The sequence below is a fragment of the Equus przewalskii genome, chromosome 25 (assembly GCF_037783145.1).
Source record: "Equus przewalskii isolate Varuska chromosome 25, EquPr2, whole genome shotgun sequence".
Taxonomy (NCBI): Eukaryota; Metazoa; Chordata; class Mammalia; order Perissodactyla; family Equidae; genus Equus; species Equus przewalskii.
In genome coordinates this window covers 7,088,892-7,160,980 of record NC_091855.1, presented here as the reverse complement: position 1 = coordinate 7,160,980, position 72,089 = coordinate 7,088,892, and the positions used below count along the sequence as shown (strand labels likewise).

Genomic DNA, 72,089 nt, shown 5'->3' with positions numbered 1-72,089 from the left:
CCTTGACAAAGTGTGTCCTGCCTCACATGATCGAGAGGAAGCAAGGAAAGATTGTTACTGTGAATAGCGTCCTGGGTATCATAGCTGCACCTCTTTCTAGTGGATATTGTGCCAGCAAACATGCTCTTCGGGTAAGGCTGCTCAAACTCGGCTCTGATAGAACTGACCTAAATGTGTATATGGAGGATATATATGGCCATCATTGCAAGAGGTCATTGGAACTGGGAGACAGAAAGAGAGACCCAAGGAGACCTTTGGTGGAGGACATCCCGGAAGATGCTAAAAAAGACTTGAGCCTCATGTGCTGCTGCCTAATTTGGCAAACATGTATTGAGCACCCACACTGTGCTGTGCTCTGCAGCTGATCCTGGGGATATAAGATGATAAAACATGGTTCCTGCCCTCAGGAAGTGTACAGTCTAGTTAGCATGTCACCCTTCACTTTATCCTCATTTCTACCACATCATCATGGCGAATTTGAGGTCTACTCCTCGTTTCTTTTACACACACTTCAGGATGTAGTTTTCTTTCCTATTTCTGTGACTTCTTTTTCCTGCCCCCTGGCTGATTAGCCCTGGGCTTCTAGCCTTGACTCTGTTTACCTTGGTTTCATTGGAAGAAGAAAATCAAGTCAAGGCAGAATCTAAGAGAAAAGCTTGATTTGGGTTGCATGACTTATAAGATGTGAATATTAAAAATGAATGAATTTTTAATGTTGACTTAAGAGTAGATGTGAAGAAATGTTACTAAATTATTACATGGAATAAATTAAATCATAAGGCCAAAGGAGACACATAATTTATAATTAATGCAATTGAAGGTCAGTTTAAGTAGAATGTTTCAGTATTGGAATGATGAACTGTAATAGCTGAATGGTCCTCACAGTTTCATGAAAATGATTCCTTAGGCCCATCCATCCTCTTTCTGCTGTGAAGAGCAGACAGTTGCAGAGAGTGATGAAACAGCATGCTACACTGATAGTTGCCTTGTATTTGGTAATGGCATTATCAGTCACTTCCTGCAGAGCAGTTGGGCAAGTCTCAGGCAGGCAGGTGAGGGAAGGCGGCCACCCAATCTGTTTGGCACCAAGTATCTTATAAGACATGTAGGATGCTTTCGATCAAACACAACATGAGTTGTCTGGCCTGCCCTCCAAGACCTACTGTTTTATTACTTGATTCAATCCTCTGATACAGTGCGGCAGGTTGAGACTAATTAGTTGTACCAATAGCTGAACACTGAGATCCAGAGGCTCTTTTTGAAGAGCACATTTCCTTCCTGATTCCCAGCAAGCTATAGAGTGAACTTTGTCTCTCATTGAAAAGTTCACACACCGTACTACAGGCGATTTCAAACAAGTAGAGGTTTTACTGTCTGATGTATTGGCTTTCATGGTATCCTCTCTCCTCTTGCTATAGAGGGGCAGAATGTTAGGGTATGGGAGTTCATTCATTTATGAGGCCTTTCTTCCTGTCCATCTGAGTCAGGCACTGTGTTAGGCTGTGACAGCATGAACCCTCATATGCCCTGTGTTTGATAGGGGTCAGCATTAAGGACTGGTAATTGTGTAATGTTGTTGGATCATAAATGAACATGCCCTGTGTTAGCTATTTAGGCTTTTCAATAGTTAACTCACCTTATAACAATGTAGTCTTGGAACATTTCCTAATTTAGGAAAAGAGATGAAGAGAAGTAGATGTTTACTCCCTATTTTGTTTGGAAATGGCCAGTATCTTTAAGTCTGGAGGTCTAGACTTTTTTTTTTTTGTATAAAAGTCATTGAGTAAGCAATCATACTACATTTTTAACTAGCCATGTACTCTTACTACCCAAAAAAGATAAATGTTTGCTAAAACTAATTGTTAAAATAATAATAGAAATTGAAAAAGTTGAATTATTCCTCTGATAGTTTCTGCTAAGTACTAATCCCCTTTTGCTCCACCTTGCCCCAACCTCGGCACTTTAGACCACATTGAGGGATAAAATGAAACCCAACCTTAGTGATTCTCATTGGAAAACACACACCCCTTTTGGAGTGGGGACGTGGGGACTAGTGTGAGGAGGGTGTATCAGGATCTCCAGGGGTAGTTTTTTACCTGTCCGGTGCTTGCCTTCCATAAAAACCATTGATGACATGAACTGCCACTACCAAAGGGGGTGAACCATCCATACCCGGAAAGAGCTGAGAATGCCTGATCTAGATTGTTTTCAGTCTTACAGTTAAAAATGCCTAATAGGCTTCTACAATGATATTTCCTGTCCTGTACGCAGGCATTTCAGAACATATTTGATTAATGTGCTGCTATTATCCTTCATAAACAGTTGAAGAAAAGTAATTTCATGCTAATAGTAAACATGAGATGTGTGTCTGTATTTACTTTGTCTTTTTTTTTTTTCCTGTTAGGGTTTTTTTAATGGCCTCCGAACTGAACTTGCCACATACCCAGGTATAATAATTTCTAACATTTGCCCAGGACCTGTGCAGTCAAATATTGTGCACAATGCCCTAACTGAAGAAGTCACAAAGGTAAAGCTTTCTAGTTGGGGAATAAGGTGAATGCTTTAGTAGTCATATATTGGTGTTGTATCACTGTGCCTCAGGGTTTTCATGTTAGAACTGCTTATGAATTGTTTACAAAACTTAACTCATGGCATTAGGAAAATTGTAAGGGTTAGCTGATCCTGCTTTGGCATCCAGTTTTAATAGAGGCTAGAGAAATTGCTACTATATGCTTAGAGGATTACTTTTACCTTGCTTATATGCTTATAAGCAATTATGTGGGCTACCAGTATTTTAAAAACCCAGTTTCTAGCAATTCACAAATTACAACAACATTGAAACGTTCTGTGTGGCTGAATTTTTTTATATTTTCACATTTTCTGGAGAGGCTCTAAGGTACATAGAATAAGCACTCTATTATAGGAATCAAGGGAGTTGGAATGTAGACCTAGTTACTACTAATGATCTGTGTGAGCACAGAGGAGTTACTGCCTCTCTGGGTCTTGGTTTATTTATTTATAGAGTGGTAGTGGGTTAAATAGATTAGTCATAGCAGATTTGTTCATTACTGAGGAACCACTTTTATCTTCTTCATCCATTTTGTCCCCATAGACTCCAGGTTTTATAGAATTTCATTTGCTAAATCTATGTGTTAATAATTTGTTTAAAAATTTTTATTATTAAAGTGATATATAATTATCATTAAGTACATTAAAATGATGCAATGCTGATCAAAAACAAAGAACCTTCATCTTTTAGTTAGCCTGCACAGTCTTATTTGGTAAGTGTATGATTTTTGTTAGGCTTTTTGCAGTATTATAAATTAGCTTATAGACACCCAGTGTACTATACTACTATACCTATTAGTATCTACGGGGACTCCTAAGGGGCATGAGGTCACATTAAAGGAGTCACTCAACTAGATGACTTCTGCGTCTTTTCTAGCTTAACAGTTCTGTGAAATATCTTGGATAAATACTCAGCATTCACTTAATTTTTAAAAATTTCGTTAGGCCGTGGGCAGTGGTGGCGACCAGTCCTATAAGATGGCAACCAGTCGTTGTGTGCGGCTGATGTTAGTCAGCATGGCCAATGATTTGAAGGAAGTCTGGATCGCAGATCAGCCTTTTTTGTCGATGACCTATCTGTGGCAGTACATGCCAACGTGGGCCTGGTGGATAACCAACAAAGTAGGCAAGAAAAGGATCGAGAACTTTAAGAGTGGTGTGGTAAGAACAATTTATACATTTAACGCATACCGATCTTGGAGGAAAGTATGACATTTTCTAGTGCTTAAAAACTTTTTTTTACTAACTCTCCACTAACCTCATGATATAAATACAAAAGATCTAAAAGTATTCTATCCCCCATGCATATCTGTTGGTTTACTATAAGTTACTACTCGTCTTAGAGAAAGAACTTTTCTGTAAGATAAAAATCAAAGATTGCCATTTTTTCTTCTGCGCTTACTGTTTGACCAGTGTATGTGCCAAAATGCTCTTTATCCACTGTTTCTCCCCACAAACTCCCACTCATCCTACAAGTCTCAGCTCCGTGTCACCTCCTTGGGTTGACACCTGGCCTCCCTCCCATTTCTCCCCAGGACTGGGTGCATCTCAGCCCGTGCTTACCTCTGTCACAGTACTTACCACGCTGTCAAAACAAGTTCACTTTCACTGTGTAGTTCCATTTCCTTTGACCTTGTTCCAGAAGCACTCTGCACATCTGAGATGTGCCTATGTCCATGTCTAAGAAATATGCTGATCACTCATCTTTCAGCACTTATTTATTTATTTTTTTGGTGAGGAAGATTCACCCTGAACTAACATCCGTTGCTAGTCTTCCTATTTTTTTGTGTGTGCTTGAGGAAGATTTACCCTGAGTTAACATCCATGCCAACCTTCCTCTGTTTTGTATGTGGGATGCCTCTACGGTATGGCTGACGAGTGGAGTAGGTCCCGCTGGGATCCGAACCCGTGAACCCCAGGCCACAAAAGTGGAGTGAGTGGAACTTTAACCACTCGGCCACAGAGCTGGCCCCATTCAGCACTTGTTCTTACAGAAAAGTGAGGAATATTATGAACTATTTCTGAGAAAATTGTGGCCACTGAAAGAATTTAATATATAAACAGCACAGGAGATGTAATGAGTAAAGCCAAAAATTAGAAATATGATATACAAAGAAAGGTTATTTCTGTGGATGGTTTTATTGTTAAAGGATTTCTTTCAATGATTACTACCTTCTGTTAGAAATAAGTTAGTAGGGATTGACATATAGGGAGAATTATAAAATGGGATCATACCACATGTCTCATTACATAACCTACCACTACTTAAGCAGCCCACAAATTATTAGACATTTAATTTGTTCCCACTTTTTGCAGGTCAATGAAAATGAATTAGTGAAAAAAGCAAACAAAATGCTTAAAGACACTTAAAGGTTATAAAACTTCCATGATGCACTGACATGTCTAGAGCTTGAAAAATCATGAAAGGGGCTATTCATTTTCTACCAGCTTGTAATGTGCACCAGTTTGCTTTGGGCCAAGTCATTTACGAGTGTTTTGGTTATGCTGGGATTTGTTGATGTGGGAAATTCTAAAGGTAGAGCTTCATCAAAGATTACATCTGTGTTTTAAATTTGAAGGACAGCTGATATAGTGGTATTGTACCCAGTGATGGCTACAAGTTGAGAGGGAAAGGCCACCTTACTAGAGAGGTGACATAGTATCCTGGTTAAGAGGACAGAGCCCGGTGCCAGGCTACCTGGGTTGAAATCCCAGCTCTACCCCATACTCGTCCCATGACCTCAGACAAGTTACTTATATAAGTCAATCTCCCCATCTACAAAATGGTCATAGGATTGTTTTGGGGATTAAATGAGTTAATTTATGGAAAGCTCTTAAAACACACATTGGGGTGTTATGCTTATTAAGCATTAGTTGTTAATGCTTTTGTTTTGATGGTAGCAGGATATTCAGCTGATAGTAAATATTGAAGAGTTAAATAATATGGCAGAGAGAGAATGCATTATAGAAATAATTGTCTCAGAGGGGAAAGAAGGACCAGGGGCTAGAGTTTCAGTCCTACTGTAGCAGTTGTCCTTTCAGGAATGTCCATAGGAAGGTTTTGTTTTCTTTACAGAATATAACTGTAAAATACAAACAATACTCAGTAAAATCTAGTATTTGATTACGTCTAGCTTTTTCTAAAAATCATGGCCTTCCTCTTTGCTACCACCATCTTTAATATATTGTTTATTATGTGGCCTTATTGCTTTATTACTTTTTTATGATAAACTGGGCATCCTTTCTTTTCCCAATACCATTTCTGAGATAGAATACCTCATTCTTTACACAAAACCGTAGAAACTTTAAAAAATTGTTCCTTCCTTTTTTTACTCAATTCTCTCCTCCCTGCTTCTTTCCTCCCCACCGTTATTTTTTATTGTATATATCTAGCTCCTTATTGAAATTTGTTTATAAGCGTCTAAGTTAAGAGAATGCCAATACAGTTTATCTCAAACTAAATGTACTTATTGATGATACTTGAATTTGTTTTTATCCTTTAGGCTAGGAACAGCATGTTTGGAACTTTGTTTTGATGAATCTTTATTATTTTTACGGATCAAGAACAATAGCTGCATTGAATTTTGTGTTATAATTTGTTTTTGTCTTACTAAGTACAAATTCTTGGAAGTGGTAAATGCATATCTTCCCAAATGAACTCTCACATTTTAGGGATTATCAAGTTGCCTTGTTTTACTCTTTAAGCAATATACTAAAAGTTCACAAATCACTTTAGAGTTATCTGTCAAATATTTCAATTCTAAATACTCTGACCTATTCTTTGTATTTATTAGAGCAAGTCAGTGTAGGTATGATATGCTGATCCAGAAGAGTAGTAATAGAGATTTCAACATTTATGAGATGGCATGAGTGGATGCTAACTAACGATAGAGGAGATAGTGATGCTAAGCCCATTAGAGATATTTTTGTGTAGATCTAGAATTCTGGCTGTGTGTTTTTCTAATTTAACCATTTGCCCATATAAGGATTCTTAACAGTGAATCATAGTATTATAGCTCTTCAAAATAGAAGGAATTAATTTTCAAAAATTGGGGTAAATACAAGGAAAGACTGACTCATGCTACTGTTACTCTCTTATAGGATGCAGATGCCTATTTTAAAACCTGGAAGGCAAAACATGACTGAGGGAGTACTTGCATTTTTCAAGCCACTGGAGGCAGAAATGGAAAACATGAAAACAGCAATCTTCTTATGCACTGAAGAATAACTTGTGATTTTACTTCTTAATAGATACAACTTTCCTTTCAATGTGTAATAAATAAAAAATTGCTATGAATCTTGCAATAAAGATAGTAATACATACTACATTCTGGGATAAAGGAGCATTTTAACATACTCTAGCATATATGCTTAAAATCTAGGTTAGCAGAATGCTAATCAAAGAATGACAGTAATCCATTTAACATAAACGTATGGAAATTCATGAAGCAGAATGTTGAGTAAGGAACAGATATAAAAAGTATCTGAAATGGTCTTGCCTATAAGGTTGCTTACACTCTTAGAAGAGTTGACAAGTACAAATGACAGTAATTTGAAGCAGTAGGTAGGACTCATAGCAGCCATAATTTATTAAACACCTATTATATGCCATTTGTTGTGCTGAGGTGCTTTGTATTTGTTAATTCATTTCTTCCTCAAAACAACCCACTAAAGTAGGTGGTATTACCTGCCTTTATTGAGGAAGAAAAAGTTGCCCAAAGCAAATAGGTGTTATTTTTCCCAAGGTCATAGAGCTAGGAAAGGGTACAGCCAGGATTAAACTCAGCTCAGGAAGACTCTATTGACAACTCCTTACTCTAGTTATTATAATTAATGTTACTTTAATCTTTAGGACCTTACATTAGAAAACATGCATAGGCCACAACAGAAAAACTAAATATTCCTTGACTATCTACTATAAAGATGGGGTGTAATAGGAGAGGAAGAACATGGTTCTTATTTATAAGCAGTTCAAAGTTTAGCTATAGCCAAGGTAACATTCATAAAATAACTGTAGAAAGGTTGGTGGGGAGGGTGGAGGCCACCCTCCTTGGGAAAGGGGAAAGGTGATATGTGCTGGAGGTACACCATGGGGTACAGCAAGTAAAAGCAGTGGGATAAAGGCATACATATATCCTAGGAGCACAATGATAAGTGAAGAAAGTGAGTGATGAACTAGAACACAATTCTGTTTACAAACACTTTATGTGCAGAGAAGGTAGTGCTCACTTGGCAAGAAGATGTGCAATGAAAAGATACCCAGTGGACATCTTAGAATGGTTGCTTAGGATGGGGAGGGGAATGGGGGTGTAGTATGGGGATAAAATGTAATAAACGAGAGGGCTCTTACACGATCAGTGATAAAAATGGGAATTATGATTAACTGAACACTGCACCCAGGGCAAAAACAAGACAAATTGTTGGAACCATTCTAGAATGCTACAAAATAACATGTATGTCATGTGGCATGACACAGACTCGAAGTGCAAACAGGAGTTCAGAAAAGGGAGAGATTTGCAGATAGAATAGTGTGGAAGCCTTTCGTGGAGGAGTGACTTGCACTGAGGCTTGAAAGGGTGGGATTAAGACTGAGAGAGACTTCAGGAGATTGGAGTCCAGGTCAGTTTTGTTTCACTCATCACTGATTCTCCAGTGCTTGGCATCGTGCTTGCCAATGTTTAGGGTTTGTTGATAGTATGTAAGCCAGGCATCCTTTGCCTCCAGAATGTCGTGAATAAAAACTCACAGAGACTGAAATTAGCATGGTATGAGGATGAAGGAAAAATGAGTTTAGTTTGCTCAATTACTCCAGCCAATGAAGGGTAGAAGAGGCATAAATAAATTAAAATGATTAAAATTTTTTTTTTTCCTGCTTTTTCCTCCCCAACCCCCCCAGTACATAGCTGAACATTCTAGTTGTGGGTCCTTCCAGTTCTGGCATGTGGGATGCCTCCACAGCATGGCCTGAGGAGCGGCACCATGTCTGTACCCAGGATCCGAACTGGTGAAACCCTGGGCCACCGAAGTGGAGCACGTGAACTTAACTACTCAGCCACGGGGCCAGCCCCTAAAATGATCTTTAAAAATTCATGTGTATGGTGTTTTTCTATGGCATGAAACTAATACATGCTTTATCGGTGTATATACCCTCTCTCTTCCTTAGGCTCTTTTGTCAGCAGCCCGAGATGGAAAGGCTTTTTGTCAAAATTCATTTTCTCAAAGATAGGAGCTGTGAAACCAAATGTTCACATAATGAGTTTTTAAAAAGTGTTTACTTTGCACTGACATCTCATTTCCTAATCATTATCTTGAGTGGCTCTTTGAAGTAGGAAGGAAATGGTGTGTTCATCTTACCAATGCTGAAACTGAGGCATAGATGGTTTTGCACAATGTGATAGGTGGTGAATCAGGAGAAGAGTTATTGGTGGAAGCTATGGCTTTAGGGTTAGTCTGCTCCACTACTGGGTGCACCAGTAAGTCACATGAGACCTCAGTCACAATCAGTTATCCAGACAGATTTAATAAACATCCTATTATTTTTAACACTTTTACTGAAGTATAACTGATGTACAATAAAACTGCACGTACTTAAAGTATACAATTTGATAAGTTTTGACATAGGGCTACATTTGTGAAATTATTAGCACAATCAAGAGAATAAAAATATCCATCAACTCCAATAGTTCCCCTGTGCCCCTTTATAATCACTTCCCCCACCCACCCCACCCCAGGCAACCAATGATGTGCTTTCTGTCACTATAGATTAGTTTGCATTTTCTAGAGTTTTATATATGTGAAATCATATAGTTTGTACATGTATTTTGCTGGTGGGAAGGTAAAAAATGGTACAATGATTTGAAAAATAGTTTGGCAGTTTCTTAAAAAGCCAAACATACACCTACCATAAGACTCAGCCATTTCAGTCCTAGGTATTTGCCCAAGAGAAATGAAAACATACCAAGACTTGTAAATGAATGCTCATAGCAGCTTTACATAATAGCCCCAAAGTGGAAACAAACCAAATGTCCATCAACAGGTGAATGGAATAAGCAAATTGTGGTCTATTCCATACAATGGAGTAGTATTTGCAATAAAAAGGAATGAACACCATCCATGTAACAGCATGGATGAATCCAAAAATAAAGAAGCCAGAGCATCTGGGTCTGGATATTTTTTTGAGAGATTTTAAATTATGAATTTCAGTTCTTTAATGGTTATAGGATATCCAGATTGTCTATTTCATCTCAGTTGAATTTTAGTTTTGGTTGAGTTTTAGTAGTTTGTGGCTGTCAAGAATTGGATCATTTCTTCTAAGTTGTCAAATTTATGACTGTAAAATTGTTTCCGTATTATCTTTGCAATGGCTGCTTGATTTATATTGATATTCTTTATTTCATTCCTGATATTGATTTGTGTTGTCTCTCTATTTTTGTCAGTATTTCTACAGGTTTATCAATTTTATTGATGTTGTCAAAGAACCAACATTTTTTAAAATTGATTTTCTCTGTTTTCCTATTTTCAATTCCAGTGATTTCTGCTCTTTATTATTTCCCTCCTTTTGGTCACTTTGTGTTTATTTTGCCCTTCTTTTTCTAGTTTCTTGAGGTAGGAACTTAGGTTACTGTGTTGAGATCTCTTTTCATTTCTAATGTAAGCATTTAGAACTATAAATTTCTTGGCACTGCTTTAGCTGCATCTCACATATTTTGATAATGTTGTGTTTTTGTTTTCATTCAGTTCTACATATTTTCTAAAATTTTCTCTGAGACTTCTTCTTTGACCTATGAATTATTTACAAGTGGGTTATTTCATTTCCATGTATTTATAGAGATTTTCCTATTGTTTTTATTATTTTGATTTCTAGTTTGCTTCCATTATGGTTAGAAAACAAACTCTGTGTGATTTCAATTCTTTTAAATTTTTTGAAGTTAGTTTTATGGTTCAGGATATGGTTTATCTTTTTCAGTGTTCCATGGTACTTGAAAAAGAACGCATATTCTATTATCATTGGGTGGAGTGGTCTATATACGTCAAGTAGGTCCTGCTGGTTGATTATGTTGTTCAGGTCTTCTATAGACTTACTGATTTTCTGTCTGGTCGTTCTGGCAGTTGAGGAGAGAGGTGTTGAAGTCCCCAACTATAGTTGTGGATTTATTTATTTATTTACTTATTTTTTTTAAAGATTGGCACCTGGGCTAACAACTGTTGCCAATCTTTTTTTTTTTTTCTGCTTTATCTCCCCAAACCCCCCGGTACACTGTTGTATATCTTAGTTGCAGGTCCTTCTAGTTGTGGGATGTGGGACGCCACCTCAATGTGGCCTGACGAGCGGTGCCATGTCCGCGCCCAGGATCTGAACCCTGGGCTGCTGCAGCAGAGTGTGCGAACTTAACCACTCAGCCACGGAGCCGGCCCCTATAGTTGTGGATTTAATTTCCTTTTCAGCTGTATCAGTTTTTTGCTTTATGTATTTTGAGGCTTTGTTGTTTGGTGTGTACACTTGTCTTATTAGTGCATCAATCCTTTCATCATTATGTGATGTCCCTCTTTGTCTCTAGAAATTTTCTTTGCTCTGAAGTTTACTTTATTGGATATAACTACAGCCACTTTTGCTTTCTTTCTTTTTTTTAAATTAATGTTTGCCGGTATATCTTTTCCATCCTTTTACTTTCAACCTACTTATGTAGAGTTTGAAGTCAGTTTCTTGTAAGCAGCACACAGTTGGGCTATGTGTTTTTAATCTACTCTGCAATTGTCAGTCTTTTGATTGGTGTATTTAGACCAATTGCATTCAAGGTAATTGTCGTTTTTAGTGGTAAGTCTGCCGTTTTATAGTTTGTCTTCTCCTTGTTTCCTCTGTTCTCATTCCTCTTTCTCTCTTCCTGCTTTCCTGTGGGTTACTTGAACAATTTTTAGGATTCCATCTTGATTTATTTATATTGTTTTTGAGTGTATCTCTTACAGTTATCCTAGTTGTTGCTCTGGGTGTTCAAATATCCATATATGACTTTTAAGAGTCTACTGGTATCAACATTTTACCACTGTGTCGTGTGGAAGCCCCACTTCCACTTAGGATCCTTTACCTCCTTCACTTTTAAATATCCTTGTCTTGAATGATCAGATGGTGGTGTAAATTTTGTTTCAATCATCAAATATGATTTATAAAACTCATGAGGAAAGGGATAGTCTATTGTAAGCATCCATATTTCTGTTCTTTCCATTGTTCCTTCTTCTCGATCCAGGAAGCATACTAATTTACTTTTTGAGAAATTCTGTTAAATGGTAAGTCTGATAGTGACATATCCTTTTAGTTTTCCTTCATCTGAGAATGTCTTTATTTTTTTCCTCATTCCTGATGGGTTATTTTCACTGGATATAGAATTTGTGGTTGACATTCTTTTCTTTCAGTCCTTGAAAAATATTGTACCACTCCCTCTTGAGCTCCAGGATTTCAGATGAAAAATTCTCTGTGTATTCAAGTTGGTATTCCCTTACAGGCAATGTGTTATTGCTCTCTGGCCACTTTCAAGATTTTTTCCTTTTCTTTAGTTTTCCAAGTTTAATTATGTGTCTTTGCATGAATTTCTTTGGGTTTATCCTGGTTGGGTTTCAGTAAGCTTCTCAGACCTGTAAGTTTTGTGTCTTTTGCCACATCTGGGAAGTCAATTTCTCAGCCCTATTTTCTTTGTCCTCTCTTTCTAGGACTTCAGTCATACAAATGTTGCATGTTCCGTCATTGTCTCACAGGTCTTGGAAGATATTTTTTTTTAACTTTTACTTTTATTGAGCTATAATTGACATATAACATTGTCTTAGTTTTAGATGTGCCACATGATTCTATGTATACACTGCGAAATGATTACCACTACACATTTAGTTAACATCTATCATCACACAGTTACATATTTTTTCTTGTGATGAGAACTTTTAAGATTTATTCTCTTAGCAACTTTCAGATATACAATATTGTTAACTATAGTCACCATGCTGTACATTGCAAGCCCAGGACTTATAACTGGAAGTTTGTATCTATTCACTGCCTTCACCCGTTTTGCCCCCTTCACCCATTTTGCCCTCCCCCCTCCCCCAGCAACAACCAATCTGTTCTGTGCATCTACGAGGTTTTCTTTTTTTTTAGATTTCATATGTAAAGGAGATCATACAGTATTTGTTCTTCTGACTTATTTCACTTAATGTAATGCTCTCAACATCCATCCGTGCTGTCACAAATGGCAGGATTTCCTTCTTTTTTATGGCTCAGTAGTATTCCATCGTGTGTCTGTATGTCCGTGTGTGTGTGTGTGTGTGTGTGTGTGTGTGTGTGTATCTCACATTTTCTTTATCCGTCCATCCATTGATGAACACTTAGGCTGTTTCCATGTCTTGGCTGTTGTAAATAATGCTGCAATAAACATGGGGTGCAGATATCTTTTCAGGATAGTGATTTCATTTTCTCGGGATAAATATCCAGAAATGGAATTGCTGGATCAGATCTGTTCTTTTCATTTTTTAATTTTTAAATTTAGTTTCTTTTCTCTCTGTTCTTCATGTTGGGTGAATTCTGTTATCCAGTTCTTAAGTTCACTGATTCTATCCTCTGTCATCTCTACCCTACTACTGAGCCCATTCAGTGAGTTTTTTTATATCTGTTATAGCATTTTTCGATTTGATAATTTCCACTTGGTTCTTTTTTATAACTTGTTTCTTTACTGAGATTTTCTATTTTTTCTTTTGTTTCAAGATAATTCGTAATTGATTGTTGAAGTTTTTTTTTTTTTTTTTTGGTGAGGAAGATTGGCCCTGAGCTAATATCTTTGCCAGTCTTCCTCTATTTTGTAAGTGGGATGCTGCCACAGCATGGCTTGACAAGTGGTATGTAGGCCTGCACCCAGGATCTGATCCTTCAAACCCCAGGCCACTGAAGAGGAGCGTGTGAACTTAACCACTACACCACTGGGCTGGCCCTGATTGCTGAAGAATTTTTATGACAGCGGCTTTAAAATCTTTGTCAGTTAATTCCAAAATCCGACTCATGTCAGTGTTGGGATTGTCTTTCCATATTCAAGTTGTGATTTTATTCATTCTTGGCGCGATGGGTGATTTTTTATTGAATCCTAGACATTTAATCTATTATATTAGGAGACTCTGGGTCCTATTTAAATCTTATTTTTGTAAGCATTCGCTCTAAGTTTAGCATACTATTTGTGGCCTTCTTTTGTGGGTTATGTTCAGTGGCCTTAATGGTATTATTTTGGTCTGCCTGTATATCTGGTGCCACGGGGGCTCCTGGTGCTGCCTGAAGAGATGGAACGGGTTTCTCCATTCTGGTGCCCTCTGGCTGTCCCAGTGTCTCCGGGAGGAGAAGGAGGGTCTTGGGTCTGCAGGGACAAAGAGGCTTCTTAGGCTGGGCCATGTGCTATAACTAAGCATGTTTTGCCAGTTTCACTCACCCATGTTGGTATCTCTCATGGAAAAAGAGAGTCTCAAGCACAAGCAGGGAGGGAGAGTGCTTTCTCTGGCCACTTATTTTTGGCAGAATTACCAATTGATCCACTTGCTGGTGATGTCAGGCTTGCCTATGGTTGCTAGAGGGACTTCTGGTCAATCTGGGGAAGGAAGGAGCCTACTGGACTGCCTTCAGTTGCTAGGTTGGGGGTCAGGAACCGCTGGATCTCAATTGCCTTCAGCTGTTGGATGGGAGGATGCAGGACGCCTTGCTGCTGTGATGCTCTTCCAGTCCTGCAGTCTCAAAGCAGCTCACCTTCATCTTGCCACATTTTCATGTTCCTTTTGATTATCTTTTGCATCATTTCCAGGGTTAATGGTTGTACTTAGCAAAGAGGAACAGGAGAAAAAAATGGCTTTACACAATTTTGTCTAGACTGGAAGTCAAATGGTGTCTTTTTTTAAAATCTGAAATTCTGTTTGTTGCTGGTATAATAGAAATACTGATTTTTGTAACTTGGCCTTATATCTAGCAATCTTGAAAAGGTTGTTGTTTTTAATAAGTTATTGTAAATGTTATTAATTTTACAATTTTACTTAGATTATTTTGGATTTTCTACACACACAATCACACTTTCTGTGAAGAAGTTTTATTCTTTCATTTTTATTCCTTAGACCTCTTCTTTCTTTTCCCTGTCTTATTTTCACTGGCTAAGACTCCAGGACAAAGCTAGATAGACACAGTGACAGCAGTCTCCTTATCTCATTCTCAGTCTCAGGCTGAGAACTTTCAACATTTCACCGTTAACTATGATGTCTGTTGTAGGTTTATCAGATTCAAGAAGTTCTCTTCCATTCCTTGTTTGGTAAATGTTGTGGGGGTGGTTTCCTTCTTTATTTCTGTGGATAAACAAAACTTTCCTGGATTTCTCAGTGTCCTGTATAAAGCCCTAGCTTTCTGAGATTCTTCACATACCATGAGAATTAGATCTGTAACAATTTGTCTAGTTAATTTCTCTGATCCTAAAGTGTAATAAAAATGTCTCATCTCCCCAAGAGGACCAAAGAGTTACAGCCTGGATTGGTCCCTACATTAAGCCCCAAAGTATCAGAAATATCCAAGTGGCTATCTTCCTAGTATTGCCTGGGACCTAGGAGATAGCTCTAGGAGACACATGGGGCTCTCTGGCTCCTGGAGAGATTTTTTTTTCTTTTTTTTTTTTGCATACCACCTGGCTAGAAAGGGAGACCCTTTCTGGAGAGGAGGACAGCTGCCTCTTTCTCCTTTTTTAGCAGGGAAAAACAATTTTTCTTTGTTTGTCCCTTGCCTATGGAGTGTTTGGCCACTGTGGAGGAAAACTGCTCACTCAGTTCTCACCATTTTGCTTTGGGGGTATGGACTAGTGCAAAGGGTAGGCAGGTGCACTTATTTACTGTGAGATAATAAGAAATCTAGCTCTGATCCAGAAAACCTCACGTGTACATTCAGGATAAGCTAAATAGAGCTGCATTTTAAAAAGCCAATGCTTCCTTTTTATGAATGCATGTTGATTTTCTCAAATACATTTTCTGGATCTACTGAAACGATAGGATTTTTCTCCTTTCATTCTGTTAATGTGGTGAATTATATTGAGATTGATTTTCAACTATCACACCAGCTTCACTTTTCAAGAAGAAATGCAACTTGGTTGTAATTTATTATTCATATATTTATTTATGAATTTAGTTTGCTAGTACTTTGGTAGTTTTGCATTGATGTTTGGGAATGTCTGTAATTTTTCTTTCTCATAATGTCCTTGCCAGGTTTTAGTATCAAGATTTCGCTGGTTTCATAAAATGAGTTGGGGAGGGTTCCTGCTTTTACTGTTCTTTGATAAAATTTAATAATGGTCTTTCTTTCCTTCTTAAATTTTTGCTAGGATAAACTGATGAATCCATGTAAGATTGCAGTTTTCACTGTGGGAAAGTAAGAAACTAAGTACAAATTTCTTTACCAGACATGGGACTGTTCAAATTTCCCTATTATTTTCTTTTGTCAGTTTTGGCTAAGTTATATTTTTTAAGGCAACTGTTCATTTCAAATGTCAAGTTTATTGATGTAAAGTTGTACATAATATACAGATTTTGTCAAATGTCTATATGCTCTCTCTCATTCCTCACATTGGTTATTTGGTATTTCTTCTTTTTCTGTTTAGTCTGCCAGAGGCTTATCAATTATATGTCTTTCAAAGATCAACTTTTGGCTTAGTTGATCTGCTTCATGTTTGTTTTCTATTCTAATTTTCGTGCCTTACTATTTTATTCTTTTACTTTCTTCAGGTTTAATTTGCTGTTTATTTTGCTAATATACTATTTTATTTCCTTTTTTTTTTTGAGCCTTCATCTTTATTTTATAAAGACTGGCACCTGAGCTAACATCTGTTCCTAATCTTCTTCTTTTCTTCTTCTCCCCAAAGCCCCCAATTACATAGTTGTATAGTCTAGTTTTAGGTCCTTCTGGTTGTGCTATGTGGGACGCCGCCTCCGCGTGGCCTGACCAGTGGTGCCATGTCTGTGCCCAGGATCTGAACTGGTGAAACCCTGGGCCACTGAAGCGGAGCGCACGAACTTAACCATTTGGCCATGGTGCTGGCCTCACTACTTTATTTCTATTTGTCCTATTTTATATTCTTTTTTTGCCTAATTATTATTCCACTTTCCTCCTCTGTTAGTTTAGTAGTTATATACTTGTTTTCACTTTTTGCTATTTTTTAGCGGTCCTCCTATAGATGATACAGCAAAGTCTATTATTACTTGGTACTTTTAACTTCTTTCTGGATAATACAAGAATCTTAGAACTCTTTAACTCTGGGTTAACTCCTGCAACAACTTATATACTATTATTGCCATGTATTTTAACATATTTAACCTCCAAAACTATTTTATATTGTCACTATTAATTTAGATTTAACCATATATTTATCGTTTTTATTACTGTTCATTTCTTCTTACATCCCTGAGCTTCTACTGGATCATTTTCCTTCTGTCTGGAAAATACCTTATGCTATTTCTTTTAATGAGAATCTGCTGTTGAATTTACTGTGTATAAAACTGTCTTTACCTTCATTCTTAAAGAGTTGTTTTTGGAGAAAGGCTGAGTATAGAATTCTAAGTTTATAGTTATTTTAGCAAAATTAAATATCATTCCACAAATTTCTGGTTTCCATATTTTCTGTTTAGAAGTTAGTTGTGAGTTTAATAAAATTCTTGGTTCTTTGATAGTAACATCTTTCTGGCTGCTTTTATGACTTCCTTTTTTTTTTTCTGCTTTTTCTCCCCAAATCCACCTAGTACATAGTCGTATATTTTAGTTGTGGGTATATGACTTCCTTTTTATATTTTGTTTTTTCTCATGCTGTGTTGAGGTGTGGTTTTATTTAGCATGCTTTATTTAGCATGCTTTCTCATGCTGTGTTGAGGTGTGGTTTTATTATCTTGCAGGGATTAATGTCCCTTAAAAATTTGGTAAATTCTCAGTCATTATCTCCTTAAATGTTGCTTCTGCCATTTCCTCTCGCCTCTCCTTTTGGAATTCCAATTACTTGTATGTTAGATCTTCTCATGGTAACCCTATGTCTCTTATCTTCTTACAATATTTTCCATTCTTTTGTGTCATTTTTCATATCAGATATTTACTTCTGACCCAAATTGTGTTTCACTAATTTTTACGTTAGCTGTGTCCAGTTTCTATCAAATCCATTCACTGCGTTCTTAAACTTGATTAACGTACTTATCAGTTTGGGACTTATCAATTCTTCTGTATAGTTTCTAATTCTCTGATGAAATTCTTAAGCTTGTGTTTTATATCTTTGAATGTACCAAACATCATAATGTTCTAGCCTGTGTTTAACAACTCCATTATCTGGATCCCCAGTGGGTCCATTCCTATTGTCTATTGTTTCTCTTGGATTTTTGATCATGTTGTCATATCTCCTCAGGTGCTTTATTTTACGTTGTCCAACATTAAGTATGAAAAATTACAAAAATAACTTAAAAGGTCAGTCCAGAGAAGATTTACCTTTGCTCTGGGTGGTGGCTAGGCAGAGCAGAAATCCAGGGCCACCTTAATCCAGTTTTAGGGACTAAGAAGATTCAAGCTGCATCTACTTTTTTTGTTCAACCATAAAATTAGGACGTAATCCTTGATGTCCCAAACCAGTGTGTGGTCAGTTACTAGGGTTCCTGCCTCCCTCCTTGGAGAGCCCTGGACTCCCATTTGTATTCCTCTAACTCAGCAGCAAGGCTGTCAAAAGCGTTACTTAGTTTCTCAGACTCTCAACCACCTCATCCTGAGCTGGCAAATGCTCCTAGAAGAAAAGCAGCCCAAGTGATGAGCTCAAGTTTCTAAATTTCATTCTGCCTTGGATCTTGGTAATGTAATTCTTCACTGTTTTCTTGGTTCTCTGATACCTTTAAGCAGATTTTAAAATATTATTTTGCCTAGCTTTGCTAGTTGTTCTCTGTGAGATGGGTGGTGTGAATTACCTAAGCATTACTAAAAGTGAAAGTCAGAAAAGCAGGTTTTAGGGAAGATTCAATAAGGTCAGTTTGACTCTATCAGATGGAGATAAATAAGTTCCATATACAGGCTCAGTGCTAAGAAGAGAGGTTGAGGTAGGTATATATTTGAACATCAACTTATTGATGATACTTTTATATCTTGGGTGTGGACGAGACTGTCCACAGTGAATGTAGAAGAGGGGCCCTGGAACCAAACTGTTGAGAAATTCCAAAATTTAGTGGTCAGGTAGAAATGGAAAAGCAGCAAAGGTGATTGAGGAGTGGCCAGGGAGAGAGGAAGAAAATGAAGATACTTGTGTCAGGGAAGCAAAAGAGACAAAAAAGGTGATTCAAGGAGTGGTCAAAATGTGTCAAATGCTATTTAAAGAACAAATAAGACAAGAACATAGGAGTAGCCGGTTGGTTTGACAATACAAAGGTAAACACTGACCTTAATAAAAACTAACTTTATTTGGGGGAATGGTAAAGATGGAATCATTAGTGGAGATGGAATCCAGACTGTAATCATTTGACGAATGAAAGAAGAGGAAACCTGGCTATGAATGAAATGGAGAGACATGGGAGCAGTTTGAGGAGGATGCAAGGTAAAGGGAAAGCATGGCTGGGCATTATTAAAATCTTTAAACAATTTAGAATTCCCATTATTTGGAGGATAGTCCAATAAACTGTTATATCTATCAATGTTATGCAGTCATTAAAACTGATCATTACATAGAGTGTTTTTAATGGCATGAGAAAATTTTCCTAGGTGACAAAAATACATAAAATTGTCTGGCTAGTAAATCTCAATTATGTAAATAGTAAGCCTGAGATTACTATATTATGAACCCAGATGTTAACACAACACTCTATCTTAATAACTATACTATATTGCTTCCAAAAAAAGACTAATGCACAAATCTCAATGAATTCATTAACTGAAAATTAGTCCAAAAAGTTATCCTTTAACATAGCTTGATTGAACTGTTCCACATGCTAAATAAATGGAATAATAATAATAAAAAAACCTAATTGGCACATTTCAAATAATTTCAATCATTTCTAAAGAGAATGTATTGCTGTATTACCAACCTAGGAGGCTACTATAAACTCAGTTGGAAATAAAGTAAGGGGTAAAAGAAATTCATTTCTCAACTGATACAGACTCATTGTTCATTCTGCTTATAAGTACCTGTAAAAACTTCATGAACAGCAAGAGAGTGAAAATAAAATTGTGATCATTGTGAAAAATTTTCCTCCCATTACTTTCTGCCTTCGGTTCAGATACCTTAAGACACTAGTAACTAGCAGTCCTACTGGAAGTCATTCTTCAGAGTATATTCAAAGTTGAAAAGAAATGCATAAAGAGCCAGATCTACAGAATGGCCTCTAGCAGTCATACTCAGACTACCCTAACATTGCTAATTCCAATGAGTATTCACATGATGAATGGGATAAATCCTTTTCCTTTCACATATATCAAAAGGATACTTGAAAATGAAGGAAGAGATTTTACTAAAAACTTTTAAAATTTCTGAATTGAAGTATATGAAAAGAAAATGAATATATGAAAACATTCAGACTGTGTTAAGTGTTAAAAAAAGCACAAAGTGTGAAAATACTATAAAATTTTATTATATTGAAAATAAATATATATACATTATGTAACCTTCAATGAGATCCACTATCATTACTTAAAAACACAGATATGTATATCTTTTAAGTATGCAAAAATTATACAGTTGTTGACTTCTGTAAGGCAAATCACCTACCACACATTTAAGAAAGCATTAAAAAATTCATTATCAATCTTCTACAAATGTTTTATATTTACCAAAGCCCACCACAATTCATAGGGCACAAATATTGGCCAACTAGTTCTAACTCTGAGGTTAGACATAAAGTTGGTTTTTTTTAATCATTAAGATAGCTAAGAGAATCAACTTTAAAGAGCTTAGCTTTTCTCAGGCACGTGGGAGGAGAGAGGAAAGTCCATGGAAGTTATGAGGAATCAGATTCTTACTTTTCTAGAATGAAAAAATAAAAAGATCTCATTTGATGACAATACAAGTCAAAATGGGCTCTAATACAAATGTATATGGAGAGGTTTTGAAGAATAAATTGGATATCCCAGGGGAGGGTCAGCCGCTTGTACCGTAAGGTTTCTTAGAAGTAGTGGATGAGCTTGTATACTGTAACGTTCCTCATCATCATTTGTGGCATAAAGCAATTCCCAAGAAAGATTGGCCCACTGACCTCTAACAGCTTCGGCATTTAACTTCCCAACTTGGATCAATAATTCTTGAAGGGTAAGTACTCTCCCAGTGTAAACTCCCTTTAAAGTATAAAAAGTGGGGGTGGGGGGGATGAGGGGAGGCAGAGAAAAAAAAGAAATTATATTCAGGCCTTTATATTTTATTTATAAACTTAGAGAAAAATTCCATTATAGTTAAGTGAACTTAAATAGAAAGTGGTATATTAAAATGTACACACATGAGTTGCTTGTCTTCAGAATCAAGAATCACTTCTATTTGGTAGCTCTCTGAATAAGTATGAGAAGAAAAATTCCCTGACAGTCATTTCACTCAATGACCAGAAAAGCAAAGTCTCAGATACTTCTCTTTCCTTTCCTTTTCTATTCCCTCACCCTATCTGGCCTCAGCAATGCATAAGTCATAAATACTAGTCACTGAATAATCACGTTACAGGCTCTTTTTAAAAACAGCTTTGTTGAGATACAATTCACCTACTATACAATTTACTATGTAAAGTGTACAATTTAATAGTTTTTTAGTACATTCAGATATGTACTAGCACCACAGCCAATTTTAGAACATTTTCATGATATCAAAAAAACCCCCTGTAATCTTTCACTAAGACCCTCCTATCCCTTTGTTTCCCAGTCCTACGCCACCAATGTACTTTCTACCTCTACAGATTTGCTTATACTGGAAATTTCATGAGAATGGAATCATATAATATGTGGCCTTTTGTGACTGGCTTCTTTAATTTAGCATAATGTTTTAAGATTCATTCATGTTGTAGCATGTATCAGTACTTCATTCCTTCCATGGGTGAATAGTATTCCATCATACGGCTATATCACAACTCGTGCATTCATTCATCAGTTGATGTACAGTTGGGTTGTTTCCATCTTTTGGTAATTATGAATAATGCTGCTATAAATCTCCATATACAAGTTTTTATGTGGACCTGTTTTCATTTCTTTTGGTATATACTCAGGAGAGGAATTTCCAGGTCATATGGTAACTCTGTTTACTCATTTGAGAAACTGCCAGAATGTTTTCCAAAGTGGTTGCACCATTTTACACTTCTGCCAGAACTGTATTAGAATTCCAATTTCTTTATATCCTCACCAACATTTATTATTTGACTTTTTGATTTTAGCCATCCTAGTCTGTATGAAGTGGTATCTCATTGTGGTTTTGATTTGCATTTCCTTGATGAATGATGAAGAACATCTTTTCATGTGCTTACTGCCCCATTTGATCTCCTTTGGAGAAATGTCTACACAGATCCTTTGCTCTTTTTAAATTGGGTTGTCTTTTTATTATCGAGTTGTAACAGTTCTTTATATATTCTAGTAACAAGTCCCTTATCAGATATACGCAAATAGTTTTTCTATTCTGTGAGTTGTCTTTTTACTTTCTTGATGGTGTCCTTTGAAGCATAAAAGTTTTTACTTTTGATGAAGTCCTATTTATTCATTTTTTTCTTTTGTTTCTCATTTTTTTGGTGTCATATTTAAGAATCCATTGCCAAGTTTAAGATCATGAAGATTTACTCCTATGTTTTCTTCTAAGATTTTTATGGTGTTAGCTCTTACATTTAGGTCTTTGAGCCATTTTGAGTTCATTTTTGTATCTACCATGAAGTTAGGGTCTGCAGTTAGTTGAACAACTTCCCTCAGAGAAAAGACATCCCAGTCCTAACCCATGGTAGCTGTGAATGTGACCTTATTTGGAATGGGTCTTTGCTGTAATTAAGTTAAGGATCTCAGGATGAGATCATCCTGAATTTAGGTGGGCTCTAAATCCAATGACTCGTGTCCTTACAAGAGAAAGAAGTGAGAGAATTGATACAGGACATAGGAAAGAAGTCATGTGAAGACAAGGGAGAGACTGGAGTTATGCTGTCACAAGCCAAGGAATGCCAGGAGTCACCAGAAGCTGGAAGAGGTAAGACAGGATTCTCCTTTAGAGTCTTCAGAGGAAGTGTAGTTCTGCTGGGACCTTGATTTCAGACTTCTCACCTCTAGAAGTGTGAGAGAATAAATTTCTGTTGTTTAAAGTCACCTAGTTTGTGGTAATTTGTTGCAGCAGCCCTGGAAACTAATACAGGGTCTAATGTCATTCTTTTGAATATGCTATTCAATTGTTTCAGCACCATTTGTTGAAAAGACTATTCTTTTCCTATAGAATGGCCTTGGCGCCCTTGTTAAAACCAGTTAATCATAGACACATGGGTTTATTTTGCATTTCAATTCAATTTCATTGATTTATATATCTATCTCTATGCCCATGCTATACTGTCTTGACTACTATAGGTTTGTAGTAAATTTTGAAATTTGAAAGTATTAGTCTGCCAATTTTCTTTTTAAGATTATTCTGGCTATTCAGGGTCCCTTGCAATTCTATATGAATTTCAGAGTCAGCTTGCCAATTTCCATAAAGAAGCTAGCTGGGATTCTGACAGGGATTGTGTTGAATCTGTAGATAAATTTGGGGAGTACTGCCATCTTAATATCATTTTGATCCATGAACATGGGATGTTTTTCCATTTATTTAGATCTTTAATTTCTTCTTTCAACAATGTTTTGTAGCTTTTAGAGAACAAGGTTTATACTTTTCTTGTTAAATTTATTCCCAAGTATTTTATTCTTTTTGATGCTACTGTAAGTAGAATTGTTTTTTTAATTTCATTTTGGGATTGTTCACTCCTAGTGTATGGAAACACAATAGATTTTTGTATGTTGATCTTGTATCCTGCCACCATGCTGAACTTGTTTATTAGTTCAAAGTTTTTTAGTGGATTCCTTAGATTTTCCATATACAAGATCATGTCATCTGTGAATAGAGATAATTTCACTTCTTCCTTTCCAATCTGAATGCCTTTTACTTTTCTTGCCTAATTACCCTGATGAGAATCTCTAGTATAATGTTTAATAATAAATGGTGAGAGTGGACATCCTTGTCTTATTCCTGATCTAAGGGGAAGCACTCTGTCTTTCACTAATAAGTATGATGTTAGCTGTGGGGTTTTCATAGTTGCCTTTATCAAACTGAGGAAGTTCCTTTCTATTCCTAAGTTTAAGTGTTTTTAAAATGAAAGGGTGTTGGATTTTGTCAAATGCTTTTTCTGTGTCTATTGAGATGATTATATGGTTTTTGTTTTTTATTCTATTGATATGGGGTATTACATTAATTCATTTTTGGATGTTAAACCAACCTTGCATTCCTGGGATAAATGCCACTTGGTCACAGTGTATAATTCTTTTTATGTATTGCTGGATTCAGTTTGCTAGTATTTTCTTAAGGATTTCTGCATCCATATTGAGAACAGATATTGGTCTGTAGTTTTCTCTTGTATTGTCTTTGTACGCTTTTGGTACAGGGTAATACTGGCTTTACAGAATGAGTTGGAAAATGCTCTTCCATTTTTTGAAAGACTTTGTGAAGAACTGGTCTTAATTATTCCTTAAATATTTGGTAGAATTAGGCAGTAAAGCCATCTGGGTCTTGGCTTTTCTTTATGGTCAGTTATTACTAATTTAGTCTCTTGTTATACACCTGTTCAGATTGTCTATTTCTTCTTGAGTCAGTTTCAGTACTTTGTAGGAATTTATCCATTTCTTCTAAGTTATATAAATCATTGGCATACAAGTGTTCATAGTATTCCTTTATAACCACTTTCATTTCTATAAGGTCAGTAGTACTGTCCCCCTTTTCATTTGGTTCTAGTATTTTGAATCTTCTCTCTTTTTTCTTGGTCAAACCAAGACAAAAAGTTTCAGTTTGGCCGATCTCTTCAAAGAACCTGCTGTTGGTTTCATTAATTTTTTCTATTGTTTTTACAGTTTCTATTTCATAATTACCTCTCTAGTCTTTATTAATTCCTTCTGTCTGCTTTAAGTTTAGTTTGCTCTTCTTTTTTCCATTGTCATAAGATGGAAGGTTAAGCTATTGATTTGAAATCTTTCTTCATTTTTAATATAGACATTTTAAAGTTATACATTTCCCTTTAAGGACTGTTATAGTTGCATCTCACAAGTTTTAGTATACTGTGTCTTCATTCTCATTTATCTCAATGTATTTTCTAATTTCTCCTTTGACCCACTGGTGACTTAGACATGTGTTGTTTAATTTCCACGTATCTTTGAGTTTCCCAAATTTCTTTATTGATTTCTAATTGTATTTCCTTGGGGTCAGAAGGCATACTCTGTAGGTTTTCAATCCTTTTAAATTTATTAAGTTTGTTTTATATCCTAGCATATGGTTTATCCTGGAGAATGTTCCATGTGCACTTTAAAAGAATGCATATTCTGTTGTCTATAGGTGTCTGTTTGGTATAGTTGGTTTACAGTTTTGTTCAAATCTTCTACTTTTTTCCTTTGATCTTCTGCCTAGTTGTTCTATCCATGACTGAAAGTAGGGTATTGAAGTCTCCAACTATTAATGTTGAATTGTCTATTTCTCTCTTTATTTCTGTCAGTTTTTTGCTTCACATATTTTGGTGCTCCATTGTTAGCTGCAAATATGATTATTCTATCTTCCTGATGGACTGACCCTTTTATCATTATAAAATGTCCCTCAATCTCTAGTAACATTTTTTGTTTTAAAGCCTATTATTTTCTGACATTAGTGGAGGTACTCCAGCTTTCCTGCTGTTGTTTGCATGACATACCTTTTTCATCTTTTCACTTTCAATTTATTTGTGTCTTTGTATATAGTGTATCTTCCATAGAAAGCATATAGTTTGATCTTGTTTCCAAATTCAGTCTGACAATCTCTCCCTTTCATTTTGATAGTTTAATATACTCCCATTCAATGTTATTATCGATATAGTCAGATTTATGTCTGTCATTTTCCTTTCTGTCTTCCATATCTTGTCTTTTTTTGTCCCTCTGTTCCCCTGCTACTGCTTTCTTTTGCATTAAATGACTATTTTTAATGTATACTTTTAATTTCTTTAATGATTTTTTTTTTAACTTTTTTTAAAAAAATTATTTCCTCAGCGGTTGCTCTAGGGCTTAACATATATGTCTTATCAGAGTCAGGTTCAGTTTATACTAACTTAATTCTGGTGAGATATAGAAATAAAAATCCTATATAGTTCTATTCTCTTTTCTTTCCTATTTGTGGTATTGTTATACATGTTACATCTATAAATGTTACAAGCCCTATAATGTATTGTTCTAATTATTACATTATATACTTTTAAAGAAACTGAAAGGGAACAAGTATATATTTATTGCTTTTGCTATATTCTTATCATATTATAGCAATATTTTGCTATATTTCTATTTATCATTTCTAGTTCTCTTCCTTTATTCCTATGGATTCAAGTTATTACCTGGAATAATTTCTTTTGCCCAATACAGCTTTGTTCCCACTGGCCTGCTTTGTGCAATTATTGGCAAATACATTACATTTCTATATGTTATAGGTCCAACATTACATTATATACATATTGCTTTATACAATTGCTTTTCAAGTCAGTTAAGAGGAGAAGAAATATGCATTTATATTGTTTTTTATAATTACAGTACCTTACTAATGATCTTTGTTGTTCCTTATATGATTTAAAATTATCATCATCTGGGGTCACTTGCTTTCAGCCTGAAGAACTCTTGGTATTTCTTGTAAGGTGGGTCTGCTAGCAACAAAATTCTGTTTTTGTTTATCTGGGAATATTTACCTTCATTTTTGGAAAGATAGCTTTGTCGGATATAGGATTCTTGGTTGACAGTATTTTGGGGTTTTTAAAAGGCATTTTGAATATGTTATCCCATGCCTTCTGGCTGCCATTGTTTCTGATGACAGGTTGGCTGTTAATCTTATCAGAGTTCCATTAACAACTTAGGAATCATTTTTGTCTTGCTACTTTCAAGATTATCTCCTGGTCTTTGACTTTCAGCATTTATAGTATGATAGGTCTATTTGTATTAATTCTACTTGAAGTTTGCTGTGCTTCCTGGATGTGTAGATTAATGTTTTTCACTAGATTTGGGAAGTTTTCAGCCATTATCTCTTTGAATAATTTTTCTGCTCCTTTCTCTCTTTTCCCCTTCTGGCACCCTCACTATGTGTATGCTGGTGCTGTTAATGGTGTCCCACATTTCTGTAAGGCTCTCTTCCTTTTTATTCATTCTTTTTTCTCTCTCTTCTTTGGACTGCATAATCTCTATTGACCTAGAATCTTCAAGTTTACTAATTCTTTCTTTCACCAGTTCAAATCTATTGTCGAGTTCCTTTAGTGAATTTTTCATTTGGTTCTTTGTTTTATAATTTCTATCTCTACTGATACTCTGTCTCTATTTGATCCAAGATTGTCATCATACCTTCCTTTACTTTTTTATTAAGATATAATTGACATATAACATTATATTAGTTTCAGTTGTACAACATAATGACTTGGTATTTGTATATATTATGAGATGATCACCATGATAAGTCTAGTTAATACCCATCACCACACAGTTACAAATGAGAACTTTTAAGATCTACTTTTTCAGCTCCTTTCAAATATACAATGCAGTATTCTTAACTATAGTCACCATGCTGTACATTACATCCCTGCGGCTTATTTATTTTGTAACTGGATGTTTGTAACTTTGACTACCTTTACTTATTTCACCCACTCCCCAAACCTTGCCTCTAGCAACCACCAATCTGTCCCTTTATCTATGAGTTTTGTTTTTGTTTTTTCTTTGTTTTAGATTCCACATATATGTGAGATCATACAGTATTTCTCTTTCTCTGACTTATTTCACTTAGCATAATGCCGTAAAGGTCCATCCATGTTGTCGCAAACAGTAAGATAGCAAGATTTCCTTCTTTGTTATGGCTGAATAATATTCCATTATGTGTGTGTATGTATGTATGTATATACAGTCATGTGCTGCAAACAATGTTTCTTTTGGTCAATGACAGACTGCATATATGACAGTGGTCCCATAAGATTGTAATGGAGTTGAAAACTTCCTATTGCCTGGTCATCGTCATAGCTGTTGTAATGTCATAGCACAATGCATTACTTGCTTGTTTGTGGTATTACTGCCCCTGTGGGCAATATTAAGATATTAACACCCTCCAGTGGGACAAGATGTGGAGATGGAAGACAGTGATATTGATGATCCTGTCCCTGTGTAGGCCTAGGCTAATCTATGCATTGGTGTCTTAATTTTCAATAAAAGTCTAAAAAGTAAAAAGAAAAAAACTTTTAAAATAGAAAAAAGTTTACAGAATAAGGATATAAATAAAGAAAACACTTTTGTACAGCTGTACAATGTGTTTGTGTCTTTAGCTAAGTGTTATTACAAAAGAGTCAAAACGTTGAAAAACATTTTAAAGTGTATAAAGTAAAAAACTTACAGTAAGCAAAGGTTATTATTGAAAAAAAAGTTTAAAAAAATAAATTTAGTGTAGCCTAAGTGTACAGTGTTTATAAAATCTACAGTAGCATACAGTAATGTCCTAGGCCTTTACATTCACTCACCACTCACTTACTGACTCAACCTGGAGCAACTTCCAGTCCTGCAAGCTCCATTCATGGTAAGGGCACTATACAGGTATACCATTTTTATCTTTTATAGCATATTTTTACTATGCCTTTTCTATGTTTAGATAAATAAATACTTACCATTGTGTTACAATTACCTACAGTATTCAGTCCAGTAACATGCTGTACAGGTTTGTAGCCTAGGAGCAATAGGCTATACCATATAGCCTAGGTGTGTAGTAGGCCATCTGGGTTTGTGTAAATACACTCTACAATATTCGCACAATGATGAAATTGCCTGATACATTTCTCAGAACGTATCCCCATCATTAAGTGATGTATGAATGTATGTATGCATGAAAATACACACAGTGCATTTTCTTTATCCATTCATCAATGGACACTTAGGTTGCTTCCATGTCTTTCCTATTGTAAATAATGCTGCAATGAACATGGAGGTGCACATATATTTTTGAGTTAGTATCTTCATTTCCTTTGAATAAATACCTACAAGTGGAATTGCTGGATCATATGGTAGTTCTATTGGTAATTTTTTGAGAAACCCATAGTGGCTGCACCAGTTTACATTCCCACCAACAGTGCACAAGGGTTCCCTTTTTCTCCACATCCTTGCCAATACTTATTTCTTGTCTTTTTGATAATAGTCATTCTAACAGATGTGACATGATATCTCATTGTGATTTTGATTTGCATTTCTCTGATGATTAGTAATGCTGAGCACCTTTTCACATACCTCTTGACCATCTGTATGGCTTCTTTGGAAAAATGTCTATTTAGATTCTCTGCCCCTGTTGTTATTTTGCTGAGGAAGATTAGCCTGAGCTAACATCTGTTGCCAATCTCCCTCTTTTTGTTTTTGCTTGAGGAAGATTAGCCCTGAGCTAACATCTGTTGCCAATCTCCCTCTTTTTGTTTTTGCTTGAGGAAGATTAGCCCTGAGCTAATATCTGTGCCAATTTTTCTCCACTTTATCTGTGGTTCCTGTGCCTGGATGTCTGCTTCCTTTCTTAGGTTAGGGAATTTTTCAGCTATTATTTCTTCAAATAGGTTCTCTGCCCCTTTGTCTCTCTCTTCTTCTCCTGGACACCTATAATATGGATGTTAGTAGGCTGGACGCTGTCCCAGAGGTCCCTTAGACTGTCCTCATTCTTATTAACTCTTTTTTTCTGTTCAGGGCTTGGGTGATGTCCTCTACTCTTTTATCCAGATAACTGATCTCTTACTGTATGTAATCTACTCTGCTGCTAATTCTCCCTAGTGAATTTTTAATTTCTATTATTGTATTCTTCAGTTCTGATTGGTTCTTTTTTTATATTTTCCAATTCTTTGTTGAAGTTCTGTGTTCATCTGTTCTCCCAAGATTAGTGAGCATCTTTGACTATTAGTCTGTACTCTTTATCAGGTAGATTGTTTATCTCTGTTTCATTTAGTTCCTTTTCTGAGAATTTGTCCTGTTCCCTTATTTGGAACATCTTCCTTTGTCTCCACATTTTGCCTACTTCTCTGTGCTTATCTCTATGTATTGAGTAGATAAGCCATGTCTCTCAATCTTGCAGATGTGGCCTTATGTAAGTGATGACTTTGGGGCCCAGCAATGTGCTCCCCTCTCGTCACCATTTCCAAATGTTCCAGGAATGTCCCCTGTATGGGCTACGTGTGCCCTTCTGTTGTGGTGGGGTTGCTCTTGCTGCAGGCACACAGGTAGGCTAGGCTGGCCCTTGGGCTGGCTGGTTGTAAGGCTCAGCCATGTGCAGCTGCTACAGTCACTTTATTGGGTGCGTCAAGCCCCAGCATGGGTGGCAGTGCAGATCTGCTGCTGTTTTGCTGTTAAGTGAGTCAGGCCCCCAGCATGGCTGGTTGCCAGGCTCTGGGGCTCACAATTGGGGCAGGCCTCCAGCCTGTGAGGCTGTTGTCAGTTCTCTTGGGAGCGCAGATGGGTGGGGCCGGCCCCAGGTGGCAGCACACAATCATTTTAGGCACTGGTAGGCAGGGCAGATCCCCTGTGTGGCTGTTTGAGATGGCCAGCTACACAAGTCTGCTGTGGCAGACAGGCCCCACCACCCACAGGCCACACACCCTGCCAATGTAGGGCCACCCTGTCACACGCTCACTTGCCCTGCTGCAGAGGTCCCACACACCCTACCTACATGGGCCTGCCAATTTTCCATGGGCTTGCTGGTAGGTGGGGCCAGTCCATAGGGCAGGCTGCCTGCCTTGGCTCAGCTGGATTAAATTGGTACTCTAGTGGGTGGGGCAGACCCTCTCCCTGTGCTAACAGGTCAGAAGAAGAAATCCAATGGCATCTACCAGTTTCTGTGTCAGCACTACTATACTAGGTCACAATAACAGCTGCTGCCAGTGTCTCAGTCCCAGAGGAGGTGGGCCCAGCTGCCTCTTGCCTCTTTGAGATGCACTCAGAGCTTAGCAAGTGAGTCTCTTTTACCCAAGGACTATGCACCTTTCTTTCTGGTGATGTTACAGTTTCCTGAATGGGTGAATCTGTGTGTGGGTCCTTTAAGAGTAGGCATTTCTTTCTCTGAAGTTCAACAGTTTTTCTGGGGGTATTCCCAGTTGTTTTTAAAAGCCAGCAAAGCCAAGTATTATGATAATTTATCTTGGTTGTGCTGAATTCAAAGGCTGGGATGCTTACTGTGGCATGGATCTCCTGCTCAGATGCCCTACTGCTCTGGGAAAAGCTTTATACCTTAAGACTGTTCCCAGCTGTTAAGTGCCCAGGCCAGGAAGTGGTTTTTTCCCTCAGTAGAGGTATATTTCTTCCTCTTCTATCCCTGTCAATGTTGTCCCTTGTTGTGGGGATTCTTTTTATCCTGTTTCCAGTTCTCTCTCAGAGGTAATTGTTCCAAGAGTAGTTGTAGGTTTGCTGTGTCAGTGGGAGGAGGTGCTTTCAGAGTCCTCCTATGCCATCTTCCCAGCAATCTATACATTTTGGATATTAATCTCTTATCAGATATATGATTTGCAAAAATTTTCTCCCATTTGGTAGGCTGCTTTTCATTTTACTGATTGTTTTCCTTCCTGTGCAGATGCTTTTTAGTTTGATGCAGTTCCACTTGTTTATTTTTGCTTTTGCTGCCTTTGCCTTTGGTGTCAAGTCCAAAAAATGATTGGAAAGCCAAAGTCAAGGAGCTTACTGCCTATGTTTTCTTCTGGGAGTTTTATGTCTTCAGGTATTACATTCAAGTCTTTAATCCATTTTGAGTAAATTTTCTGTATGCTGTTAGACAGTGGTCAAGTTCCTTCTTTTGCTTGTTGCTATCCAGTTTTCTCAGCACCATTTATTGAAGAGACTGTCTTTTCCTCATTGTATATTCTTGGGTCCTTTGTTGTAAATTAATTAGTCATATATGCACAGGTTTATTTCTGAGCTCTCTATTCTGTTCTATTGATCTGTGTGCTTGTTTTTATACTAATACCATACTATTTTGATTACTATGGCTTTGTAATACAGTTTGAAATCAGGAAGCGTGATGCCTCCAGCTTTGTTGTTTCTCAAGATGGCTTTGGCTACTCAGCAGCTTTTGTGGTTCTATACAAATTTTAGGATTGTTTGTTCTATTTCTGTGAAAAATGTCACTGGAATTTTGATAGGAATTACACTGAATCTGTACATTGTTTTAAGTAGTATGGGCATTTTAACAATATTAAAACTTCCAACCCATGAGGACAGAATATCTATTTATTTGTGTCTTCTTCAATTTCTTGCATCAATGACCAACAGTTTTCAGTGTATAGGTCTTTTACCTCTTTGGTTAAATTTATTCCTAGGTATTTTATTCCTTTTGAAGCAATTGTACATGTGACAAATAAAAATGGCAAGCAATAGGATATATTGGAGAATATGAGGAAGCCATTTGGTATAAACCTAATTCGGCCTGACCTTGTCTTTCCAAAAGGGCCTGACCGTGGCTGTTGAGCATGCATTGTATATCTGCTTTAGATTTTCCCTATGGCAAGAGCAAAGGCCCTTGAGGTAAAGGTGCAACTTCCCTGCCCCTCCCAACATTGGCGTCTCCTTAAGGATTAATCATCTTTCCTTAGGCTAGAAACTGATTGCTGCGCTCACCTGTGGCTGCCCAGCTCGGGACAATAGACTTGCCTCCTGCTACACCCACCAAGATGGTAGACCCACTACCTGCTGTGTCCATCAAGTGCTGTGCCGATAGGGCAATCTTGTGACTATTGTGGGAGGGACATTTTAATCATATGTGAAACTCCCTGTTTGGGGGTATATAACCACTCTGTGCACCCACTTCTTTGGTGCCCTTTCTTCCTTTAGGAAGAAAGGCCCCGGGCCATGGTCCTCAGATTTCAGCTCAGAATAAACTCACCCAAATTTTCATTTACAGATTGGTTATGGATTATTTTCATCGACACATTGAATTGTGTTAATTTTTCTTTCTGACAGTTATTAGTGTATAAAAATGCAACAGATTATTATATATTGATTTTGTATCCTTCGACTTTACTGAATTCGTTTATTAGTTCTAGAAGTTTTCTGGTGGAATCTTTAGAGTTTTCTGGATATGTCATCTGCGAATAGTGATAGTTTTACTTCTTCCTTTCCAATTGGACACCTTTTATTTCTTTTTCTTGCCTAATTGCTCTGGCTAGGATTCCAATACGATAGTGAAAAAACAGTGGCAAAAGTGGGCATCTTTCTCTTGTTCTTGATCTTTGAGCAAAAGCTTTCAGCTTTTCACTGTTGAGTATGATGTTAGCTATGTGTCTTATATGGCCTTTATTATGTTGAGGTACATTCCCTCTATACCCACTTTGTTTACTTCTTTAATTATGGTTTCCTTCAGTCTTTTGAACATATTTATGATGGCTACTTTGAAATCTTTGTAAATCTGACATCTCGTCGTTCTCACAGGCAATTTCTGTTGTCTGCTTTTTTTCCTGCTGTATGGGTCAGACTTTGTTTCTTTTTATGTCATAATTTTTGTTGAAAACTGGACATTTTAGATAACACTGCAGTAATTCTGGGTACTGATCCTCCCTACCCTCTGCCCCAGGGCTTGTTATTGCTATTTGCTTATTAGTTTAGTGAGTGGTTGAATAACTTCAGTGAAGTCCATCCCTACCTTCACCCCAAAATGTGAAGTCTTTCATGTTGCAACCTCAGGGAGTGCACCTTGTGAAACCATGGGATGGCAGTGGTTTGGGCAGAGCTCTAGTCTATTGAGTGCTCACACCCAGTTGTTAAGTTCCACTAATTACCAGCTGGTTCTCTACATTTTCAACAATGACCTGGGGCATAAATTGGCTCCAAAGACTAATCCAATTACATTTGGGCTCCTTTGAAAGAACAGCTTTGGAGGTCAATGTTTGAGATTTACTTTGACTCCAGGAAAGCTCTTCTCTGCTGTTTCTTTCCCTGGTTCTCTCCGTTAATCTACTCAGCCTACAGTTTAGCTTATATCTTTAAGGAATTTACCAATTGCCTTTTAATTATTCCACAGTTTTTAAGAGAATCTTAGGCTTCAATGTTTTTACACTATTTTGAAAATAAAGTTGGTTCCTTTGGGAAGAGATTTGGGTTCTTTTTTTACGGTTTGCTTCTTCCACTGAGCAAAATCTCTAAGCCAGAGCTCTGAATCTGGAGGTGAGACAATGGCATGCTTCTCTCTCAGTGACATCCCTGCCTTAGGACATGAGCACTTGGTAGAGGGTGATCAGTAATCTCAGGTCTTCTTGGCTTGCCTCTCCCAGTGTGGAACCTCCACCTTATGAGTAAGCAAGGGTTATTAGGTCCCCAGTATTCTCAGCAGCACCATGCCCAGGGTAAAGCCTCCACCCAGTGAGTCAGGTTGGCCAGAAGAGACTTCCCATCTCCTAATTACACATGCCCAGAACTCAGTTTCACAATAGGTATCTGGGAGTAAGATGAGAAACGCTGAAGTCCTGCCTCTCCCAGGAAAATAGCCCTTCACCGGGGAGCTGAGGGGAGAGGGAGCCCTGTGTTCTTGACTATACCAGTCTGAATGGAGTTTCCATCTTACTGAGCTGGGAGGGAATGGGTCTCAGTTCAAATATTACTGTCTCACACTGTTCTTATTGGGTTTTAGTTGATTTTCTTGAATAAATGTTTCTTCATTTGCTGTAGCCATTAGGACCATTTCCAAGACTTTAAATGGCTATTTTAAAAAAAAAACTTTAGTCATTTTCATTGGGGAGTGTATCTGTGGAGCTCCTCAGGCTATAATGCCAGATGTGGAACCCACAATAAGCTCATAACATTGAATCTTTCATACCGTGCACACTCGATGACATTTTAAATGCAATGACAACAAGTACTAAATCTTAAAAAGTCAATCCCGATTTGGAGTCTTTCTTAATTGTCATAGGTCAGATTTGCTGCAAATTTACGTATGGATGTCAGCAAAAGAAATACTATGCCACTTACAAATTAATTTTTCTTTGGAGTCAAATCTAAAGCGATAATTAATACACTTGAATTTGGCATAAGAATACAATCCATTTAGTCAAATATGCTATAGCAATTACATTTACTTGGCTATTTCATAGGTCAGTTATTGAACAATGGCTACACAACTTTTTTTTTTTTGGAAGATTAGCCCTGAGCTAACAACATTCACCACCAATCCTCCTCTTTTTTTCCTGAGGAAGATTGGCCCTGAGCTAACATCCGTGCCCATCTTCCTCTACTTTATATATGGGATGCCTACCACACCGTAGCTTGCTAAGTGGTGCATAGGTCCGTACTCGGGATCCGAACCAGTGAACCCTGAGCTGCCGAAGCAAAGTGTGTGAACTTAACTGCTGTGCCACTGGACCAGCCCCTACTCAACATTTTTAATTGGCTCCTATTAGATGCCAAATTAGATTATTTCCAAAGTAAATAATCAGTCATTTTAGGATTGGACTATGTTGGCCATAAAGGCATGATTACAAATGTCTTAAAACTGTAATTAATATATCCATACCTAGAATGTTCTATCTCTATCACTTGGTTCAAATACTTTATAACTGATTTCTGTTCTTGAAGGTTAATACATGAAAATGTTTAAAAACACACTTTTAACTTACCATATTAGGATCATACCCCAGAGAAAACAAGTATGGTTTTTCTTGTAAAACTGCTTCCTTCCACTTTTCATCAGATACCAAACCAATGTGCCAGTCCCTTTCATATTCCTCCAGGCAGCCAGCCAGCTCTTTAAAGTCTTCTATTGGGCCTAAACTTGCCTTATCAATCATTAGTTTCAGAGTATATCTGAAAAATGGAAAACAAAGAATTTTAGAGTTTTTAAAATCAAGTTTATAGATGAAATAGATTTGTTCAATCAATATTTTTAAGACATTGAACTGAAATGATACATATTTCAGATAAAAAGATTATGGAAAAATGATGAAATTAAAGTGAAGAAATCCAGTAAGCCAAATGAAAAATAGTTTCTCCACATGAAGAAAACAGAAAGAAGTACAAATTATACACCTGATATAATCACAATACATAGCATTTTTCTCATTTTTAGGACAGCAATTATTTTTTAAAATTAGAAATGAAGGAGTATCTCCTTCTAGGTTATAAAAAAAATCAACATTTTTCTGCCAATGTTACAACTTGTATATAATCAAAATGAATTACCTGAAAGCTTTCAGTGCTAGTTGGAATAGTTCTGGCTTTTCTGTGAGCCAATCCAAGGAAAGAGACCAAGGCAAAACACCACTGTAAACTCTCAGTATATGACCAGGACTAGGAACCATATTGTCTACTCCAAACAAACTAAAATAACAAGTCAGTACTGCATGAACATAGAAGTCTTTTAAAACTCTATCCTTTGCAATTTCTTCCAGTACATTTGGGACGTTTTCTTCTGAATGAAAGCATTCCAACTGCCTTAAAACAAATTGGTACCAGTCTTCTGGAAATAATGAGCTCATCTCCCTCATTTTGGAATTAGGCAAACAGTTAGATGTCCACTCTTCCGGTAAGCTTAACAAGTGAGAATGAGGACAACTGAACTCCTTGAGAGGGATAAACACCATGTCTTCATGTTTTCCTTTGTCAATAGCAGGGTATCCCAATATAACTGCTTTGTAAAGACTGTTTTCAGGAACTGTGCCAGTAGAATGATCATCAACCCTCTGTGATACTACTGATCCTGGAATAGGCACATTTATATCTTGCAAAACTTTCAACTGATCTTTCTCTTCTTTTCCTGTTTTGATAGTTGTCTCATCATCAAAAACATTGTCATCAGACCAGTCATCCAAAGTTTCTGAATTTAAACTACCTGTATCTTCTGGGGATTGGGTTTGTGGTGAAGTATTCAAGTCAGGCAGGATTATTAGAGATGCTTTCCCTTTATTTTCAATTTTGTGAACATTCTCCTGCATGCTAGATCTTCTGGAGCAGTACCGAACAAGTATCCACACAAGCACTTTAACAAGGTCACCTTTAAATTCTTTCAAGTTATCATGAGAATCAATTATGCCAGATAGGACACTCCTGGCATCAGAATAGAGTTTCACAGGCAAAACGGTACAGGGTGTCAAGACACTTCCAAAGTGTTCACTAATGGAACATACTCTTGTGTATTCTTCTTGTTCAAAGGCACCTTCAAAAACTTCGTCAACTTTTCGAGCTTCAGCAGTATGACAGGATGTCTCTTGCAATTCTAATCCCTAAAGAGGGGAAAAAAGTACTTGAGTTTATGATGACTTATTACACAGAGAAAAGCAGCTAGTTCTGTAAATGCCCATGGATTGGATTCTCATAATAAAAATACGGAAAATTCAAAAAAATTTCTTTTACTGAAGAGTTACACCTTAACTCAGTTAATGGCACTTAACAGACGATGTTGGATACAGAGATGAAAAATAATGCTACTATTTTAAAAGAAATTATAGAAATTCCACTAGAAATTGGCAAAACAATTTTATTGAGTATCATTTTAAGTTTAAAAGACTATATCTGTAGTTAAGTTTGAATCACACTTATTAAAATCTTTCTTTTTTTTATGACAAGATAATACCTAGGCAAGTATGAGAGTTTTTATCTTTTCCAAAGATTGGCACCTGAGCTAACATCTGTTGTCAATCTCTTTTTTCCTTCTTCTTCTCCCTAAAGCCCACCCAGTACATAGTTTTATATCCTAGTTAGAGGTCCTTCTGGTTGTGCTATGTGAGATGCCGCCTCAGCATGGCTTGATGAGCTGTGCAATGTCTGCGCCCAGTATCCAAACCAGTGAAACCCTGGGCCGCCGAAGTGGAGCATGTGAACTTAACCGCTTGGCCACGGGGCTGGCCCTTAAAAACGTCCTTAAATCATAAAAATTTTTTGGGAGGGAAAGAAAGCAAAATTGGGATTACACAATATGCACAGTATTTTTGTGCATATCCTTTCCATCCTACTTTATATGATAGCATTATTATACTGTATGGATATGCCATAATTTGTTTAACTAGTCTCCTGTTCTAGCTTTTAAAATAATAACATAATAATAATATCAGAGATTTGAGTAATTATTGTGTGTCTCCTCCAACTACAAAGTAAACTTCATAAAGCTTTGCTACTGCTATATCCATAGTACCTAAACCAGTAGCTGGCACACAGCAGGTATGCAAAAAATGTATGTTGAAAGAATGAATATTATGGATATGTTTTTATATGAATTTTAAACACATTTTGATTACTTCCCTAGAATGAATCACTTGAAGAAGATGTACCAGGTCACTGTTTACTATTATTATAATTATTGTTTATCTAAATTATACATTTTTACAAAACTATCAGTGCCTTTAATAAAAGGCAATGGTGTCAGGCTATATTATAATCTAGGGAAAGAACATGGAATGACATCAGAAGCTGTTTTAAATCATAGCTCTGTCAGATGCTCGTACAGAATCCTGAGTAGGTCACCTATCCTCTCTGAGATTCCTTTTCCTTCTCTTTCAAAGAAAAATAATCCCAGTACATAAGGTTGTAAAGATTAAAGTAAGCAATGAAAGTGCTTGTAAACTTTAATGCATTATGTAAATGTTGGTAGATGGTATAGCTAAGCAAGCTTGTGTCCAAAAAAATGAAATAGAAAGAAAAAAGACTGCCACCAAAAAGTGTATCTTTACACCACATATGTCACAGAGCACAAAAGATCAATAAAAGGACCCACATTATGAGGTACTATAAAACCATACCATTTTAAAAATAGAACTATATTAAGCAATGAAAACATCCTCAATATTCTGCATAATTTTTTGCCTTCTCCTACTTGTAGAGGTTAGACTAGAGAAGAGGTTCCCAAACTTTAGATGAGTCAGCGTCACAGGAAGGCTGGTTAAAAGGCAAGATTCCTGGGCCCCAGAGTTTCTGATTCAGTAACTCTGGTGTAGGGCCCAAGAATTTCCATTTCTAACAGGTTCCCACAAAATGTTAGTAATTACTAATCTGGGGAACTGCATTTTCAGAACCACTGGACTAAAGGAACAGCTTTCTAGTCACTAGCAATGTTGTCCAATCTGTGCTAAGACAAAAAATTCATTCATTCAACAAATATTTCTTGAGGGCCTATTATGTGCCAGGCCTTGTTCCAGGGGCTTAGGACATATCTTCCAAATAAAAACAGAGATCCCTGTCCTTGTGACATTTACATTAGAGTGTGGAGGGACACAAGCATCAACAGTAAAACTAAGTAAATTACATGGTCTGTTAGAATGTATAAGTGCTATGAAAATAAAGAAAAAGTAAAGCAAAGGAAGAAGGATTGGGAATGAGGGGATGGGAATGAGAGTGCAATTTTAAACAGAATGGCCATAGGATACCTCATTGAGAAGGTGACATTTGAGCAAAGATTTAAAGGTGGTAAAGGAGTTAGCTGTGTGGTTATCTGAAGAACATGTTCCAGGCAGAGGGAACAGCCAGTAGGCTCGAGCAGAGTGAGAAGGTTAAAGTAGTAAATGAGGCCAAAGAGGAAATAGGGGGAGCTTGACCATTTAGGGCCTTGGCTTCTACTCTGAACGAAAGAAGAGATCCACTGCAGGGTTTTGAGTAGAGAAGTAACATGATCTGACTGGATTTTGAAGATCACGCTGGTCGAGAATAGACTGTAGTGGGGCAGAGGGAGAAGCAGGGAGACCAATCAGGAGGCTATTGCAATTATCCAGGAAAAGGATGAAGGTGACAGAGAGCATGGTGACGAGAAGTGGCAGGATACAGAATATGGCTTAAAGGCGGAGCCAACAGGAGTTCTTGTTGGATTGGATGCGGGGTATGGAAGTAAACAAGGAGTCAAATATCACTGGACTAAAGCCCAAATGTTTTTGGGCTGAGCAGCTAGAAGAATGGAGTTCTCACCAAGGACTCCTGGGCCCTGGGGCACTCTGATGTTAAAAGGTCAAGGAAAAGAGAAGGAACCATCAAAGGAGACTGACGAGGATTAACCCATGAAACAAATCAAAAGAAAAGATCAACGTGCCAAATGCTGCTGATAGGTCTGGTAAGGGCCTGAGAATTGACCATTGGATTTAGCAATGTGACAGCCACATTGGAGACCTAGGCAAGAGCAGTTTTTGGTGGAGTAATAGGTAACAGAGTCAAAAACCTAGACTACATTGAAGACAGAATAAGAGAAATGAAATTAGAGATATGACTATAAGCAACTCTAATATGGAATTTTCCTCTAAAAGGAAAGAGAAAAACAGGGTGTAGCAGGTAGGGGCAGTGGGGTCAAAAGAAGGTTTTTATTAAGTTGAGAACGCTTATATGATAGAAGAGTGAAAAAAATATTACCAAGTCACACTTTTGAGATGCTCAACTAGATAGGGATAAAAAGAAAAGGACTGGAAGAAAAGGGGGCAGGTATATTTTGTTACCATGCTCTGATATACAATCGACACTAGTCTGCCTATCAATATGTGCATATTGAAATATACTTTAAAAATCCCTAAGTGTTTTTACAGATAATTAAAAGATAGTCTTTCAAACTGAGATATTAATAGTGTTTTATGTGCACATAACAGGTAAAATTTTACACACATACTATAAAAATACTAAAGAGGTTTCAAATGAACATTGACCTTAATGTTAATACAGCAGTAAGTATAGCCATGTTCTAGAATCATTATCCATATTAAACGATCCTGAAAACGGCCCAAGTAATGAGACCCAGGTAAGAGGAGACCTAAAAGAAATCAGAAAAGAAAAAAGAAAGTAATTGTTCAAGCTTGTTTTATTTTTCCATGTGAATCTTCAAAATTGATAACATAATTGGAACTAATTCATAACTCCATCTACCCTCTTTTTATGTCAAGAATAGAAACAAATATTTATTGCATAACAGAAGGCATTAAATTAAGCTCTTTACAGGAACAGTTGCAAGAGAAAATCTACAGGTGATAATAAACAAGAATTCAAGGATATCTTTTCCAGAAAAACAAGAAATTAGAACTTGCTATATGAAATCCTAAATACATGTTAGATATATTAGGAAGAGTATTAAATATATAAAATCCAACTTCACATTAATGATTTAAAAGATTTTGTACATTTATATATACATGTATATAAAAATGTTTTGTGGTGTTGAAAATTTACATAAAGTTCTACATACTATACAAATATTTTAAAAACTTAGTTTTTCTCTCAATAGTATGTCTCTGAGATTTGCCCATGTTGATTATAAGCAGCTCAAAGTTATTCACTGTAACTACATTGAGAATTCATTGTATAAATAAAGCTGAACTTGAATATTCATTTCCCTGTTAATAAACATTTCAGATGTTTCCAATTTTTCACTATTCTAAATAATGCTGCAGAAATTACCTTTGTGCAAGTCTCCTTGTACAATGTGTTGTGCAGAAAAGAGTTAACATAACAGAACTGACTGCCATCCTCTGAAAGGTCTGCTTACAAAATTGGCCCTTGGCTGGCATCTGGGAACTTGTATTTCAGGAGAGTTCTCACCACCCTAACTGATAAAGAGTCTCTCGTGCCTCAACTGTTTGTGCAAACAATACAGTTTACACTGAACAAAACTGTTTGTGCAAGGAATACAGTTTATACCGAACATGTGCTTTCCTTTGGGAATTTGGTACGTGCTAGGCAGAGGGTGCCTACATGACCAGCTCCCAGTGAAAGTCCTAGGCATATTGAGTATCGAATCAACTTCCCTGGTAGTCAACATAACACACGTTGTCACAACGCGTTGCTGGGGAATTAAGCACGTTCTGGGTGATTCCACTGGGAGAGGACGCCTAGAAGCTTTGCACCTGGTCTCTTTTATCCCATGTGACTTTTCCCTCTGGTGATTTTGCTCTACATCCTTCTGCTGTAATAAATCTTAGCTGTGAGTATGGCTATACTCTGAGTCCTGTGAGTCCTCCTAGCAAATTATCACACCTGGGAATGGTCTCGGGGACCCTCAAAACATATGTGCAAGAGTTTCTCTAGAATTGGAATCACTGGATCATGGAATCTAAAATTGGCATCCCTAGGCCATGGGATATGTACATCTTTACTACAGACTATAAATTTACCCTTCAAGGTGGTTGTATGAATGTACACATTCCCTTACAACAGGTTCAAGAGTTCCTATTACCCATACTTGGTAACGTCAGACTTTTTACATTTTTGCCAATCAGATGTGCGGGAAATGTTACCTCATTGTTGTTGTTTTTTCCCCAGGAAATACTTTATAACATACTTCTTGGTTTAGTGTAATTGGTTTGATATTAAAGTAAAATTTCTACCTTATTACTAAGGAATTTATTATTTCAGATATGAGTTTAACCTTACAGGTATTTTAAAAAGTGGCACAGCATTATTATATAAATTAATTGGAACTGGATAAAAGTACTAAAAGTGTAGAATATTTCCTAGAAGAAGGGAAAATGATTATTCATAAAATATTTGTACTACAAAGATAAAATTTTTCCTAAACTATCTCACATAACAGATAATTAGAAAAGTTCAACCCAAGTAAACATTTCATTAAAATCCTAATTTTAAACTGCTACTCTGCCTGGAATCAATTTGCCAGGAAGTGGCAACAGTTCTAAAACAAATTTCAAAACCTAAGGTACATGGTAGGAGACAACAAACTACTGTCATCAGCTTATACCTTATCGAAAAGCAACATTAAGTGTAACATAATTGAATTTGCAGTTAGCGTCCAATGAAATTAATCATAAAATTATAATTATCATAAAATCAGTTCCTTCTCATCAAAAATCTTGCTAATATTTGCACAGAACTTCTATTGGGAGGCTACCAATCACGATCAAAGCCTTACATTATCTTGTCCTGTAACCTTGTCAGATTGCTTAACTAGCTATACAATAACTAAGAAGATAGAAGCCACATTCCTTAAGCTCTTCAATCTGACATCACATGAGGCTAGTTTTCACTCTTTATGGGTCTAAGCAATTGCATCTACTTGACATGAACTCATTATAAATTCATGGAAATTTTGGAGATAAGGTGTTTTCATGTTTCAATGGTGGGACTATAACCTGACTTTAATCAAAGAAAATATTTTTTAAAAATTGTCAAATCAACTTAATGAAATTTTCTTTTTAGTATTTTTTATTTATAGTATTTTTAATTTTAATAAAATACTATTTTATTTAGTATTTTTATTTATAACTTTATTTATCTCAAAATAAGGAGTAGGAGATACACTTCTATTTTGTATTTAGTCTTTCTGCCTGCACATCAAAGTATCAGAATGAGTATAATGGTTGTATCAAAAGACTGTTTTTCTGTGTTCATTTTTTTGTACTTGAAATACATTAGTGAGGATTTCTCAAGCATAACCGGTTTACTTACCTAAACTTCCAGCTGCCATCGCAGACTGCAGTGCAGCGGTCAAATTTGGGACCATCTGGTAGTAGTACACTGTATCTGCACACACGCAGGCTGCAGTGCCCACCACTCCCGGCCAACTCTGACTAGGTCGTGGAAACCCCACCAAGAACAAAGGAAGGGTAAAGAGGGGGAGTAAGGGGGAAGAGAGTAGTGTAGAAAAAACTATGAAGACCAACACAAATGGAGAGAAGACAATGTTGAGTATACATAAAGTGGTGGTTGATTTTCTACGTTTTTTCTCCGTCCATGATGCCAAAAGTACAGTCACAGCAAACTGCAATTTAGAGATGAACTGAATCAGACGATCACGCATGATACCAACCTGCAGAGATGTAAAAATAATACTTTTTATTCTTAAAGACTTTTCATGCATTTTCAAGATAATATAAAGAAAACTCTATATTAATACTGCACCAATATTTTTGAGGAAATAGCCCTTTATATAAGATTCTTCGTTATAATTTTCTCCAATCTCACAATTAATAAATGAGACTATATTTTTAAAAGTTTGGGCTCTCTTAACAACAAAAAAGTATTAAAGAGAATTGACAGAGTGCTATCTATATCTTAAGGTTGACTATCTTTTGTATTACATGCTTGTTAAGTCATGAGACCCAGAAGTGGTAGTTAAGCAACTATCCTTAATTTACCCTTATTTTAGAGAGTATTTTACAGATTAAGAAACAGAAGTCATGCTGCAAGACAAAACTCAATAGACTGAAATCATACTAAGTATGTTCATACAAATCATGCAAAGTATGTTCTTCAACCAAAACAGAATTACATCAACAATAGAAAGAAATCTGGAAATTAAAAGACACATTCCTAAATAGCCAGTGAGTCAAAGAAGAAATCACAAGATAAATAAGAAAACATCTTGAGATGAATGAAACAAAAATGCAACATACCAAAACTTGTGATACAGCCTAAACAGTGTTCAGAGGGAAATTTATAGTTGTACATGCCTACACTAAAAAAGAAGAAAGAGCTCAAATCAGTACCTTAATTGTCCACCTTAGGAAACTAGAAAAACAGAGAAAACTAAACCTCAAGTAAGCAGAAGTAAGTAACTAATAAAGATTAAAGAGGAAATTAATAAAATAGAGAAGAGAAAAACAATGGAGAAAATCTATGAAACTGAAAGCTGGTTTTTTGGGGAGATCAACAAAACTGACAAATCTTTACCTAGACTGACCAAGAAAGAAAACAGAGAAGTCTCAAATTACCGAAATCAGGAATGAGAGAAATAACACTACCAGCAATCTTACAGAAAAAAATAAAAAGGATTATAAAATAATATTATGAACAACTGGATGCCAATAAATTATATCACTTAGATGAAACTGATAAGTGTAGAAAGACAAAAATTACTGAAACTGACTCAAGAAACAGAAAATCTGAATAGACCTACAACAAGTAAAGAAATTGAATTAGTAATTTAAAAGCTACCCACACAAAAGTCGAGGACCAGATGGCTTCCATACTACAAAATACTACATACTACAGTATATTTAAGATACATACTGAATACTACAAAACATTTATGAATAATCAACATGAAATTCCCAACTCATTCTATGTGGTTAGTGCTATTCTGATATCTAAATCAAAGACATAAGAAAAGAAAGCTATATGTATATACTAATCACACAAAAATCCTCAACAAAATGCTAGCCAACTAAATCCTGCAACATATAAACAGGATTACACACCATGACCAAGTAGAATTTATTCCAGGAATGAAAGGTTGGTTTAAAAACTGAAAATCAATGTATTATACCATGTTAATAGATTAAAAGACCAAAACCACATGACCATTTCAAAAGACTCAGAAAAAGCATTTGGCAAAATCTGACACCTTAATGATAAAAAGACTTAACCAGGAATAGAAGCAAACTTCCTCAACCTGACAAACAGCATCTACAAAAAATGGGCAGTTGATATCATACTTAATGGTAAAACACTGACATCAACTTAATGGAGAAAGACTGAATGCTTTCCTCATAAGTTGTCCATTCTTACTCCTTGTATTCAACATTCTACTGGAGGTTCCGGCCAGGGTAATTAGGTAATAAAAAAAATGAAAAACATTCAGACTGGAAAGGAAGAAGTAAAACTATCTTTACTATACCTAATTTGCAGAAAACATGATCTTATATACAGAACATCCTAAGAAATCCACTAAAAATCTATTAGAACTAATGAAGGAGTTTAGTGATGTTTCAGGATACAAGATTAATATTAAAAAATCAATTGTATTCTATACTCTAGCAATAAACAAGACCCAAAATGAATTAAGAAAACAATTCCGTTTATGATATCATCAAAAAGAATAAAATACTTAGGATAAAATTTAATTAAAGCATGAAACTTGTACACCAAAAACTACAAACACTTAAAATAAAGAAGATATAAATAAATGTAAAGACATCTCAAGTTCATGGAAAAGAAGAATTAGTATTTTTAAGATGGCAATACTCCCCAAATTGATATAGAGATTTTAGGCAATCCCTATCAAAGTCTCAGATGTGGTTTTGCAAAAACTGAAAAGCTGAAACTTTCAATTGGTAAAACAAGGGTACCAGAACAGTCAAAACAATACTTAAAAAGAAAAACAAAGCCAGAAGACTCACATTTCCAAATTTCAATACCTACTACAAAGCTGTAATAATCAAGACAGCGTAGCACTGGCATAAGGACAGACATATAGATGAATGGAAAAGAACTGAGAGTCCAGAAATAAACCCTCACATTTGTCATTTGATTTTTGAGAAAGGTACCAAGAAAACTCATTGAGAGAAGAATAGTTTTTTCAATAAATGATGCTGGGACAATTGTACATCTATACACAAAAGAATGGATTTGGAACTCTACTTCACATGATATACAAAAAGCAACTCAAAGTAGATCATAGCCCTCAAACGTAAGAGCTAAAACTGTGAAACTCTTAGAAGAAAACATAGTAAATCTTTCTGATCTTGGAATAGGCAGTGTTTATTAGATATGACACCAAAAATACAAATGACAAAAGAAAAATAATTAAATTGAACATCATCAAAGTTAAAAACTTTTGGGGCTGGCCCTGTGGCTTAGTGATTAAATTTGCATGACCTGCTTCAGTGGCCCAGGGTTTTTGCCATTTTGGATCCTGGGTGTGGACCTAGCACCACTTATTGAGCCAAGCTGAGGCAGCATCCCACATACCAGAACCAGAAGGACCTACAATTAGAATACATAACTATGTACTGGGAGGCTTTGGGGAGAAGAAGAAAAAGAAAGACAGAAAAAAAGAAGATTGGTAACAGATGTTAGCTCAGGGCCAATCTTAAAAAAAAAAAAAGAATTAAAAACTTTTTTGATTCGAAGGTCATTATCAAGAAAGTGAAAACCTACAGGAGAAAATTTTTGCTTATATCTGTCAAAGAACGTGTATCCAGAATATACAAAGAACTCTTACAACTCAACAATAAAAAGACAACCCAAGTAAAAATGGGCAAAAGATTTGAACAGACATTTCTCAAAAAACATATACAAATGGCAAATAAACATATGAAAAGATTCATTATTAACATTCAGAGAAACGCAAACCAAAATCACAATGAGATAGTAGTTCATACCTACTAGAATGACTATAATGAAAAAGTCATATAATAACAAGTATTGGTGAAGATATAGAGAAATTACAATCCTCATACAGTGCTGGTGGGAATGTAAAATGGCGCAACCACTTTGGAAAAATGTTTGGCAATATCTTGCAGTGTTAAACATATTGTGCCTACACGAATGAAATTCAGTCCTAGGTACACATACCCAAGAGAAATGAACACTACGTCCGTACAAAACTCATACACGAATGTTCACAGCATTATTTATAATAGTCAAAAAGTGGAAACAACCTAAATATCCAACATCTGATGAATGATTCAACCATAGTGGTATATCCATACAACAGAATATTATTTGGCAATAAAAAGGAATAAAATACTGATACATGCTACAACATGGATGAACCTTGAAAACATCTAAGTGAAAGAAGCCAGATGCAAAGAATACAGATTGCATAATTCCATTCACATGAAATGTCCAGAATAGGCAAATCCACAGAGACAGAAAGTAGATTAATGGTTGCTGGGGCTGGAGTGGAGGGTGGGTGGGATGGAGAGTGGGAATGGGGAATGACTATTATGTGCATGAGGTTTCTTTCTGGAATGTTGAAAATGTTCTAAAATTAGATTGTGGTGATGACTGCAAAATTCTGAATATATACCACTGAAGTGTATACTTTAAGTGGATGATTTTATGGTATATGAAATACATCTTCATAAAGCTGTTAAAAATTATACTTACCAGTAAGAGTCTGATTCCTGTATCCAGGCTTCTGTTCCACCATATGTCTGTACTGGGGATCAGCAAGTGCCCTGCTGATACAATGACTGTCTCCAATAAAGCATTTTCTGTATTTTGCCATACCTGCAGTACACAAAGTATCCACTTTATTAGGTAGAATTTGATAATCTAAGTAAACTGTTAAGAGTAAAAATCACAAATGTAGGAATAGGAAAATACTATTAAGTGCATATTAGGATTACCATTCTAAAAGCTCTTGTGAATCCAATGGAGACAGACACAGAGTGGAGCCCTTGTAAGGAATTGTCCAATGAAAGAAATGCTATCATAGCAAAAGGTGACACTAAGACAAACAAAAAAAAGATGGATTTAATTAAGGCAAAGTAACCCCTTCTACCACATTTTACTCAGACCAATATGAGTTTTTTAATGAGTACTTCTAAGCAATTAAGTAAAAAAACTAATGAACAAATTAAAACATAAAAGAATAAACACTTTTATGCAGTATATTACACAAATATGAGAATTCCATTAAACTTTTGTACACTTCCTAGATATAACACAAGGTTATAGATTTTATCTTCCTACCTAGATTTAGCAAAATCCGCCTGACAACACCAATCTTCAGGAGCCTTGTTTGCTTCTCTAAGAATAAAGTCACAGCTTGCACATCCTTTGGATAGAAAGGGTTTCGGAAAATTCCAAAGATATAGACACTCTGAATTTCTCTAAGTAACCACAGTAATGTAAGTAATATCATCAAAACATAGCCAACAATAGCCTGGGGACTGTTTTTGGAAATCTGTGAGAAACCAGCAAAGTGATGCAGCAAACTAGTTTCTAAGAGAGCCAAGACTAATACAACAATGTAGAAAAGGCATTCCTTCCAAGTAAACTGTTTTTTGGAGCCACTAGGTAAAGCCTTAGATTTGGTTCCAACTCTGTGTCTCGTTACACTGTGTTTGAAGACAAAACCCATTTCACTTAGGTTAAGACTAAGTAAGAATCCAAGTCCAGTCATGAAAAGAACCACACCAAGAGTGTTGGGAATGAAATATGATGTTACAGCTGTTCCAGCAGAAACGATGAACATCATTAATAACCTGCAGGGCAAAAAAAGAGAAGAAAAGATTTGCTTGAAAAGGAAAGTTCTTTAAGAATAAGTCAAATATAACTGTAACATTTAAAATAATTACCGGAGGTGGGTTGACATAGATGAACCTCCAAGGCCAAACTCTAAAACCTGCTCCATTGCCCATAAGAAAAGTGCATCAGGCGGGGGCAGGGTCCCAAGTGCCCACAGAAAGGGTAAAAATATAAATAAGATGTGTAAAATCTGACTCATTTGTTCTAGAGCTGGTATATTTACCATAAACCTATAAGAAAAAGAAAACACTTAAATTATACAAAGTAACATAAAGAAGAGGATCTTTCCAGGAAAAACAAAACAACTCATATATCCACTTGCTCCACATACACCTTCTCCAAAACAAAAGGTCCTAGTCCCAACTTTCGAAAGACCATCCCATATAAACTGTGACCACTGTCCTTCCCCCATACCAGTAACTACTCCTACACAATTGTGTATACGTTTAGCACTTAGAGAATATGTGAATTCAAACCTGGAAAGAAGGAAGAAGTAATTAAAAGCAATTTACTGAATAAAATTGAATTCAGGGATTTGTAAAATGTAACTGAGCCCACGGCAAAAATATTTCTCCCTTAAATCTCTAAACTACACTGGCTAAAATTCTACCAATGGTTCTTTAGAGTTCAAAATTTAAAATTACAAGTGACTCTGGAAAAGCCAACCCTTACTGCTATTCATACATTAGTAGCAGCAAAGAGAGAGGGCTCCTCTTTCTCCTACTCTCTCCTGTCCTGTCTCACTCCCAAGTCCTAGTCAGTATAATTACTATCAGAAGTCAGCAACATGAGGTTATGGATGTGTCTCTGTGGATTAGCCCGGGAACTTAACTAAGATTTATAATGCTCTTTCTATTTTGTATAAAAGTGGCATGGATTTGAGAACACCAACTTGCACAATATAATCTCATAAATTAGAGAAGGTTTCTATCTTAAGTGGAGAAACTGGTTCTTGGTATAACACTTATCAGTTAAATATAACATCATTAAACCATTTCAAATTAATAAAAACTTTAAAGTATAGAAGAATAAACATTATCAGTATGTTACTACTTTTTTGGACTGAGGCTAACCAAACACTTTGTCTGGAAACTAACAACGTCCTAGTACTTACAGAGTTCCAAAGATAACTGTCAAAAGAGAAAACTAAATCTCAAAATTTGCACAAGTGTACCTCCGAGATTTGTAGGTATGGTTCCAGACCACCGCAATAAAGCGATTATTGCAATAAAGCAAGTCACACGAGTTTTCTGGTTTCCCAGTACATATAAAAGTTAGGTTTACACTATACTGTAGTCTGTGTAATAGCATTATGTCTAAAAAACCAACGTACACACCTTAATTAAAAAATACTTTATTGCTAAAAAATGCTAACCATTATCTGAGCCTTTAGCCAGTCATAATCTTTTTGCTGGTGGAGAGTCTTGCCTCTCTGTTGAAGGCTACTGACTGCTCAGGGTGGTGGTTGCTGAAGGTTGGGTGGCTATGGCAATTTCTTAAAGTAAGACAATGAGGGGCTGGCCCTGTGGCCGAGTGGTTGAGTTTGCACTTCCACTGCAGGCGGCCCAGTGTTTCGTTGGTTCGAATCCTGGGCGCGGACATGGCAGTGCTCATCAGGCCACGCTGAGGCAGCGTCCCACATGCCACAACTAGAAGGACCCACAACAAAGAATATACAACTATCTACCAGGGGGCTTTAGGGAGAAAAAGGGGAAAAAAAAATCTTTAAAAAAAAAAAAAAGACAACAATGAAGTTTGCCGCATCGATTGACTTTTTCTTTGATGAATGATTTTTCCATAGCATGTGATGCTATTTGATAGCATTTCACCCAGATAGAAATTCTTTCAAAACTGGAACTAATCCTCTCACTCCTGCCACTGCTTTATCAACTGGTTACGTAATATTCTAAATCCTTTGTTGTCATTTCAACAATCTTCACAGCATCTTCACCAGGAGTAGATTCCACCTCAAGACATCATTTTTTTGCTTATTCATAAGAAGCAACTACTCATCTGCAGCAATTCAGTCACATCTTCAGGCTCCACTTCTACTTCTAGTTCTCTTGCTGTTTCCACCACATCTGCAGTTTACTTCTTCCACTGAAGTCTGGAACCCCTCAAAGTCATTCATGAGGGTTAGAATCAACTTCTTCTCAACACCTGTTAATATTGTTATTTTGACCTCTCCCCACACATCACAAATGTTCTTAATGGCAAAGAATGGTGAATCCTTCCCTGGTTTTCAACTTACTTTGCCCAGACTCATCAGAGGAATCACTATCTATGGCAGCTATAGCCTTGCAAAATAAAATTTCTTAATAACTTGAAAGTCGAAATTACTCCTTAATCCATGGGCTCCTGAATGGATACTGTGTTAGCAGGCATGAAAACAACAATCTTGTACGTCTCCAGCAGAGCTCTTGGGTGACCAGGTACACTGTCAATGAACAGTTATATTTTCAAAGGAATCTCTTTTTTCTGAGCAGTAGGTCTCAACAGTGGGTTTAAAATATTCAATAAACCATGTAAAACCATGTAAAGGAAACCATGCAAAGGAAAAGTTCCTGAAGGAAATTAGAGGTGCTACTCCAGTGAACACACGAATGATAAGAAAGCAAAACAGCCTAATTGTTGACATGGAGAAAGTTTTAGTGGTCTGGCTAGAAGATCAAACTAGCCATGCTTTTTAAAACTAGCAAACCATGTGGTAAACAGATTTGCTGTCACTCAGGCTTTGTTGTGCCATTCATAGAGCACAGGCAGGGTAGATTTAGCATAATTCTTAAGAGCTCTAGGATTTCTGGAATGGTAAATGAGCACTGGATTAAACTTAAAGTCATCAGCTGCATTAGCCCCTAACAAGAGAGCCAGACAGCCCTGTGAAGCCAGGCATTGACTTCTCTCTAGCTATGAAAGTTCTAGATGGCATCTTCTTCTAATATAAGGCTGTTTCATCTACAGTGAAAATCTGTTGATTATGTGGCCACCTTAATGAATGATCTTGGCTAGATCTCCAGGAGAACTTGCTGCAGCTTCTGCATCAGCACTTGCTGCTCCATCCTGCACTGTTATGTTATGGAGGCAGCTTCTTTCCTTAAACCTTGGGAACCAACCTCTGCTAGCTTCAGACTTTTCTTCTGCAGCTTCCTCACCTCTCTCAGCCTTCAAAGAACTGACAAGAGTGAGGGCCTTTCTCTGGACTAGGTTTTGGCTTAAGAGAATGTTGTGGCTGATTTAGTCTTCCATCCAGATCCCTAAAACTTTCTCCATATCAGCAATAAGGCTGTTTCACTTCCTTATCATTCATATATTCATTGGGACAGCACTTTTCATTTCCTTCAAGAACTTTTCCTTTGCATTCACAACTTAGCTGTTTAGTGTAAGAGGCTTAGCTTTTGGCCTGTCTTGGCTTTCAACATGCCTTCCTCACTAAGCTTAATTATTTCTAGCTTTTGATTTAAAGTGAGAGATGTGCGACTCTTCCTTTCACTTGAACACTTAGAGGCTGTAGGGTTATTAATTGGCGTAATTTCAATATCATTGTGTCACAGGGAAAAGGGAGGCCTGAGGAGACGGAGAGAGATGAGGGAACGGCCCATCGGTGGAGCAGTCAAAGCCCATACAACATTTATCGATTAAGTTCGCCATCTTATATGGGCACAGTTCGTGGAGCCCCAAAACAATTATAATAGTAACATCAAAGATCACTAATCACAGATCATCCTAACAAATAGAATAATGAACAAGTTTAAAATATCGTGAGAATTACCAAAATGTGACACAGAGACAGGAAGTGAGCAAATGCTGTTGCAAAGATGGTGCCAACAGACTTGCTCGGTGCAGGGTTGCCCCAAACCTTCAATTTGTAAAAAACGCATTATCTGCAAAGCACAGTAAAGCAAAGCATAGTAAAATCGGGTATGCCTGTAACATAACTGTACTTGAATAACTGAGCTGCTGGGAATCAAAGTCAAGGAGAAAGGCAACTTCTGTAATAATTATCCACTTAGGTGAATGTTAACAGTCCAGAAGCAAATGTATAGCAACTATGGATATAATAATGGGATAATGTATTTGCTCACACAGATACCAGGACTAGGCCAGCTAATGCACCTGTGCCTCATAATGCTTGTCCTTCAAATTTTTACAAGCAGAGGATTAATGAACACAAGGTTAACAGTGTGATGCTATATTAGACGACAATACTTTCTATAGTGCGGTTTTAAAATAAAATTCATTTCATTCTGAGAAAAAAACACTCAAGTAACAGAAAAGAAAACCAAACCACACACAATAAGCCACAGGGAGGTCAAGGAAAACATGCAGATTTGTATAGTTTTGTGGGGTTTTTTAAAGAAAATACTTCTCTTGTTAACATATTCAAAGATAAGATAATTTGTGTAAAAATAATGTGTACTCAGGAAATATTTTACCCAAATTCAATTTACCCTTTTTGTTCTTAAAGTAAGCAGCAAGCAATCGCACAGAAAAGTATTTATATACATGGACATCTTAAATAAATATAAGCACATGTAACTGAACTAACCAAACATTGTGATTACCTTCCTGTGTGTATGACTCAGCCCCAAACAGATGATTATTGCGGTTAATTCTTTTATAAGAAAAAATGTTTAAATTCTAATGTTTCTGATAATGCAAGAGGAATTTTCTAGGGCAAAAAAAGTCTAAGCCCTCAAGAAAACAACTTTGTTTTGAATCTAACAACCATAAAAATATTCCAAATTCTGTACTAAGATCCACATGCCCAGAAAAAGATATTCTGTTTCATAGTGGCTAAGATGAAATAAATATCTACCATTCATTCAAACAATTCCTAAGAGTCCATGAACTAAGCATTGTAAATTTAACACTTGTCTTTAATATAAATGCACAGAAGTCATTTAAAAATTTTAATATACAACTGTACTGGGTAGAATAAAGAATGGGGAAAGAGAAAAGATTACTACACTGTGGGGCTCAACTCTTCGACTTTCACATTCTCTGAAATAAAATCAAGACATAATTTTATATATCTGACACCTGTCCAAATTTGAATAGTGCACACATTCTATACATTATTTATCTGCTATATCACACCTACTGTATAAAGATATTGATTCTTTATTACTTTGTTAATTAGAAGCTAAAAATTTTCTAAAAGTGAAGTAGGGGGTAACTTTTCTGCACAAACATGTCATTTTTTTCTTTAAAAACAGATTTGTGGACTCCCTTTGCCTTTTCTTTTAGTTATAGTTGAAAAAATCTCTTTATAATTAAATATTAAAATTGTATATTAAATCAAACTAGTGTTACTACACTCCACTAGAATGGAGTATAAAACATTTCACGGCTTTTCATTTAGCAACGAGTAACACAAAAAGTCAAGGTGACCAAATTATAAATTAAGTGAGATTTTTTTTAAAATGAAAGAATCTAGGGCATCATTTGCAAAGATGTATTATAGCAGGCATATAACATCTGATTTCAGAAATGGCAGAGCAAGATGGTAACTCAAGAATATGTATTCTGAAAATAATCATCTTATAAACTTAAATCTTTAAAAAGGGGTGAAATGTATACATACACATTTAAACTCAATTTTATTGCTAACTTTTCAAAATCAAACATTTAACTGTAATATATTTTATGGTTAGTAAATGGTAATGGTACTAAGAAACTAATTACAAATTAATCTCCCATAAATCAATTCTCCTCTTACATATTTAATTAGGTGAAGAAATATAAGGGTATCCTCTCATGTCTCCTCTGGTCCATAAATGCAGCACAATTAGAAGAGACTAAGAGTTAAGGAACAGCAGACACCTAAGAACAGGTCAGTTTCAGTACACAAACTGGCTAAATATTTTTAAATGCTTTGTCTTATTTCAGGCTGCCATAACAAAATACCATGGACTAGGGGGCTCAAACAACAGAAATTTATTTCTCACGGTTCTGGAGGGAGGGAGTTTGAGATCTAAGTGCCATCACGGTCGGGTTCTGGTGAGAACTCTCTTCCTGGCGTGCAGACAGACAACTTCTCAGAATAGTAGAGAGAGAGAGATCAAGCTCTTTGGTGCCTCTTCTTATAAGGGCACTAATCCTATTAGACCAGGGCCACTCTGATGACTTAGTTACCTCCCAAAGACTCCATCTCCAAATACCATCACCCTGGGGATTAGGTCTTCAATATACGAATTTTGAGGGAACACAAACATTCAGTCCATACTGTTCCACCCCACTCTCCCAAATTCATGTTCTTCTTATATGCAAAGCACATTCATTCCATCCCAACAGCCCTGAAAGTCTTAACTCATTCTCACATAAACTCTAAATTCTTTAGTTTCATCTAAATATCATCTAAATCAGATACAGGAGAGACTCAAAGTATGCTCCACCCTGAGGCAAAATTCCTCTCCAGCTGTGAAGCTGTGAAACCAGACAAGTTACGTGCTTCCAAAACACAATGGTGGGACAGGCACGGAATGAACATTCCCATTCCAAAAGGGAGAAACAGGAAAGGAAAAGGTGACAGGTCCCAAAGAATCTCAAAACCCAGCAAGGCAACTTCCATTAGATCTTAATGCTGAAGAAGTTCCATACTCTGCCCTCCAGGCCCCCAGGGCGGCAACATCGCCCAAACAGCTCTATATGGGGGTCCCACCCTCACGGCTCTACAGGGCGGTACCACCCCCAAGGCTTCCAGCAGAGGCCTTCTAACTTGTTGAAACTGAGGCAGTAGCCCTGATAATTTCTGAATCACTTTTGGGGTTGTTTTTCTCTCTTCTTAAAGAATAGTGCATGTTTACAGCCAAAGAGCTCTAACATCCTTGTCCTGTCAAATCTAAGAAGTCTAACAGCCTTCATTCATTTCAGCTTGTCTCAGTACCCTTTAGTCCAAATTGGCAGTGTTTATGTTCATATAATCCCATAAGCTATTTGTTGAGTGGTAATCCGGACCTTGGCATTCTCTTCAGAACATACTTTCTCATTTTTTTGCAATATAGATAGGCTGAACATTTTCCAAATCTTCAAGTTCTAGTTCCTTTTTGCTTAGCAATTCCTTCTTCTCTCTCCTTTCATATTTTATATAAGCAATCAGGAGGAATCAAGCTGTTCCTTCAACACTTTGCTTATAAATCTCCTCAGCTATGTATCCAATTTCACCACCTAAGTTCTACCTTCCATAAAACGATGGAAAATGTTTCAGCCAAGTTCTTTGGTACTTTATAACAAGGACTGCCTTTCCTCCAGTTTCCAATAACACTTTCATTTCTGTCTGAGATCTCACGAGAATTGTCCATATTTCTAGAACACACCTCAAAACTCTCCCAGCCTCAACACATTATCCAGTTCCAAAGCCACTTCTACACTTTTAGGTATTTTGTACAAGAGCACCCCACCTCTTGGTATAGAAATCTTAGTCAGCTTGGGCAGGCATAATGAAATACCACAGACTGGGTGGCTTAACAACAGAAATCTATTTCTCACAGTTCTGGAGGCTGGAAGCCTGAGACTAGAGTGCCATTATGGTTGGGTTCTGGTGAGAACTCTCTTTCTGGCTTGCAAATAGTCAGCTTCTCACTGTACCTCACTAGCTCTCTGGTGTCTCTTCCTATAAGGGCGCTACTCTCATCAGACCAGGGCCCACCTTCATTATCCTACCTCTCACAGACCCCATATCCAAATACCACCACATTGGGGGTTAGGGCTTTAACATATGAATTTGGGAGGGACACAAATATTCACTCCATAACACGCCTGTACATTTCTACCTGGACACTAACCTGTGAAAGAGAAAGCTGCAATCTACAGAAACAAAGAAAGAAAAGTCAGATTTAGAAAAAGCAAGCAAAGGGGTTATCAAACAATTTTGTAAGCAACTTTGTTAAAAACACTATTTTCTATTTTTCTTCTGTAGTAAATTGGTTAGAAAATCTATATTCCTTCTATATAGTTACTACAACAAAATTAGAAATAAGTTATTCTATTCATCATAAATTCACTCAATCTATACATAATATTTATGTGTATAAATTTTAAATCCTTCATTTTCTCCTCACAGGAAAGTTCCATCTTTTTTCATAGGTTTCAGTCAGACTATTGTATACATTCATAGCTCCTTATTTAAAGTGAAACACAGTATTGAAATTTTACTTATTTATCTAATAACGGGTTTTCTCTTTGTTCTTCAACATGACCTAATTACTGCTTTAGTATGAATGTTTAACATAGCTTAGTCCTAAGAGATTAATCATCAAAACAACTTTATCATCCAAAGATTTGGTCCGTATGACTTTCAATTCATAGATTCATTTTTTTAATACCCAGGAGAGTGCTCTTACTATGTATGCTTAAAAATAAAGCTATAAAGTATTTCACAGCTTATTACCTGTGTGCAAGGTCTACAGAAACAAAGAAAAAAATATAAAGAGGTCTCATAAGAGGAGTGATTTCATAAGTATCCTGGGTTTGGAAAGTTGCAGTCTCTGTAGCTGTGTTTACAATTAATGAATATTCTCCTATACATAATGTCATCCATCCAAAGACAAACAGTAGCACAGTGCCTCCTGCACTGCCGTACAGCAAGGTTATTCTATTCGGGAGCAGATACCATGTTCCAAGACCACAGATTAATCCAGCAAAAACAGAATGAAAAACTGTATTGGCTATAGATTTCTTGCCAGGAATTAGAAATTTGATAGTCTCAGCACCAGCACAACTTGTAAATTCATGCTCATCTTCCTGCGCTAAGATATCTGTGGGCAGCATTCTTTCTACCGTCACCGATTTGTTTCTGGCGTGTAAACTTGTGAACTGGATGACAAATGCGGTGAAAAGCATTAGTCCACCTGAAAGTGCCGCTGTGTAATAGTCTTCCAGGGTGCCTAATTGGTACAAGAGTGTTCCTATTCCACCCAAAACCCATGGCATTAGAAAAAGGATAATCTGATTAATATATATGTAAGGAGGGGCACAATAGCCTAATTTGAGTCGAGGGCCTCCAAGAACAGTCTGTGGAAAGCGCTTCAGAAAGAAGTCCTGTTTGTAATCATTCAGCAGAGGCACATCTGGACTCATCCTTCTCCCTCGGGATTATTCAGAAAGTCACATCCTCTTCTGTAACAGCAGACTCTAAAAAAAGAAAAAAGTCACACTTAAAACATGGCGACGAATCCCCAGATTTCTATTTTACTCCTTAGTTCCTTTAAGGGCAGGATTTATAATTTCACTTCTCCAGCTCTTCCCCATTGCATCACACATACTTGGCACTAAACAAATAGTTGCTAAGTTATTTTTTATTTAAAAAAAAAATCAAAGTCATTATTAATTTATCTAGAACTTAGTATTTGGAATGAGAGCTTAAGTTCACTCACATTTTTAGATTCTGAGGTCAGAGGAAAGTTCAAGAAGCCAGTACTCTCAATTCAAATCTGCCAGTGGTTTAACTGATGGTTTCCCTGAGAGCTTTCGTTGTTTGTTTTTTAACTTTCTCCTCTATTACACGGGTCTGCAAAGTTTTTCTGTAAAGGGCCTGCCTGTAAATATTCTAGGCTTTGTGGACCATATGGTCGCTGTTACAATGACTCAACTCTGCTGTTGTCCGGAAAAGCAGCCATAGATAATACAAACATGAATGGATCTAAGTGGTTGTGTTCCAATAAAACCTTATGGTATTTATCCAAACAGGCTGGGAGCCAGATTTAGCCTATGGGCCACAGTATGCCAACCCGTGCTCTATAAAATAAGGATATTCTTTATAATTCCCTTCAATTGACATGGAAACAGAAGTGGAAAAGAGAAATAGAAATACTAAGTGTTAGTCACATCACTTTACAATTACAATAAATTTAGGATTTTTCGACAATTTAAAAAGTCAAATCCTGCTAAAATAGTAGCATTTCAATAAGAAGCCATTGGCAGCTCAACATATAGTGGGAAGAACAATAAATTGGAAATCAAAGACTCCAGGTGTCAGAGTAAATGTTTATTAGCATGCTTACCACAGGCAAACCACTTCATCAGTCAATTTTTAGTTTTTCTGTTGTCAGTTTCTGAAACTACCAGAACCAGGAAAGCATGAAACAATAATAGGACTTGTACACGCTTTAGTCTAGATTATTTTCATTTAAAGGCCACAAAAATCTAATTATCAAACAACATGGATTCTCTTCTTTTCCTTTTCTTGGGATATATTCAACAGCTTATTCTGAAAAACAGTTTTCTGACACAAGATGAGCTAGCAAAGTATTACCTCAGGGATTATATGTTGGGCTAGAAAACAAAAATTAAGTTTAAAGCCATATTCATAAAGACAGACATAGAGACCAACGGATTAGAACAGAGCGCCCAGAAATGAATTCTCACATATATGGTCAAATGTTTGACAAGGGCACCAAGATCATTCAATGGGGAAAGGATAGTCTTTGCGACAAATGTGCTGGGAAAACTGGATATCCACATGCAAAAGAATGCAATTAGACCCTTACCTAATACCATATACAAAAATTAATTCAAAATGGATCAAGGATCTAAGTGTAAGACCTAAAACAATAAAACTCAGAAGAAAAGATGGAACAAAAGCTTCTAACACTACATTTGGCAATGACTCCTTGGATATGACACCAAAGGTACAGGTAAAAACAGAAAAAATAGACAAATTGGACTTCATGAAAATTAAAAAAGTGTGTGCATCAAAAGACACTATCAACAGAGTGAAAAAGCAACCACAGAATGGGAGAAAACATTTGTAAATCATATATCTGATAAGGAATTTAATATGCAGAATATATAGGGAACCCCTAAAACTCAACCAAAAAACCAAACAACCCAATTCGAAAACTGGTGAAAGATTTGAATAGACATTTCTCCAAACAAGATATACAAATGGCAATAAGCACATGAAAAAAATGCTCAGTACTGCTAATCACTAGGGAAATGCAAATCACTCATTAGTATGGCTACTGTCAAAAAAACTCAGAAAACAACAAGTGGTAGCAAGGATGTGGAAAAACTGGAAACCTTGTGCACTGTTGGTAGGAATGTAAAATGGTACAACTGCTGTGGAAAACAGTATGGTGGTTCCTCAAAAAATTAAAAATCAAATTACCATATGATCTAGGAATTCTACCTCTGGATATAAACCCCAAAGAAGTGAAAGCAGAGTCTCAAAGAGATATTTGTACACTATGTTCATAGTGGCATTATTCACAATAACTAAAACATGGAAGCAACCCAAATGTCCATCAAAAGATGCAAAATGTGGTGTGTGATATTATACATATATATATATATATACACACACACACATACATACATGATGGAATATTATTCAGCCTTAAAAAAGTAAGGAAATTCTGCAATATGCTACAACATGGATAAACATTGAGAACATTATGCTAAGTGAAATAAGCCAGTCACAATAAGACAAATACTGTATTGTTCCTTTTATATAAGGCACTTAGAGAAGTGAAAATCATAGAAAGTAGAATGATGGCTGCCATGGCCTGAGGGGAGAGGAGAATGAGGAGTTATTGTTCAGTGGGTATAGAGTTTTACAAGATGAAAAGAATCATGGGGATAGATGGTGGTAATGTTGCACAACAATGTGGATGTATTTAATACCACGGAACTGTACACTTAAAAATGGTTAAGATGGTAAACTTTGTTATATCTTATCACACACAAAAAATTTAAAGGCATCTTAAAATAGCCTTTCTTCCAAGTCAGTTAAAAATAGTTTTTCTGGGGCCAGCCCCAGTGGCTAGTGGTTAAGTTCAGTGTGCTCCACTTCAGTCGCCTGGGTTGAGTTCCCAGGCATGAACCTACACCACTTGTCATCTGTGGCCATGGGCTAATCTTCCTCAGCAAAACAAACAAATAAAAAATGTCTTTCTGCAAGTCAGTTCTACCCAACCGGTATCAGCCCTGGAGAAGGCTTTGGGGCATGAGGAATGGTTTTTGGGTCGCCATTAAGAATTACTACCTTAGAGCACCTCTTGTTATACTGTTAGGAAGTTCTTTAAACTGTAAACACTTACTGTCATATATCTTCCAGCCACTGGTCTTAGTTTTGCACATAGCTTTACTTACGTGAAAGTAAAGTCATAGCTTTACTTACGTGACAGCCCTGCAAGTACCAACAAAATAACAGAACCACAAGCCAAACGAAATTTTAGTGGTTGATGGTTCAATCTCAGGGAATGAAAAGATTGCCTCCCTCCCCTCTGAATGAGCTTATCTCCTGTACTGATGTCAGCCCAGTGTACTCTATTCTGCTACGACTGTTTTATAGAAGGCATAGGGTAAGTAAGGGCACACTCCCATGAGTTGGGGTAAACATTCTGATTTCAATTATCTATGAAAGATGCTATCAGACAGGAAAATGAGCTTGGATGCCTGGCCTGGGCTTTCTGAAGAGTCTGGATGTGCCTGAAATTTCCCCATGGGGTTAGGGGACAGCTGGCCCCTCCTATTCCACTGAGGCAAGTCAGGAACAAGATGAGATGGCTCGCTGGGAAAGGAAGCCAGAAACTGAGGATACCTTATAAACTACATTACCCAGCTGCATGTTACTACCCATATTCATTTACCTTTTAGTACTTCTGAGTCTTCTCTAAAGCTTAGTTTAAATGTTCTTATCCATTTGATGGAATACTCTGTGATTATGCTAAACAGTGGAATAATCTGAAGCAGATGTACTGGTGATACGGGAACATGGAAAGATGCCCATGATGTACTGAAAAGTAAAATAAACACACTGATGATCTCATTTGTATTTAAAGAAATAGTACACACTCTGTATGCACGGTTGTATATAGTTTGTCTAGGTGTAAAAAGTTTCAGAAGGCATACACACAGAAGGCTGTGTTTGTGTGTGTGTATATTTTACATATAACATTTTGACACCTCTTCAAATTACCAAATACCCTCTAGAACTCTCGACCCCATGCTCTGCAAACACATCCTGCACTTTGCCTTCTGAGAGCCTCTGCTCATTCCCTCTCCTTTGCCTGGGATGTCCCCTCCTCCCTTCCCCTAATTAGTAATGTTAGTCGACTTTGAAGATTCAGTATAACCCTTCCTGAAAATTTTGCACAGCACTTAGGCCAAACTGTGCCTTTCTTCTGTGTATCAAAAACATTTCTTGCTCATATTACTCATTTTGTAACATCTATCAACATAGGGTATTTCTCGTATTGTTCACCTCTTTCTGAGTTTCTCCCATGGAGAAGGAAATGGCTGAAGAATTCTAACATGTCAGAAGTCCAATTTCAATTTACCCATCCTATGCTACACTTAATTTCCTTCATTATCAGATAGGAGGAGCTAGTTCATTCTGGGGGAGAAAAGTAGAGGTGGAAGAGCAGGCAGAAGAGGCAAAAGAAAGCAGGAGCAATCAATAACAAACGGAGAGCAGACTAGAAGCACGAAGAGAACGTCAGCTCCCTCAAGAAGCCTTAGAAGCTTGGACGAGGACTCTGCAATGGTGATTTTTAATGGGATATTAAAAGAAAGGCTGAATGATACAGGATTATTTACCTTACAGAATGTTTCTTGAAAAGGGGTCTATGGTCAATGAAGTTTGAGAAACTACATACTAGACTGTCATCTTGAAGGGTCAGAATGGATATCAGCAAACTAAAGACTCTGAGACATCTCTCAAGTTAAAAAAAAAACACCACTGCAAACCTCCTTACCATGTATCATTTGAGTTTTCCAAACTTATTTGACCCTGGAACCCATTTTTCCCACGAGATCTAATAACAGATCACCTGTGTAGTGCTTTACGCAAACTACTTTGAGAAACACTGGCCTGGGCTTCAATCAGGACATTAAACATTTAGGCAAGCCAAGGAGAATTAAAAAAATATACCAATGAGGAATGTTATGAACAAAGGTACATAAGGAAAACAATTGAGGGAAATTTGACAGGTAGCAAGAATATCAGTTTGCTGAAACACTGACTTAAAGTATAGGTATTTTTTCTAATATCTTAAGGGCAAAAGAGGATTACATGACAGATAGTGGAAATTCATTAAGGTAAAAATTATGATAAATTGGAACTGTTTGACTTTTAATTTAATTACAGATCCTGGAATATTTAAAAAATATTTTCTTTGTAGGAAGCAACAGTTACACTTATATAGAGAGATCTTCTAAAGCCTACTCTGGGTTACTAGCATGGAAAGTAGAATCCAAATAATTAAAACATGCCCTGAATGAGAACTTGGCATACACTCTGAAAGACTGCTGGTGCATTCATATGACTGCTACCTCTAACATGTTAAAATGAAACATGGCTCAAGGCTTAGGGGAAAAAAAAGCTATGAAAAGAGAGGTTAAGGGATAGATGACATCACAACTGATTTAGGCCATATGCTTTCTTCATATGCTAGTCTGAAAGTGGGCCAACAAAATAGCCATAGAAATCTGGCTTTATTTGGAACTTGAGCCATGTTTCTTACAAATTATCCAGCAGGGCAGGAAACAGAGATCAATTTGGGCAACGTAATAGGAGTGAATTCTTAGTTACCAAAACTTTAACTCAGCAATCATGCAAGACGCCAGCCTGAAAATCTCTTAAAACAAAAAGATCTTAAAAAGTGTCAGTTTTTGGGATTATACTAAATTTATAGTTCTCTAAGTTCAGCAAATAGAATTCCTAGAAATAGAAGTTTTAGCAACTGTTTGATTTTTGTTTAGCAAACGTTACTTTTTTTTTAATCTATCATTATTTGTATTGATTGGTTGATTTCATTCATTGGATCTATACTTTTTTTTTGCTCTATTAGATTCAGATATTTTTATGGTAAGAATACTTAACATGAGATCTACCCTCAACAAAATTTTAAGTGTATAACAGAGCACTGTTAACTAGTGACACAATGTTACACAGCAGATCTCTAGAACTTACTCATCTTGTCTAACTAAATCTTTATACTTGTTGAACAGCAACTCTCCATTTCTCTCTCCTCCAAGCCCTTGGCAACCCTCATTCTACTCTCTGTTTCTAGGAGTTTGATGATTTTAGGTACCTCATATGAGTGGAATCATGCAGTATGAGTCCTTCCGTGACTGGCTTATTTCACTTACCATAACGTCTCCCAGGCTAACCTGTGTTGTCACATATGGCAGGATTTCCTTCTTTTTTAGGGCGGAATAACATTTCATTGTATGGACAAAGCACATTTTCTTTACCCATTCGTCTGATGATGGACATTTGTTTTGCTTTCACTTTTTGGCTATTGTGAATAATGTTGCAATGAACACAGGAGTGCAGATACCTCTTAGAGATCTTGATTTCAATTCTTTTGGATAAATACCCAGAGGTGGAATTGCTAGATCATACGGTAGTTCTATTTTTAATTTTTTAGGGACCCTCCACAGTGCTTTCCATAGGGGATGGACCATTTTGTATTCCCACCAACAGTGTACAAGGGTTCTAATTACTCAGCACTTCTGCATTGTGCCTCAACTGTATTTCTGTTGTACTTTAAGGAAACTTACTATCTTCTAATATAGTTGTCAAATTTTATTAAATCTTTGCTCTCCTATTTTTAACTTCTAAGAGCATGTCTTTAATCCTTGGATGTTCCTTTTTACAGAATCCTATTATTATTTCATGAATATGGTCTATGTCTCTGAGAAAAGTCATTACACATATATGTGTCCGTGTTTGTATGTAGATAAATACCATTTATCTTTTTTGTAAATTGCCTCCTCATGTCCTTTGCTTTCTTTTCTATTGAAGTGTTCACTTTTCTTATTAATTTGAAAGAACTTTATTTATATGAAGGATATTAACTCTGACATATATTACAATCCTTTTTTATCCCCCTATGTTACCTTGCTCTTGAAGCACTGTTAGAAGATGCTGTTATGGATTAAAGATTACATTCTGATAGTTGTTCATATAGACTAAATGTGTTATCGTTCCTTTTGTAGAGAAACAGCTAAATGATAAATTAGTATTTTCCACATATTTAAACTTTTGAATAACTTTTGAGTACCTCCAATGCGTAAGGTGATGGTAATAAGGCTGCTCTCTGACCCAAAGGAGTTTACAATCCAGTGGGCTAGAGATCATTTTCCTCTCAAATAACTGTTACTGGTAAAAGCAACTCTGGAATTATTTTAATTTTCATAATCAAGAGAATAAGCAAGAAACATAAAGTTAGTTTATAAATAACCTAAAATTATTAAATAAAATTAAACTTGCTAAGAAAAAGTAATTCCTGCTTATGTTTAAAAATGTCTATAGATGGGCCAGCCTGGTGGCATAGAGGTTAAGTTCGTGCACTCTGCTTCAGTAGCCCAGGGTTCACGGGTTCGGATCCCAGATGCAGACCCACACACTGCTCACCAAGCCACACTATGGCAGCACCCCACATGCAAAACAAAGGAAGACTGGCACAGATGTTAGCTCAGGGGCAATCTTCCTCACATACACAAAAAAAGTCTATACAAACTTTGCTAGTAGAGTAATGAATAGAATGCACTCATCCGTGTTCCTAAGAAGTATTTTTAAAAATTTGAAAGGAAATATACTAAAATGCTACTTTTCCAAGCATCAGCACTAATTTGGACAACAAAAAACTTCATCTCTGGAAAAGAAACAAAAGGGCCTATACCTAAGTACTCAAAAAGCAAAATACGAAACAACTTAATTCTCAGTTGCTCTGGATAAAAAACATCTGTTATTACCAGAGCAGTTCTAAAAAGTATGCACGTGTGGACTTTTTTGATAGACAACTGCTAACTGTTGAGGGAATCTAGAAACGCAAAGATAGCTACCCCTATAATTCTGAAGATGCTCTATGGGATCTTAACTAAATGCCATGCCATGGACAAACAGCTAAATTCGTGACGAGACTTTTGAAAGACATACGGTGCTTAAACATGAAAAATATATTTCATGTTACAGTTCATCAATTATGCAGTAAGCACGCTCCTCCCCCCACCAATGAAAGGAAAATCTACCCAAACACCTAAAAGGAGTCTTAAAAGGAAAGAACAAGCATATTAACATCTCTTTGCATGTACAAAATAGTATTTCTTCAAATTCAAGATTTTTGGGGGGGGGTGTCTTTGAATCTAATACTTTTCTGTACATTCACAGGAATTGGTTTGTAGAGGAAACTGACTGGGTGGGAATGGTGACTGGATAGCTCAAAGGATCTATTTATTGCAGTATCGGCAATCTTTCACAGGTGGAATGATGAGCTGTCCGTTCTACGATTCCCCCTTCCCAAGTGTGTAACACTTGAATATGAACTGATCGCATTCCATTACTTACGGAAGCTAAGATGGTAGGAAATCGCCAAAGGCCACATCACAGCATCATAGAAGGGCAGCTGGGCCAGCTGATAGTTTGTTCTCTCCCAGTCTACCCTTCCCACACCTCACCCATCTTAACCATTATGAATTCAAATGGGTTAACAAGCTTCTCTTTCAAAATCGAGCATCAAGTGAATGAAGTCTACTACTCACATGAAATAACAGAAATAAATCAATTTATTTTACAGAAAACTGAGAATCAAATATTGTGACTTAACCAACACACAACGTCTGTTGGTGGCAGACTGAGTTTTTCAATCACAACGAGCTACTGCCAAAAGAAAGAGAATTTTATTTTGAGGATAGAGAAGTAGAAGGATAATTTGGGAGAAACAGTTTTCAGGGAAAGGTGGGCCTGAGAGGAATCTACAAAAGGTCAAAATAGGAGCTAAGCCAGCATGAGCGCAATGGCAAAGGACTCCTCCTTGATAAGAGATAAAGAAACACAAGTGGGAAAGGGTCTCACTATCAAGAAAGTGAAAACAACCCACAGAATAAGAGAAAATTTTTGCATATCACACATGATAAGGGACTTACCTCTAAAATATATTAAAAAACTCTTACAACTCAATAATGAAAAAGCAACTCAATTTGAAAATGGGCAAAGGATCTGAATAGATATTTCTCCAAAGATAACATATAAATGGCCAGTAAGCACACGAGATGATGCTCAATATCATTACTCATTAGAGAAATGCAAACTAAAACCACAATGAGATACCACTTCAAATCCACTTGACTGGCTATCAAAAAGACACAAGAACAAATACTGGCGAGGTGGTGGAGGAATCAGAACCCTGAAGTGATAATGTAAAATGGTGCATTTGCTTTGGAAAACAGTCTGGCAATTCCCTAGAAGGCTAAACAGAGTTACCACACAACCTAGCAATTCCATTCCTGGGTATTTACCCAAGACAAACGAAAACATAACTCTACACAAAAATTTGTCCATGAACATTCATAACAGAATATTATTAACAGCCAAAAGCTGAAAACAACCCAAATGTCCATCAACAGATCGAATAAGACGTGGTATATCCCTCCAATGGAATATTATTAGGCTATAAATAAGAAGTAAGTACTGATACATGCTACAACATGAACTTTGAAAAGAGATGCTAAGTGAAAGGAGCCAGTCACAAAAGGCCACATATTGTACGATTCTATTTATATGAAATGTTCAGAAGAAGCAAATCCATAAAGACAGAAAATAGAGCTTGCCTAGGGCTGGTGGGGAGAGTGGGAATGGGGGAGTCTGGGGGGAATGATCGCTAAAGGGTGCAGGGCTTCTTTTCTGGGTGATGACAATATTCTAAACATCACTATAGAAATGGTTGCACAATTCTGTGACTATACTAAAAATCACTGAATTGTACACTTTTAACAGGGGAATTGTATGGAATGTGAATTATATCTCAATAAAGTTCTTACATAAGAAAAAGAAACAGAAAAGGTTCCCGACCTGGTATTTTCTGTAACAGTTAATAACTAGTAGGCAGCACTTTAAATATTAAATTTAAGAGTAGTTGACAGGTGCCCTAACAGTTAAATTACTAAATGGCTGGCTCTGGATGCTATGATAAAGGTGTAGGGATTTAGCATGGGTGGCGGTGGATACCCAATAAAATAAAGGATGGCCTTTGCCCTAATTGCAGGAATGAGTTACTGAAGCAAAAAAAAAAAAAAACACCTAATATTATAGAGCTGAATGACAGATTGGTGTAGGGGAGAAAAATCAATTCAGAGGCCTGATAGCTTCTCTTGAGGGTTGTGGAGAGAGAGGGCAGATCAGTGGGGAAAGTTATTTCTGTTCAGGGGGCCCTGAGAAGACCAATTTGGGGCACAAGTGGTTTAACTGGAGATACGGGGAGAAAGAGGACAGTACCACCTAAGGGCAGTTCGTAAACTTTTTTGGGGATAACGAGGCCATCCCTAAATCCAGACTCAAAGGGCCACTTTCCATTTCGCAAGTGTTTCTTGGAAACAAAACGCTACAACTCAACAAGCTACAGTAGTCTTTCGAAAATCACACTGGAATGGTACCTCTAGCAACTGAATTAATCTTAAATCTTAAAAAGTGCAATAATCGCATTTAAAGGTTTTTTAACCAAGAATGAAAAACCTGCGGCAGTTAAAATTGCAAGAACAACGTGGCTCTGCACAGGCTTGGAAACTAAGGCGACCACGAAGTCGCCAGGTCGGTGTTGGGGATCGAACGTACCTCGAGTCACCCGAGGGCAGAGGCGACGCGAAGGCATCCCGGGGACTGCATTTTTGCAGGTAAACCCGGGTTGTGCGCTCCCGCCAGGGGGGCTGCCTGCAGCCCGAACGCGGAGGCAGAGGAGCTGCGGCGCCCAAGGGCCCAGCGCAGCACGGTGGAGCCCGGGCCCGCCCGGCGTTTCCATGGCTAACGTCAACTCCCGAGGGCGCCGCCGGCGCCGGACAGAGCGCGCGCTCGGGGGCGGGCCCAGAACCGGCCCGCCCCGCCCGGGGACCGTGGTCGCAGGGGACGCTTCCCTTCCGGCCAGCCGACGCCGAGCGCGGGCGGAGGTGCGCTTCGTTCCCTCCAGGCCTTGCACGAAGCTCGCCTGGCGGCGGCCGTACCAACCCCTCCGCCTCTGGCCTCGCTTGGGGTCCGGATGCGGCTAGCGACGAGGGGGTCGCGACGCCAGCCCTGACCTTTGACCCGAGCCGCGCCCCTACGCAGGAGCGTCGTTGCCCCGGTGACGTGACGTTCCTCCGCGGGGTAGTGCTGTCGGGCGGAGGGCTTTGCGCCCGCCACTTTGCGAGCGTTCTGCCGCCGTGGTCGAGCTGCCCAGTCTGGAGGCTGGTGCGGCTTCGCCCGTTCGGGGTCCCGCGACCTCCATTAGCCACAACGTCTGCCCTTTGGCCGTCACCACCCAACAGGCTGACGGTAATAAAGGCTTTTAAGGGATACTTCATACGTCCTGCTCGGCTTGGAAGATTTGGAACTGCATTTACGTGCTCGCTCTCGCCCGTTGATTGGTTTTTTCCATGAATGAATATGTGACTGCATTTTTAAATACAAGAAACCAAAATGCCCGTATCTGTTTATTAATAAAGGCAAAAGACCCGTGTTACAATTGGAAAAAAAAAATAGCCATGGCGGCCTGTTCGCATGAGCGGTCCTTCTGATGCGGGGTCGGTGAGCCAAGGAGTCGAAAGAAAGATTTCTTAGACTCTCAAGATCTGGCAGTAGTGCTCTTTTATTTAGAGAATAGTGTGGAATACCATGGGGACAGGACCCCTGGGCAGTCAGACCTTCTGCTGCCGCCACTTCTGCTGCCCCCGCTGGCATGGGGACAGGGCCCATGGGCAGGCAGAGCTGGTGCGTGGGGACAGGACCCACGGGCAGTCAGAGCTCCTGCTGCTGCCCTGAATTGAGGCTTAGGGCTAATTTTATAAGGCATGGGTATGTGAATCATCTCTTTACAAGACAAAGGAAAGAACATGAAAAAAAGTTAAAATGGTATCAGTGCAGGTGGGGTCTGGTCGTTGGGTGATCCCATGACTTTTAGACAAGAATCAAATCAGATTAAGTAAAGGTTAGGTTAGACGCCACCACCCTAAACCAGTTACATGAGATTGCCAGACAGCAACCAACTTAAGTTCTTGCCTTCCCCATTAAGAGCTTCTAGGGACAAGGTCATCTCTCCTCTTCTTCCTGGTACAGAGAGGGAGGCACCTTTTACAGATAGAGATTTACCTTACAAATGTAAATGTGTCCCAACAAGGGCAAGTTCCATTTCCCCAGAGCCTCCTTCCCTGTCCCAGTTTATCGAAAGCAATCAGCCCAAAACAATCCTGATGCCAAAGAGACATATCCTGGGGTGGCCAATTTCGGGTCCCTACAAGGTCACCCCCCCTTCCTTCACAAACGCAAATGTCTCTCAGAAGGGCAAGCAAAATTCCAGTCCTCAGAGCCTGCTTCTCATCTGTAGTTTTAAAAGTAACCAGCCTAAAATCCTCATCACTTCCAGTCCGGGAATCTTTGCAGGGCGGCCGCAGAGGACCCAGTTTCGCTGGTTTAAAAGTTCTCTGTGCGCCCCGCGCCGCCGCCTCCGTTTCCCACAAAGTCTGCTTTCTGCCCGTCCTGGACGCCTTCCAGGTGCCGTCAGGTCCACAACGCGGCCCCTGAGAGCTTTAAATTAGTCTCATGACCTAGAGGGTCGTGTAAAGGAACCCGGAAGCCCGTTTGTAGGCATCCGGTTACCGGCGTTTTTCCACCTGATTGGTACCCTAGCAGTTTGCGTATTTGGGACTGCTGAGTGGTTTGAGGGCTGCCTCGTTTTTGGTCTCGTTTGGATCTCGTTGTCTCAGAACTATAGATGGGGCCTGTTTCATTTTTTTCTTTTCTGGTTTTACTGGAAATGATGGCCTAATCCTTAAGCATTCAAGTTTTCAGGCTATATAGTGACAAATAAAAATGGCAAGTAATAGGATATATTGGAGTATATGAGGAAGCCATTTGGTGTAAAGCTAATTCGGCCTGACCTTGTCTTTCCAAAAGGGCCTGGCTGGGTCCCTTCAGCATGCATTGTATATCTGCTTTAGATTTTCCCTATGGCAAGAGCAAAGGCCCTTGAGATAAAGGTGCAACTTCCCTCCCTCTCCCAACATTGGCATTTCTTTAAGGATTAAGCATCTTTCCTTAGGCTAGAAACTGATTGCTCTGCTCACCTGTGACCGCCCAGCTCGAGACAATAGACTTGCTTCCTGCTATGCCCTCCAAGATAGCAGACCCGCTACCTGCTGTGTCCATCAAGTGCTGTGCCGACAGGGCAATCTTGTGACTGTTGTGGGAGGGACATTACAATCATATGGGAAACGTCCTGTATGGGGGTATATAACCACTCTGTATACCTCACTTCTTCGGTGCCCTTTCTTCCTTTGGGAAGAAAGGCCCTGGGCCATGGTCCTCAGATTTCAGCTCAGAGTAAACTCAGCCAAATTTTCATTTATAGATTGGTTATGAATTATTTTTGCCGACAATAGGAAAAACTTGTATGTGTTCTGTTGAAAGAAAGCCAAGGCTTATAAAGAAGATATAGCTCTATCTAGAGGAAAAGTGTAGCTTATTGAAAGTGACAAATAAAAATGGTAAGTAATAGGATATATTGGAATATATGAGGAAGCCATTTGGTGTAAACCTAATTCGGCCTGACCTTGTCTTTCCAAGAGGGCCTGACTGAGGCCATTGAGCATGCATTGTATATCTGCTTTAGAGATTCCCTATGGCAAGAGCAAAAGGCCCTTGAGATAAAGGTGCAACTACCCTCCCCCTCCCAACGTTGGCATCTCCTTAAGGATTAAGTATCTTTCCTTAGGCTAGAAACTGATTGCTGCCCTCACCTGTGACTGCCCAGCTTGAGACAATAGACTTGCCTCTTGCTACGCCCACCAAGATGGTAGACCCACTACCTGCTGTGTCCATCAAGTGCTGTGCCTACAGGGCAATCTTGTGACTATTGTGGGAGGGACATTTCAATCATATGTGAAACACCCTCTTTGAGGGTATATAACCACCCTTATACCCCCACTTCTTTGGAGTGCTCTGTTCCTTTGTGGAAAGACTCTCCCGGGTTATAATCCTAAGATTTAAGCTCAGAATAAACTCACCCAAATTTTCATTTATAGATTGGTTATGGATTATTTTCGTCAACAAAAGCATGTGAGAAAAACTGCATGCTGTGCACTGTCAATGACGTACATATACTTGTCTTCAAGGACGCAACTTTCAGAAATAACCTTTCATAGTTTGGTGCAACAGGGAAATGTGCTCTGAGTCCATCAGTAATGTTTTCCACTCTTTGGGGGAAGACAGTCTCAGTCATCATGGGTCAGGGTACCACATTAACCATCTTTGAAGCACCAGCTAGTGCTGGGAAGTCAGTGTAGTGTGGTTGAGAGTAGACACTCTGGAGTCAGGAAGGAAGCCTGAGTTGGAACCCTGACCCCAACGCTCACTACCTGTGTGTTCTTGGGTTACCTAATCTCTCTGGCCCCAGTTTTCGTATGTTCTAAAATAGGGCTAGTGATAGAGACAGAACTTACCCCACAGAGTTGTATAGAT

General features: G+C 37.4%; 2 protein-coding genes across 7 annotated transcripts in view; one reads left to right on the top strand and one right to left on the bottom strand.

Annotated features, from left to right (window-relative positions):
* The window catches only part of DHRS7 (dehydrogenase/reductase 7), a 12,525-nt gene extending 5,631 nt beyond the window's left edge, over nt 1–6,894 (top strand). The window contains exons 4-7 of the mRNA XM_070593131.1: nt 1–131; nt 2,405–2,527; nt 3,514–3,729; nt 6,670–6,894. The exon at nt 1–131 is cut by the window's left edge and continues 109 nt beyond it. Of these exons, the coding sequence (XP_070449232.1) occupies nt 1–131; nt 2,405–2,527; nt 3,514–3,729; nt 6,670–6,714 (515 nt within the window). The 3' untranslated portion in view covers nt 6,715–6,894. The remainder of the gene's footprint in view (nt 132–2,404; nt 2,528–3,513; nt 3,730–6,669) is intronic.
* A 6,375-nt stretch (nt 6,895–13,269) lies between these two features.
* PCNX4 (pecanex 4) lies at nt 13,270–68,693 on the bottom strand. 6 transcript variants are annotated; one of them, XM_070593126.1, is made up of 12 exons: nt 68,217–68,688; nt 57,048–57,790; nt 48,709–48,888; nt 48,101–48,615; nt 47,755–47,855; nt 47,513–47,635; nt 43,127–43,487; nt 40,378–40,481; nt 35,948–36,987; nt 35,386–35,572; nt 20,809–20,887; nt 20,166–20,579 (listed from the first exon to the last, which is right to left on the bottom strand). In XM_070593126.1, the coding sequence occupies exons 2-12, from the start codon at nt 57,734–57,736 to the stop codon at nt 20,572–20,574; spliced, it is 3,387 nt and encodes a 1,128-aa protein (XP_070449227.1). In that variant the 5' UTR covers nt 57,737–57,790; nt 68,217–68,688; the 3' UTR covers nt 20,166–20,571. The 6 variants fall into 6 exon arrangements, with proteins under 6 accessions (XP_070449228.1, XP_070449227.1, XP_008518070.2 ...); XM_070593127.1 differs by lacking the exons at nt 20,166–20,579; nt 20,809–20,887 and adding an exon at nt 13,270–14,398; XM_008519848.2 differs by having other exon boundaries at nt 20,166–20,887.
* Nucleotides 68,694–72,089: the final 3,396 nt, after the last annotated feature.

Excerpts from the sequence above, each read along its gene's own strand:
- PCNX4 (XM_008519848.2), bottom strand. The coding sequence starts at position 57,736 with ATGAGTCCAGATGTGCCTCTGCTGAATGATTACAAACAGGACTTCTTT. Across the intron at positions 47,856-48,100 it reads GCGGATTTTGCTAAATCTAG|TGTCACCTTTTGCTATGATA; the intron begins GTAGGAAGATAA and ends TGTTTGTCTTAG. Across the intron at positions 35,573-35,947 it reads CTAGCACTGAAAGCTTTCAG|ATATACTCTGAAACTAATGA; the intron begins GTAATTCATTTT and ends TCCATTTTTCAG.